General features: G+C 38.3%; 2 protein-coding genes across 2 annotated transcripts; both read left to right on the top strand.

Annotated features, from left to right (window-relative positions):
* The first annotated feature begins 15,302 nt into the window (after positions 1-15,302).
* LOC139721014 (uncharacterized) lies at positions 15,303-51,878 on the top strand. The gene is made up of 10 exons (XM_071632344.1): positions 15,303-15,536; positions 23,567-23,702; positions 25,695-25,862; positions 26,365-26,514; positions 34,858-34,883; positions 40,745-40,885; positions 41,711-41,904; positions 44,713-44,917; positions 47,726-48,081; positions 51,731-51,878. The coding sequence occupies exons 1-10, from the start codon at positions 15,303-15,305 to the stop codon at positions 51,876-51,878; spliced, it is 1,758 nt and encodes a 585-aa protein (XP_071488445.1).
* Positions 51,879-58,050: 6,172 nt separating this feature from the next.
* Positions 58,051-67,941, top strand: LOC139721013 (uncharacterized). Its single transcript, XM_071632343.1, has 8 exons — positions 58,051-58,404; positions 59,521-59,644; positions 60,772-60,877; positions 63,232-63,464; positions 64,576-64,718; positions 65,343-65,514; positions 66,449-66,721; positions 67,690-67,941. Exons 1-8 carry the CDS (start codon positions 58,051-58,053, stop codon positions 67,929-67,931), a joined length of 1,647 nt encoding a protein of 548 aa, XP_071488444.1. The 3' UTR covers positions 67,932-67,941.
* Positions 67,942-72,089: the final 4,148 nt, after the last annotated feature.

Here is a 72,089-nt window from a genome sequence, read left to right as displayed (position 1 = left end):
GCGAGGGTGGTGCATGTAGTAGTCTTGGCGCAGACTCCTTTACGACCAACAAGGGTTTGTGCCTGCAAACTGGCTGCGTACGGCCATGAGCGAGGTTTGTTCATACTGGCTCTCAAGGAGTCAGGATATCTCGCTCTGCCATTTACTAGGAGTCAAGACTCTAAACCATAAACGCCGACGACGTTGGAGTGGGGAGGCGGGGGGGGGGGGGGTCGGGGTTCAACCTATCAAGATTATTCATATAATTTACATGAATTCGGATTTTGTAAAAATTTGAAATGAAAAAAATAAGAACAAAAACAGAACAAAATACTGCTTTGTTGCAATTGGAGATTTGGAAAGAAGTTTTCACCTTATAGTTTTCCTTTTGTTGTTGTTGTTGTTGATGATGATTGTCGAGGTTCACCCTATCAAGATTATTCATATAATTTACATGTATTTGGATTTTGTAAAAATTTGAAGAAAAAAAATGCTTTGTTGCAATTGGAGATTTGGAAAAAAGTTTTCAACTTCATTAGTTTTCCTTTTGTTGTTGTTGTTGTTGTTGTTCTTGATGATGTGCTGTTGTTGCTTTCAAAGCGGACCCTGCTATTAAGCGGGGATGTGTGTTTGTGTTCCACTTGTGGGTCTGGATGTCTTTTACAGATATATTCAACCTAAATAGCAACTGAAGATTCCTTACATAATATTATATTACTAGTATGTTTCCCTACAAGGTGCAGTAATATTACTCTAATTTCGACAACTTTCTAAATTATGTAAAATAGCTCACTGCATGTCTATTCTTGTTTATTAAAGGTTATGTTTAAAAGCCTATTAAGACTTTACCAAGAGAATGGTGTGTCACAGAAGTAATTCTGACCTACTTTTGTATATTCTTTATGAAAACAATACAAGTGGTAAAACATAAAACTATTCTACGAAAAGCAGACGGGTGGTTTCTGGCAGTTCAGTTACTAATGGGTTAGGCTAACAGTTTAATTTGGAATGGAGTATACTACCGTTCAATCTACAGAGACTGAACAACAACAACAACAACAACAACAATCTTCTGGGGGGGGGGAGGAGGGTCCTGCCCCTTTTGACACCCTCTCGTCAGACACTGTATATCATACAAAATTTTATGCTTTTTGCTGTATACCATCAAAATAATTAAGGTTCTAGTGAGCCAAACCACAATCTATTAAACAAAAATAAATGTAACTAGAGAGGGGCCGTCAAAGGCGGCAGACCCACGCCTTTAAGTACAAAGTCGGGGTAAACATAATGTGCATTCGGTCATCTACCAGAATTCGGTCACTTAATTGCCAGTGTGCTTTATCACGAGCCAGTGAGTTCTACCAAGGAGGTACGTACCTCCTTGGTTCTACCAAAGATCGTACACTGAAGTGTACGATCTTTGGTTCTACAGTCACATCACACGCAAATCACATAATTTCACATACGGTAACACTCATTCATAACAGGAAAGTCCTTTAGTCTCCTCCAAAAATCCATCGAAAATCCCAAATTCCACCGTCAAAAGTGCAGAATCGGAACTTTTCCAAGCGCGCGCGAATTAAGTCCAGTTTTAAATGTATTGTCTACGCGACGGGTCGCCGAAAAAGCGCTAAAAATCGAGAAATACGCCGTTTTCTTGCGGGATATTTTGATTACACATGTACTTACAGCAAGCCGAGAGTGTGATGATATCAAAGGTCGTATGAGTGTACGATCTTTGATGGTATCCACAAAAGCGCAAAAGAAAAACAAAATTTACGTACCCCCTAGCCAATTACCCCTATGATTAGTGTCTACGGGAATTATTCAATGCAAGGGTTGAATGCAAATGTCTACTGCACCAGTATTCGGTCACCAACGAGCGCCGCAACGTCCCCGATGCAATTTTGCACCAACAGTGTAGAGCGCGATGCATTTTCAGCGGCCTTGCACACGCATTGACATTGAGCGCGCATATCGTGCAGTGTGACTGCGACCGAGCAAATGCTCCTCCAACGAAAAAAACAATCAATGTTAATTTAAAAAAAATCATCAATATACAGGCCAGTTTGTGACGACGGAGAACGAACTTTCATAAATCTAGAAGGACATAGTCCCTAAAATAGGCCTAAACGTAAATTTCGGAATTCTTACGAACATTTGAGCAGCGAAGTCGGATCGTTTGGGAGTTTATGTTTTCGTATGGTAGCGGAAAATCGCAAAGTGAGAAACGGGAAATTTTCGGAGTGGTCACTACCATGGGGTCAAAACTTCAAGGTCACACAGAATTTGCAAGGGTCAACCGATTATCACCAAAATCTAATCGATTCTTTCATGCCATTATCCAAACATCCCCTGAACATTTCGTGCAAATCCGTTTACCCGTTCTCTTGTTATCTTGTACACAAACAAACAAACAAACAAACAAACAAACAAACAAACAAACAAACAAACAAACAAACAAACAAACAAACATACGGAACCCTTTACATAACCCCCTGCCGATTTTCATCGGCGTGGGTAATTACATTATCCATAATAGTATGACAGGGAAAGTGGGAGGTTGCTATAAATGTCTGCCATCGATCTTGAAATTTGATCTTATTTGTGTTTTTCGTACAAAACATAGTGGGGGAGGGCTCCGACTCTAATATTTTTAAAAGTCCCCCTGAAGGACGTCGCGTGTCAAATTCGATGCTTTATTCATCCGCTGTGTAGCGATTATTTCACTAAGGCATCTGAATGTTACCCGTAGAATCTCGTTGTGATTATACGACAATCGGCGCGGAGTCGTTCTAAATCGCCCATGTTATTATATCCAGGAATATTTCTGCTGCAAACAGTTATTAAACAAAAAACCGAAAAAGGGCAATTTATTGACTCTTTTATCTAAAATATTCTGTCACTTGCATAACCACTTTGACGGGAACCTGCTCAAAACACTGCCAGGAATCATCAATATCGTGCTCCAGAAAAAAAGGGTAAGTTGATCGACTACGCTCGTATGAAGGAATCAGGATCATGTATAGAGGTTTCTAAACAACATTCTCAAAACTACAAAGTTGTAGAAATCATCAACCTTGTTTCCATCAGAGTGGTGTTCGTTGTTTGTCAGCGGGCGTTAATTTTACGGACAATTTCCAAAATCACTGCTTGTAAACGTGAAGATTATACATAAAGTAACATCTCGCTAGCAAGTCAGAGCTAAGTTTCAATTCTTTCTGCTTAATTTTCTGCATGTCATCAACACCACAGTGTCTAGAAGGGGTCATCCCCCGAGACCGACACCCACGAGTCATACAGCCCACGAGTTCGTCATTGGAAAAAAACGTCCATGAGTTACGCAGCCCATGAGTTCGACACTCATAGGTAAATGCAGCCAACGAGAGTTTGACCATTACAACACGGGGCTCAACGTGTCGGTCTCGTGGACCTTGTCTGCTCAGTGTCGAACTCTTGGGCTACATGACTCGTGGGCTGTATAACTCGTGGGCTGTATGACTCATTAGCTGCATGACTGATCGTGGGCTGCGTAATTCGCGAGTGTTGAATTCGTGACGTATACACATGTCTTGAACGCACATTGGATGACTCAAAATGCATCTTCTGTTGTTGTTTTTTTCTTTCCTGATTCAAGTTGTTTGCTCGGATTGTACACCGATGATGATGTCATCAGATACTATTAATTTTCATCTTATACTTTGAAACAATAATAGATGCTTAACGCGAAAAAGAGGGAGTGAAAAATAAGCACTTAACCAGCTCACAGCGGAGAATCTTGGGTGTTTTTTGAGGGGAAAAAATCTATCATGTTTTACTCATGAGTAAAATCTAATTAACCAAAAATGATCAAAAAGAGTGAAAGACTGTGTCATCATACTGGCATTCACAGGTCTCCCCATGATTTCTAATTTCAAAGTAAGTCTTATAAGGTATACCTATGTGAAATGATGAACTTCAGAGTTTGACATGACAAAATTATAATGTTGTATTTTCATTTCCTTTACCTTTCTTTTCATTTTTTAAATCAATATATTGTGTATAGATAGAAAATATTTCCATTATTTCAAAATTGTAGGCATAAGTTTGTTCCGGAAGATTTTTTTTCTCTTAGGCCTACATACTGATATCGTTTGTTGCACCTATGAATATATATTATTATCTTGTTTTATTGAATTAGGTGATCCAAGTATCCTCTCGGATCACCCTCTGTATCTGTACGGATTCTTTCTTCTTCTTTATTTATTTCTTTATTCCTCCTCAAAAGTTGTGTAGAGGTTAGCTCAGAAAGTCCTCTGCCTATCAATTTCAAACTTGTACCATATGTGTATCATGTCCCAAAGACGACAGATCTAGTTAACGTTGTTCTTATCAAACACTATAAAGGTAAATGCCTTCTTTTTGTGTGTGTGCAATGCTATTAGAACAATGATGGTGTTCGTGTTAGTGCTGTGCATCGGATGGACAATGGTTCCTGCGTGGTGTGGTAAGGATAAGATTAATTTCTGTATCCAAGATCATCTAGTCAAGGCGCTAATTCCTGTAAGAGGCTTAATTAAGGAGTTCGTTCAGCCCACCCCGCAGAAAAGGTTTGACCAGACAGGGTGGTAGATGGGACCTCCATGAACATCCCCAGGTAGTTTGTGGTTCCAAATTGTGGTGTCAGTAGAATTTTACTGGCCACTTTTCATCATTATTTGTTGGAATAAACGTAAAAGGGTCTGCTCACGCCAAGACTATTACACGCACCTCTAGCGATGCTACAGGCGCCTGTGCCAGTGCTGCTAGTGGTAGTCTTAGCGCATACAGACTTTTTCTTCGACAAACAAGGGCTTTGCCTGCAAACTAACTTTTCATCCAAGCTGGGGTCGGTGTAGTGTAGTTTCTAACCGTTTTTATTTCGTCTTTATTTCTCCGAGTTGAAGCAAGCCGAGTGAGAGCGCATACCCAGTGATTACGACGCCCGAAGAATTCATCAAAACTGCATAAAACTATATATGAACACGTTGCTACAGATGTCAGCAATACATTGGGATTCATTGTAAGTTATGATATTGTACATGGTTACCATGGTAACGGGTGCCTATAGGTGATTGGTAACCCCCAAATGCCTCCTACTGCTGCAAACTTTGATTTTTTTTTGATAGATGCAATTTAAAAAAAAACCCACTTTTTATTGATTATTGTAAAGAAAAAAGTTTTCTTCTGTTGCCAAGGCAACCAGTATTATCCAATCAGGGTTCAGCTGTCAATAACTCAAAAACTAAAGCCCATAATTTCAAAAAGCTCAATAAGCATGTCCTTCCTTCTGCATTGTGTACCACTTATGTGAAGAATATATTGAAGCATTCTCAAGTTACAGCAAAATTGTAAACAAAGGCATAATAAACGGCCATTGAAAGAAAGATATCATTTTCGAATAGTAAAATGCATGAAAAAGTTGCATCCGTCGTACTTTCAACAGAAATTTGACTTCAAAGTATATAGGCAAATGTAGTTTTTAGTAATGTATGGACACAAATTTCCCTTAAAAATATAGGTGAATACAGAGAGCAAAGCCAATTATATTCTAATGTTAGTCTAATGCTCTTTTGAGTATTTACAGAGCGATGGTTATTCAAAACAATCCTGGAAAAGAGCAGAGGAAAGCAATAACTGTTCATGTTCATAAAGGAAGTTTATTTAAGAATGCAGATAAATTCCTTTCTAAAGAAGGAATATACACGTGCGCTGGAATATCCATGAAAGAAATAACCATACTTTTGTATTCGTTAGCTTTTGTAAAAAAAAAAGAAAAAATATGGAATGAAATGAAAAATCATGATATGTATATTACTTTGTATCAAAACGTGCAGTAATGAATTAATGCTTAAGAGAGAATGAGAGAAAACTCTTGGGCGTCTTTTCCCTCTTATCCAGGCTAATTTTACAGTGTTGAGGTAGGTATACTTTAAGATCCGATCTACAATGGGTGATGTGCACGCAAGGCAAGAGAAACAAACCTGTCTAAATTCCAGATATTTTAAGGGGTTATCAATCACCTGTAGGCATCCGGTTACCATGGTAACTATGCACAATATTATAACTTACAATGAATCCCACTGTATTGCTGACATCTCTAGCAACTTGTACATTTTATAGTTTTATGCAGTTTTGATGAATTCTTCATGAAATAGATGCAAAAACAGTGATAAGTTTGTCATTTTCAGTGCCCCAATAGCGACAAGCGTCACCGACCCTAGTCTTAATTTCTAGCCGTTTTTATTTCGTCTTTATTTCTCTGAGTTGCAGCTTGTGTATTGTGCAGAAGCCCGCTGTATTGCGCTAAGCCGAGTGAGGGCGCATACCCAGTGATTGCGACAAAAAACGGTTCTGGCGTCGTAATCACTGGGTATGCGCTCTCACTCGGCTTGCTTTAACTCGAAGAAATAAAGACGAAATAAAAATGTCTAGAAACTACACTACACCGACCCCAGCTTGGCGTGAAAAGTTAGTTTGCAGGCAAAAACCCTTGTTTTTCGCCTAAAAAGTCTGTATGCGCTAAGACTACTTCAAGCACCACTGGCATTGGCGCTTGTAGCATCGCTAGTGGTACGTGTAGTAGTCTTAGCGTGCGCAGACTCTTTCTCGAAGAATAAGGTCTTGTCGCAACTAAAGTGGCCCGTAAAATTTTATTGATACCACAATTTGGAATCACATACTACCTAGGGGTGTTCCAGAGGGTCAAGCCGACCACCCCATGCAGTCAAACCTTTTCTGCGGGGTGGGTTGAACGAAGCCATTTTTTCTGGGTCCCTGCGCCTTGACTAATCCGCCATTTACTCCCAAATGTGTTATATATATATATATATATATATATATATATATATATGGACTAACGAATTAACTGTCAATAACGGTCAATGAGTTTACCTTCTAAAATGTCTTTGTTCTCATGATAATACAACAACTATCCTGCAAGTTACCATGTTGGCGACCGATTTAGTTTCTTCGTCAAGGTGGTGTCGTAGTTTATATCCCATTTAAGGCCATTATCGCAGAAATTAGCAACCAGAATACTTTGACATGGGGGCATAACACAAGTAATCTTACGACGCGTCGACTTTGGGAATTTAATAGTATACTTGTACTATTTTTTTTTTCAATGCAGGTCTTGTGCAGAATATGTGTGAATATGTTTGTGTATGTGTGCGTGTATGTGTGCGTGTGTGTGTGTGTGTGTATGTTTGTGTGTGTTAATTTCTTTGGGTAAATCGGTGTTTTGTGTATAACCCTGCCTCCTGTTTATCCTTTTGATTTTTATCTCGTTTTATTTTCTAGCTTGTCTTGTCCCGCCGAAAAAGAAACAATATCGCAACAAACAACACTTAAATATTCATATCTAGTCCCAGTGGCGGATCCGGGGGGGGGGGGGGGGGGGGGGGGGGGGGAGTGCGCACCCTTCTTTGTCTTTTTGTTAGAACAAAAGATATAAAAAGAAAAATGGGGAGGGGGGGGCACGTGCGCCCCCTCCCTTTTAGTTTTGTATAGGTGCCTCTCCTTTACGGAATTCCTGGATCCTCTCCTGCGATGAGTCCAGTCCACGTCTTACAGTGTCTGGTGTCTGGGTGCATCAAATATCGTTTCTATTACTTTCTTGACTTGTTTGATGTTATTCGATCTTTTTTATCTTTCTTTTTGTCTTTTCATCACATCAGCAATGGATCACATCTCTCCGATGCCGCTCGGTATGGAGGACGAAACAATCTCAGATTCTCAGCTTTCAGCCAGCTCCTGCTATCGGTATAAGTTATGTGCGACACTTGGCAGACTCAACCATAACGCAAGTGAGTCCTTCCTATAATACCCAACTGTGCTTTGTTCGCCCAAAGAGTGTTTTATGTGGTAATTGTCACTGTGTATGCACATCCTATTGGAGAGAGAGAGAAAGATCATTGAGGGTGGTAATTTGGCTCAGTCGGTATAAAGCGCGTCTGCCTCCAGATCCAAAAAGACCCGGATTCGATTCCCGAGTCTAACCACTGCTAGTGGACTGAGCAATGTTGAAGTATGGGTGCCAAATCCAGATTTTGGGGTTTACCTTGTTTGGTTGTTTGGCCCAATGTTTTTTTTAAATGATTTTACCCTATTTCGGGGATGCTGAATTCGAATCTGGATGATGCAACTCTTGTATCTTTGAGGGTTTTGAGATATTCAAGATGGCCGCCAAAATGGCTGCCAAAAACAGAATTTCCAGTGTATTTTCTTTTAATTGGTTCAAAACTTAAAACCATTACTATACTTCGGGGTTGCAGAATCCGAATCTTGATGATGATACTCTTTTATCCATGAGGCAATTTGAGATATTCAAACTAAATATGGGCTATGCAGCCATCTTCTCAGGCTGAAAATAAAACAAACAAACAAAAAGAGTAAGAGAGACGAGGAGGGGGGGGGGGAGAGCACCACATTGCTTCATCCGAGTGAGCTTCCTAACTTTACAGCCAGGTCAGGGGGGTGTTTCATCAACGAGTTCGTCGGAGGTTTTCACCGACAAATTTGCTGTCAGCCAATCAGACGCAAGGATTTCAGTAGCTTTAAACAGTTGTCAGTGTAAATCACCGACAAAAAGTTTCATGAAACGGTCCCCAGGTATGTGTGGATTACTAAGCGCTGATAAAAATGCTTGGAGAGTTAATAATAAAAGCTAAGTGCATTGGGCATGGTCATCATTGACATTGATTGAAGAAGAATGATTAGGCAGAAAAAAAATGAATAAGAAAACAACAAATATTTTTCTGAACTTCTCAACCTAGACAGATTTGTTACTAATTTCATGCATTACTGATCGGCCTGATGAAGAGTCCTGGAAAGGACGCGAAATGTCTCTACTATACTCTTAAACACAAGTAAGTCCATGCAGTTGACTATAGATTTACTGATATTACATTCTATAATGATAACTTAGCTCGTTTCGCTAAAGCTTTGTAAACATTGATAGTCATAATGCCCTTGACATATTATCAAATGAATGTCGCATCATGTCTCATGACATGTATGAGAGGCTTCATCAGGCCGACTTATCTCTGGCAATGATTGGCGGCATTATGACTATCAATATTTACAAAGCTTTAGTGAAACGAGCTACGCTATCATAAAATATAATATCAGTAAATCTATAGTCAACTGCATGGACTTACTTGTGTTAAAGAGTATAGAAGAGACATTTCACGTCCTTTCCAGGACGCTTCATCAGGCCGACTTATCTCTGGCAATGTTTGGCGGCAATTGGTTGTTGACCCGTGACAGGGTCGGGGGAATTTCGGAAAGCGCCGCGCCATTAAAAGAACATTGTTCGGGGATGGATAACCAGTCACAATAGTTACGGTTTAAGCAAACTTTATTATGCTCACGCAACACAAACTGCCGGCCGAAAGGGGCGAAGGTTGTACAACAACAATATAACATACATCTCAAACACTGCCCGTAAGAGGGCAGTATAACACACTGGCGCGATCACTTTCTTCTTTCTGTCTTCTTCTACATAACACAATGGAAAACCCTTGGCTATGGAATAATCATGCACATTCAATATGCCAAGATTGTGTGTGGAATTAAACCAATCAAACTTCTACTGATGTGGATAGCTAGACCACATTACGAACACTCAATGATTTGATAACATTAATACATGTACAAACATTATCCCCATATAGACACAGTCTCTAGAGACTTGTATGGACTGACTGACAACCAACTATGTGTAATATGAAACACCAACATTACACTGTGATAAGCACTGCTATACATATATGTACAGTACTTACTCACTGGATCAACAATCAGAATCATGCTCATACAAAAATGCCAATAACCTATGCTATACATTGTACATGTATAACCTCATACATACCCTGTACAACGTCTTCTACCAATCATAAAACAACACTTAATAAAACAAACTACTTTACGGTGTAAATGAAACAGAAAATATGTCACAATGTCAACTATCAAATATAATACAAACACATGTAGCTACCTCACTTTCTACCTTTTCTCAAAATATGAAACACTACTACTGTAGGCCTACGTAAGTACCATGGTCTCCCCACTCTCATTCACTCTTTTGTTACAACACTGTTAAACACAGCACATACAGCTGTAATCACTTTTCTTCTACATATACATATACTGGGATTTGGAACGAGTGTACATAAACACTACACTATAGTTGTCTTTCCTCTACAGTCTTAAAGCACATACACACCACACACAATGTTGTTACACACAATGTTGTTACATTAGAACCAAATAGACATCAACACAGGCCCTAAAGGCGCAGAGACAAAAATCCCTAGATAAATCAAATGAAACCAACATGGCATTGAAAACAACAATGTGGTGTGTTCATAATAATGCCTGATACATGTATTCAAATCGGTGTGAGTAAGACACACATGTGAATGAAAGCCGCTGAGAATAGCCACCCATCTGATGTAGCAATATCAAAACCTTAATATCATCATTAACTTATCATGTGAGTTATTACTACAACCCTTTGGCATATACCAAACAAAACAACTGACAACGATACATCCAGTAAAAGATGTACTGTATATGAAAACAAATTACAATACATACATTTGTATCAAAAAAACGCAGAGATCAAATACACCTGTACGGTGTATTATACTTTTAAAAACATACTCAAACTTCCAAAACATATTTTGTTCTTCAAGTGTATCAAAAACGGACTCCGACATTGACGTCACTCCATACAATATGACCTGACACATGATTCTTACATATCAAAAAGGGGAAGAATGAGCTACATAAGGTCCATCCAAACTACATTGTACAGTATAGGCAATGTACAATGTGTTACCATACATATCATGTAAACTTCATATAATTACAAATTATCATCATACGTACATTTATCTTCTCTTTATCAATAAACCTGTTACTGATATTCTACCCTTGCATATGCAACAACAACAAAAATCAAACAAGCATCATACATACGTATGTAAATATCTCACCTCTCCTACATGTGTGCAATATGTATTTGACATAAGACATAGGAAATGACTCAAAGAATCATACACACTGGGCAAACTGAAAGGCAAAAACACAAACATAAAAATGCTGACTTATACTGGAGTTGCTGTCAAAACCATCATGCTTATGCTACATACATAAAACGGTAATCATGTTATTCAGATTTGCACAACTTGCTATGTGCAAGTCAACTGGCTGCTGACATGATGTATACTACATGCTGTACAACATGTATTTGCATCCAATAACAATATACATGCACTGTCTCGGTGCATTATATGAACCAGAATCAATACAAAACACTTTAAACCAGAACAAAATTATAGGCAACTTTGTAATATAGTATGCTCAAAAAAAAAATGCATGCTGTGCATAGATTGCATACAATCACAAAAACAAACGAACAAAAAATGAACCTGAGTTTTAAATCTCAAAGTACCAAATTATCAAAAGTTGCAGAACTACACATGTATACACAATTCACACAAACTTCGCCCATTGTAGGAAAAAATTCCAATATAACTAACATAATTATCAATTAAAGTTTACAATATTACCTTACAGATAAAACATAACAAATCATAAACTTATACATCACACTTGTTTTTGTCTCACTTCTGAGCACTAATTTCACAAGTACATTTTTACATAATGATAAAAAATAACCGATAACCTTAAAAATCCTGCATTATTTAATCAACAACAATCCATTTATCCTATTACATGTATACACAAATATATTGGCTTAACAAACTTATAAAAATGAAGCAGGCATGTGGCACACAATTCAATTCACAAGTCAGAGTCCAGGAACATCCGGTAGCTGAGGTCAAAAATGGGGGTTATCAGTTATCAGGGAGCTTCAATACAGTCAATGTCTGGAGGACGGCCAGGAGGGGGTCCTAAATGCAAGCCCGTGGAGTGACCTGGTCGAGGAGTAGGAGCAGTGTCTGAAGTTGGAGACATCACAAATGTGCAGAGCTGAACACGAGGAGCAGTACTCTTCTCACGCCGTGGAACGTGAGATGTATCTCCAGGAGTGGAGGCACTGGTGAAGGCACAGGGTCCTCTGGATGCATCTGGGGGGCGCCCAGGAGGGTCGTTGATCTCAATAGTGCGAGGATGGTCTGGGGGGCCACTGCGTCGATAAGGAGTGCGGATGCTACTAACACTGATATTGAGAACATCCACAGGAAGCTCATCAGTGGGTGAGGGGCACTGGTTGACATCTGAAGATGGCTGGCATGCTAGCAAGCCAGAGCGATGACGAGGTGTGGTTAGGGCACCGGAGAAATCATCATCGGTGACATCAGGGATGGTGTGATCCATCCCAGGGGTGGGAATGATGGCTAGCTCCGACTGAGCTAGACACTGACGTGCAGTCTCAGCATCCTGGGAACGGGGGCATAGGTCTATGCCTTGGTGGGGACCGCTGCTGACTGGTGAAGGTGCGGTCACATCATTAGAGATAGATGAAGGCGAGTTGTACCGGGGAAGGCTGAGAGACATCGGAGGCGTGTGGGAAAGACGAATATCTACCTCTGGTGTAGGATCAGGACCATAGGTGTACGAAGGTCCATCACCAATTGTGATACTGCGCTTTGCGGGACGGATGGTAATGTCGTGCAACACTATGAACGGAATGCCTGCCTCAATTATAACATCCGGAGAGTCAACAACTAACCCTTCAAAGAGAAATGCCTTTCCATCTCTGGTAAGTGTGAGGCACGTCCCTCCAACAACTGCATATGGTGAAGAATGATCAACTGGATAAGCCTCAGAAGAGTCCGAAAAAACACCTCCGAGACTCTTGAACACTGAATAGGCAATGAAGTTCTGTGGCGAACCACTGGCAAGAGTAACCCGGATAGTCTGCTGACCATGGTCAAGGTCAATGTAGGGAGACATACAAGCCTTTTCAGGCAACACTGAGGGACTAGCTACTGGGGACTGTGGCAACTGGTCAACCCGGAAGTGGAACTCATCCGACTCCGATGAGCCACGATCATAGCAGTAAGAATTGTCTTGAAACCCTATTGACCTGTCTAAATCTGACATATCCTTTGCATCTCCAAGACTAGTACTGTTTGAATCAGCAACACAGACCCTAGCAGACAAGCAGACAATATCTGTAGACAAAGCACCGTCATGAAAATCATCAAAACATTCATCAACTTCTGAGAAATCACATTCTGAATCTAGCTCATCATAATCATCCAGATAATTGTCATATGGACACAGGGAATCAGAGTAGCCAAGGATGGACGCCGCTTGGCGAGCACATGTAATGATATCTCTTTCATGCTCTGGTAGGAATGAGCAATCACTGATGTGATGCTGGTTCGGGCGATTGGCCACGAGACATATTGGGCAACTGTGAACCTTATGTCTAACATTAGAACGACTGGACTCACTAACACTAAGACTACTCATACACATAGGGACAGAACGAGGAGTAATGCTACATGAACCTGGATTGACAGCATCATACCCAGTAGCATGCAATACTCTATCCTCATGGGGACGAGGTTGGTTAGGGTCCCCGAAGGGCTCATCACAACTGTCATATTCACTTTCATCACCATAACCGTCACAGAAATCATCATAATCAAGACCGACATAATCATCCTCAGTCATCCATTCATTGCTTTCATTTCTTTTGATTTGAATTGACTCAGAATCGTAAACACTGTAAGGTACCTGGTACATTGTACTTCTGGTTAGGATACTGGTAGGGGCGGCCTCTCTCTCGGGCCTGGGTGCGAGGTCGTTGCCTCAATAGGGGACAGGGAACAGCCATTCAAGGGCTACGTATGGGACTACAGTGGAAACTCGATATAACGAGATGGTCGGGACCGAGTCATTTTCCTCGTTATAGCCGATATCTCGTTATATCAGTAGGCATAAAAGAAGGCATAAAATAAAGACATTAATTTGCACATGAGGGACTACCCATCATATTTCAATCAATACTGATAACTTGATATTGTGTGTGAGGGAATTACTCACCTTTATGGGTAAGAAGATGTTTTTCGCCAAGGAAATCCAATATCAAGAATGTGTTTCTTATTAACTGTAGATGTTTGAATTTGTAAATTTATATAGCTTGCGATTGTATCAAGATCGTCTGTGGATTGGTATGTGGTTATCGTATGGGTGTGTGTTGTGTGGAAAGCTTGAATAAGGTCTGCACAATGCTGTGTGTGTATGTGACACATTCTGTATGTACATTATGACTGCGTGTGTGTGAAGACGGGGAATTCCCTAAGTAGAAGGCCAATCACAGCATCAGATTGCCTCACACCTGCTAAACGTCATGATGTCATGTATACATATGGCCGTCCCAGCACATTTTCTGCATGTATCAGTGCGTGCACACACACACTTCACACGTACAACATGCAGTGCTAGCTGGAGTGCGCTGAAGAAAATGATTATGTGTATACAAGACAGTTTTTGGCGCATCAAGCTTTACAATCTCGGAAGATGATAGCACAGGCGAAGTAAAGCTTTACCGAAGGCATTTTGCTTTACCTCGCTATAGCAGGTTTGATTTACTATGTTTTTCTTTGTTTGGAAGTCACAAAATTTATCTCGTTATAGCAGTTATTTCGTTATAGCCGATCTCGCTATAAGAGTAGCATTTTACATAGACTTGTGTGGAAGGAAATTTGGGACCGAGAAAATTTCCTCGTTATAACCGATATCTCGTTATAGCAGTGTTCGTTATACCGAGTTTCCCCTGTACAGCAGATGCGAGCAAACCATAACTACCTATCACGACACGTTTTTGCCGACCAACTGGCTGCCATATCATGCATAAAATCCATCGGTAATGAGGGAAGAGCAGGGTACTTTATCCCATGTAGCTGCCACCACGCCATTAAAAGAACATTGTTCGGGGATGGATAACCAGTCACAATAGTTACGGTTTAAGCAAACTTTATTATGCTCACGCAACACAAACTGCCGGCCGAAAGGGGCGAAGGTTGTACAACAACAATATAACATACATCTCAAACACTGCCCGTAAGAGGGCAGTATAACACACTGGCGCCGAGGAATATTCTGAATTGCCGAATTGTCGGCTCAGGCTATTATAGGTTGTGTCGCAGTCCCCTTCCTCGGTTTAGGCGTGGTTCCTCCTTTTTTTTTACGTAGATAGCCTCTTTGAATCCTCTCTGCTTTACCTGGATGACTGAGAACATTCACAGACGTAACCTAAGATCTCTTTCTTTATCTGACTTCGAAAATCTGCTTGACATTATATGAAATTCTTGTCCATGATCGCGATCACTTCTGCAGGCGACGGTCACAGAGGGGCGTGGAGTGCGTCAGTAGATGACCTGTTTCCATGGATACAGGCCGACCTATTGAAGAACTTCCTGATCACCGGGGTCATCACTCAAGGTCGTTATCCGGACCGTTCCCAGTGGGTGACGAGTTACCAGGTGCAATACAGACCAGACGGTGAATCCCAATTCTTGAAAGTTTCCGCTGACGGAACGAATCCGTTTGTGAGTCTAACGAAGTCACATAAATGAATGAGTATACTAGATAAATAAATAAATAAATAAATAAATAAATAAATAAATAAATAAATAAATAAATAAATAAATAAATGTAGATAGATAGATGTAGATGTAGATGTAGATGTACACATATATGTAGATAGAGATATGTATCGTCGCTTGGGTGACAAGACCTTGTATCTCAAATTTTGGTGAAAAAAAGTTTTTTTTAAAAAAATTAGATTATTGATTAGATAATCAGTTAAGTGATGTACTGTCCAAATCCTAGCTCTCTTACCCGAAAAATGAAGCCACTACGGTATGCCAGAGGAAAGGCTCTCCCATTTGATATAGTGCTTTGGCTGTCATGTTTGTTTGTTTGTTTGTTTGTTTTTTCTCTCCTAAACATTTGACACTTTGTAGATACAAGGTCTTGTCTCCCCAGCATCGATATGCTCATATGTTTACATTATATCATAAACTTTATAACATAACTTGCATTTGATAAATGAAATCAAATGTTATCACATTCACTGCCCATAACCGCTCATGCAGCTTTGACTTTTGAATTGCAAACACACACACACACGCACACACACACACACACACACACACACACACACACATGTGATTTAATCATGGATCATTATCATTTTTCAAGTTGTGACGCTATCCTACAAAGTTGTCACACGTACACATCTAAACACGCAAACTCATATATTAAAGTGAAATTGAATTGCACTCGCTTTATTCAGTTAAACTGACAGTGTGAATTCACAAATAGAAATTTGTAAGCTCGTTGAAAACTATTCAAAGTTGCTTTATTTCTAGATCGATCAATATGTCGTGCCGTATTTTCGGACCTCTAGAGAATGCTTTAGTCCTTGAGATATTTGTTCTAAAGTTAAATAACACTCCAGGCGTTAAGAGTGTTCAATAAGAAGAAAAAAAAAGTGGATGAAATGTTGGAGGGTATTAAACCTAATGATCATAAACATGCGGATGTCAACAAGGTCAGACATATCTATAACAGTATGTCATGAATATTTAGGAGCGTCAAGGGACAAAAGATACTTTTAATTAATAGTAGCTATAGAATGTATTATTCGGATGATCCTAATGGGAGAAATTGATATTGAAAGCTATTTATTGAATAATATCCCTTGCAGCCCGCAGGCTGCATTGCGGACATCTTACAAGGATCATCATGAAATCCTTCAAATATACAAACATACATTAAAAAATATTAATCATCGCAAAATAGAGTTAAACTTTACCAATAGCAAAAAAACAAACAAACAAATAATACAATTACACTTATTAACACCTATGTTCTTGTTTTCATAAATAATCTCTATTGTTTATACAAATAACCTTACTAAAAAACTTTTTTCATCTACTCATCATCTTCTTCTTCATCATCTTCTCTTTTTCCTCTCCTTATTAACTTTATCAACTTCTTCACCTTCCCTTCTTCAATCTCGTCTTATTCCATGAAATTATCACTATCATAATCACACATATTTTTCATCATAACATTTCAGCTACCATTTACTCTCTATTACAAAACATCAATCAATATTACATTCATTAAAAAAATATACTATTACAATGTATTCTACAAAACACTGAATTCATATCAATAAAATTGTTCAAAATTCAAAACTTCATATTCAACATGACCCAGAACAGAAGAACATGATAGGGCCATTAAACTAATCTATATAGAAAGTCTGCTTAAGACTAAAAAAATCTGACAGGTGAGAAAAAATCGAGATATAATCAGAAATGAATTAATGAATGGAGGGTCAATAATCAAACACATCATCACAAAGAGAAAAAGCAAACACCTTAACAATGGTGAAACAACATGCGGTTGATTAACGATTAATGATTAAAGTATGTTACAGCATGACCACAATATATCTTGGAGGAATGTGTCAAGTCATATAGCATATCAATCCTTTAGCTGTTTATAGTAATTACTATAACATAACATGACACTTTACCGTGTCATGAGCAAGATGAGAGATTGTCGTCAATAATCATGTTGATGTTGATACCCAAGAATTTTACACAAGATGTAAGAGGAACCGCATTTGTCATTAAAGTATACACTATTTTGATCAAATTTCTTCTTGTTAGATACTAGAAACTGGGTTTTAGAAACATATCACTCAGTATATCACTCAAATAAACCAGTTCATGATAGAAATCATTTCGTTGCAGTTGTTATAAAAAAAAATGAAATTAAATGAAATGAAAATTATCATGCAGCATGAGCACACTAGTGTCATCAGCGAAAAAAACAAACAAACAGACAAACATAATTAGCAATATAAAACAACAAAAAGAGAATAAATTGCAAGATTACGTGATTTAATATTTATTTGTGTAATTCACAAAAACAATTATCTGAGATTGATACCTTAGGGCACTCAATATCAAACAGGAATATACTAATGATTAAACAACTAAAGAACTGAAACTAAAAGAGATTGTGCAAATAATATCTGAATGATACTGTAGTAAAGCGCTGTGCGCTAGAGCCATTTCCCCCTGTTTTTCAAGAAGTACAATTTATTCAATGATCAAGAGTATCGGCGCCCGTAACTATGGACTCAATTACTGCAACAAGATCAGTGACACATCAATAAAGCTTTTACTAAGATTAAAATCAGACAACCCGTATGCTTTGTTTCCTGTTTCTTGTTTTCATTGCTTTAGTTCATGGCCAAATCCATATGACGACCCCCTCCCACAGTAGTGGGGTGGCTTAGTGACAAATATACTGATAATCGTGACACGCCGGACAAAAGTGTCATTTTTTCCTCAGACATTTGTATATATATGAGGATCAAAATTAGGGGGTGCTCCAAGAAATCCGCTTACAGAAAAAATGAGAAAATGCCCTTAATTTGTACATAACAATAATGTCTGAATTCAAAGACTATACACAGGGCATTCGCCAGGTTTCTATACAATGCAATGCAATGTACATGGTTGCTAGTCTTAAAATTCAGACCCATAATACAACATATCATGTGCATGTTTACAGTAATACACCATTTTTACTGGTTTTCCTATGGTTACAGGTGGTTAGTCTGTGTTGCAGACCTGAGGGAGGTGTGTTGGAATAGTCCAGTTTTCTTAAGCACCTTTTCATTAAATAATTTGATATAATTTCTGGTAAAGGATTTTTTTAGTACTGTCTACCTCCTGTAGAGAAATGGCAAAGAGTGACATGTGACTCTGGCTCAGATACTTTAAATCTTGGGCAATGACTGAGCCAGGTGTAGGACTATGTCACAGCTCATTTTTTCTCCCAGAACTACTAGTTTACCAGTAGAAGAGCTGCATATTCCATTGAGAACTTAAGGTTTTGGGTATTGCCCTACATATTTCCTAACAAACTTAACTCGTTTCCTCCAAGATTGTGTGAATTCCATAGGTTTAGCGCAGGGATTACCTGGTTCCCGTAAGCAATTTTTTATAGTCCGCACTTCCCCTCTCTATATGTTTCTTATTTCTTATGGGGGTTATTCAAATGTTTAAAAAGGTTAAAAGTTTGTTTTCATAGATGAAGTTGAATTTAGACAATTGAATATTTTTAAAAATATATTGATATTTGTAATTTCACTCATAAAGACTTAAAGCGGTTTGAATATTTTTGGTCTGATAGCTATGTATAGACATGTTATTAAAAAGTAAAAGCAATGTTTGATTGGCGCACATTATCCAAAGAGGGTGGGATATAGTTGGCTGGTGAACAAAGTCTATGAGGAAGTTTAAAAAGTTGATAGAAATAAAACAAAATCGGCATAGAGCAGAATCTAAATCACAATATAATATGACAAAATTCCCGACCCCAAAGGCGGTTGATTCTATGATGCTTTATGTCAAAATACATTCCACCCAAAATACATGTGATTGATGGGAGGAAAAAGTATAGTACATTAAAAACAATATAGTTCAACTAACCCCATTAGTCCAGCAGCATAATGAAATGATTGTTAAGTTTTATCGCCTTGTCAATTGAAGATGATGTTACATAATGACAATTATCAAAGTCAGCTAGATCTACTAGTATATCAAGAAACCAAAAAGAAGGGGTTGGGTGGGGAGAGAAGAATGAAGTTATTAGTATCTGTAGTTTTGGTTTTCAGTACATTCATTTTAATTTCCTTAATTTCCGTTAGGTCATCATGGATTGGAGCATTTGTGTACTAGTAATCTGCCAGGAACAAACACAAGAAAAACTTAAAGGTCCTATAATACACTTTTGAGAGAGTGACTTGAAAAAAATGTTCAGGATATCACATTTTATGCATAATATGTGTAGGTCTGGGGGCATTTCATGAAGCATTTTGCCGACAAGTTGTCGGACAAATTTGCTCTCTGCCAATCAGATGCAAGGATTTCTGTAGTTTGTAACAGTTTGTCAGAAAAATATCTGACCAAACTGCTTCATGAAATGCCCCCCTGTTGTATCACAAGACATCCTACCATATACAGTTTTTGCAACCAAAGCAAACATATAAAGAGATATTAGTATTTTTCTCATTAAAGCATAAATGCGGACGGTTTAGTCTGGAAACATGTTATCATAGAAATATTGTTCACATTTTGTGTTATTAACAATACTTAACATTGATTATACAGATTTATTATTTTTTTTACAGAGGTTCTTTCTATCCGTAACTCACACTTAAGAATAATTTTCAAGCACTAATTTTGGGTTTTTGCCTTTAATTATCCACAAAAAGGAGGACTCAATGCATAAAAGGTGTATGCTTTATTTTTGGAAAATGTTGAGGAGATCAGGAAAATTATATATATTGATGTAGATTTTGGACCTGAAGGAGCAGTTGAAGCATTTTTAAGAAACAATGCCTTGTGGCATCGTTCTTATCATCAAAAATTAATAATGACAAACTCAAATGAAAATTGGAGGGGGGAAGAAAAGATGAACATAATGACATGAGACAGCTTGGTAAAGATTAAACGCTAAAATAGACAATGCAGCCTCTTTTCTCAGTTCATACTTATCCAGAGTGTGTGCTTTCTTTCCAGTACCGGTATTATTATTTAGATATTCGGTTAGGGGAATCCCTTTGAATTGTGTGATACATCATTTTAAAGCTTACAGTCTGCTCTTTCAGAATCTGTCCTTAAAGGACAAGTCCACCTTCATGCACACGTGGATTCAGTGAATACAACAATATTAGTAGGACACATCACAGAAAGCTTGGAAAAAATCCTACAATCCGTTCAAAAGTTATGATTTTTTATGGTATCTGCACAGTCGCGGCTGGATGAAAAGACTACCACAGTGTATGATGTCACATGCGCATATTCTAAGGAAAATAAAATGAGAATTTCACAAAACCATACTTTTTGAATAAAGTTCACATAGTTTCTTTGACTTGCTACTGACGTATGTCAAGGGTAATATTATCCCCCCTGCCTTCTGAAAGAGAAGTCGAGTATCCTTTTGTAAGCGAAAATGATTTATGTTGAATTTTCTTTATTCATTCTTTATATCGTTGTACACATGTGACATTACAAGGTATAGTAGTCTTCTCATCCAGCCTCGACTGCATGAGCAGAAACTTCAAAAATTCATAACTTTAGAACGGATTGTCCAATTTTCCTCAAACTCTCACTGATGTGTTCTACTATTGTTGCTGCATTCACTTAACCCACATGCTATAAAGGTGACAAATCTTTGTCTGGCGACTTTTTTGTCGATCAATTATACCAACCCTGATGGAAATCTCTTCAAATTCATAAGTTCTGAAGTCTCCTCTAAGTTTAACCAGAATCTATACATGTAGTTGCCATGGCAACATACCACTTAACACTAATGAAAAGTATTTTAAACCTCTATACATCCCGTCGATCAGTTGTACCTATTCAAATGGAATCTCTTCCAAACTGGAAAATAGCCTCCTGTAACTAACTTCAATTAAAAACCCTAGTTTTGGGTTGCCATGGCAACGCACAAATCAACAATTATATTTGACCCCTGTTTTATACTCTTGGTACCTTCTATGCAACGTTCATATCAAATTTTGTGAAATTTGAATCTTCCTACCTGGAGAAATAAACAAAAACATGATTTTTAGAAAAAGTTCATTAACCTTTGACCTTTGACCTTTGGAAAATTCACTCCAAATTCAATCAAAATATTTTACTTGCTCTCAATATTCTTCCTGCCAAGTTTTATCCAGATTGGATATTCCTGACCTGAGAAATAGCCAAAAAACCTATTTCACAAATAAAGGTCATTGACCTTTGACCTCTGACCTCCTTCCCAGCATCAATTTTCTTGGAGCACCCTATTTTTTGAGAAGGTACATCATGAAGTACCTTTGGTGAAAAAATCATGCTTTTGTCCGCCGTGTCACGATAATTTCACTAAGCCACCCCACTACAGAGAACTAAATAAAGTATCATTGTCATGTGAACGTAAATATGCATACACCTGCCAGAAATACAACGATGTCTCACAACAGGGGCGGATCCAGAAATTCCGTAAAGGCAGTGAAATAGGAGGCGCCTTTACAGAATCAAAAGGGGGCGCCAACGTTCCCTTTTTTCCTTTTTATTTCTTTTGTTACAACAAAAAAATAAAAATAAAAAGGGGGCGCGCGCCTGGCGCGCCCCTTCTGGATCCGCCACTGCATGCACAATGTGTTATAAAGAGTTGTTTGCGGTGTGTTCTTATAGTCATGATAGTCGACTCTGTGAGCACACTGCGACCAGCCTAGGACCTTATGTTTAGACATTCATTATAATAATGTGGACACATTCATTATGAGCTCCCTCGTGGAGACATTTATTGTATATCTAACAATAATGTCTGATTTGTTTAAGATCTGTTATTGTCTGATTTTATAGTATTCAGTATTGTCTTGGGCAAATTACGTATTGTATCTATGGTCCCATTTAGATCTATTTTGTTCAGAGTCGATTACGCGAACAAACTGTGTTCCGACATAAATGAAATGTTCTGATTTAACAGGTTGTTTAGTATTGAGTTTCTTCCAACACTGCACCATATCAAAACAAATGACTGCAGACGTGTAACTTTCATTATTTTTCATCTATAAGTAAGAATTCACTCGCCTTGGGTTACATGTGAGTTATGTGACTGCAATATCAAGGCATATGACAAGGGCAATATCCTACCATTAGTTCACAAGTTTGCTGTGACGACAATTTATGTAAAATGCTGCTTGAAACATGAAAAGAACTGAATGTGCTTTCCTCAAGAGGAGAATGAATGGCAGAGAGGACTCCTTGAAACTCGCCGAGTCGCTTTATGTAATTACAAGGACGATATGAAGAAGGTGACAAGTTAAAACTCGTAAAGGTGAAATTCAGTAGGCCGTCGTCTCACCAAAGTCATGGCCGGCGCCACGTTTCAAAAAGTGAGAGGGGGGCACTTCCGGGTTTCATGAACTGACAAACAAACCAACAAAAAAAAAGGCCTTCACTGCAACTTCTGGTGCCATTTCCGGGTTTCTTCAGTTGACAAGAAAAAAAAGGCTTCAGAGAAAGAAACAAAACAAAAACAAAGGCCTTACCGTGCTCAAAGGTTTCATTCTATTTTTTCCCCCCTATACTGTCACTTCCGGGGGTAAAAACAGTGATGGGGGGCCCAAAGTGGTGACACCCTATGTATTCCTATGTACGGGTGCAAAAAAGTGTGTGTGGGGGGGGGGGGGGGGGAGGGGCAAGCCTCCCCCCCCCCCGCCCTGAAAGTATCTCCAAAACAAGACGCCTCGATCTGTACGAATTTGGAGATATCAAGTCTTGTTCTCTTCCGTCCTTATGAAGAAAAAAAAAAGAAGGAGAATTCAAGCAAGTCATCTTTGCTCGAAGCTGGGTTTTAAAAGTCCTTGAATCGTGTCATAAAGAATACGAAACACTTAAAACAAAGGGCATGCGGAAGATTCAAGAAGTCGACATCTAACTGCATTCTGAAGCATAGGGTCTAACGGTATTGAGCTTTCACTTGCTGTTTACAGAACTTCACCGGTAACACGGACAGGAACACACCGGTGGAAAATGACCTGCCAACAGCTGTGATCGCCCGCTACGTTCGAGTACGGCCAATCACTTGGAACAACGAAGTCAGCATGCGATTCGAGTTGTTGGGATACAGTATGTCATGATTGTGTTTGAATAAGTAAAAAGTGTATTTGTGACGAGATTACTGGTCAAATTGATACCACGTGACTTTCACTAATTTTATTACATTTCTCGATAGTGAACTATAATAGGTCTACATTTTGAGGTTTGCACGGGGAGTACCGTGTTGATACACTTTATTTACAATTACAAATTCTACTTGCTCTTCCATGCACATTTTAATCCATATACCCGCTAAGAACATACTATGTTCAGCCCTCGTGTAGTTAAATCATGTATGCAAATGCATATGTACAAAGATGACGCAAATCACAATATTCAACTTTTGTTTAAAAGTCAAAAGCTTCCTTTTTGTATATTCCCTTCTTTCTTCTGCGTCTTCTAAAGATCATTGTGTTTCTCTGTTGACCGGCCTTCTCATTTTTTTTTTCTAAATAAATAGTTTTAATTTACAAAAGAAAATCAAACGCCCTTGATAACGAATTGGAACCAGGGGCCTGTCTTATACAGACTTGTGATAGAAATCAATCACAAGTTTTTTGAGAGCTTCAATGCAAGTTGCGATTGATTTGGGGACTTGTGATTGATTTGAAGGCTTTATAAGACGGGGCCCAGACAACTGTTTCACCACCGGCGGCACGTTTGCAAAAGTGGGGGGCACTTCCGGGTTTCATGAGCTAACAAGCAGAAAAAAGCCTTCAGCGCAACTTCTGGTGCCACTTCTGGGTTTCTTCAGCTGACAAGCAAAAAAGAAAAAAAATGGTTATAGAGAATTATAAATCACTTAAAAATTCATTCATTCATTTATTCTTTTTTTCATCTCCAACCGAACTTGTAAATACATTTTTTTTCTCACATAAAACAATGTTATGTGTCAACAATTACAAAATATGATAAATGATATTTATGGATAAACAAATGATAGTGTGGAAAAAAAGCACAAAACATTCTGAAGTTTAGAAAATGCAGGAGATGGGGAGGAATGCTGAAGAAGCAATGCTTGTAGGGTGCATTCCCCCCAAACATAATAAAACAAATATACTTAAGATATAATTGATCTTTTACTTTTGTACCCGAAATTCAATTTACGAAATGAATTACACAAACCACGAATAAGAACCTAACTAGCTCCAGACAAACACCCAGACAAATCCAAACACTACGTCGCTGTCATGCAGAAGATAGAACTGGAAAAAAAAAGACAGAGAGATGAAGAAGAAGAAGAAGAAGAAGAGATAATATGGTTGGAGAATAGAAAAAAGAAAGTACTATGTCGATTGAGCAGACAAAAAGTGAAGAGTGAACGGAACCGCTAAGCCATACACACAATATGAAAGGAAAAATGAAAGTGAATATTCCAGAAATTCTGCAATCATTAAGAATCCAACAAAATTTTATCTTTTTAATTTAAAAGTGAAAAATATATATATCTAATGATGATGTTTGAATGAATTTTTATAAATATCTAAAAAAAGATTCTTTAACTTAACTTTTAAACAATTCAGACTAGGGGCCGTTCTTAAATTATCACTAAGGCTATTCCAAAATTTTGGTCCAGCCAGAGTAAATGTGGATTGAGTGAATATAGTCCTGGTTAAAGGTAAATGAAATTCATTAGAATGACGAGTTGGGTATCTTGTGGAAGGATATGTTTTTCACAAACGTCCCGCAGTAAAAGTGGGAGGTAATAAATTGTTACTGAATTTTTACATGAATTGACCAAGATGATTATTACACAAATCAGTTACCTTTAAAATCTTATTTTCAAAAAATAAAACGTCTGTATGAGATCTCCAAAAGACATTGCAAATTATACGAAGGGCTTTTTTCTGGAGACGTAACAGTATATCGAGATGCTTTGAGTGCGTATTTCCCCAAGCTATGATACCGTAATTGAGATGATTAAAATGATTCTATGCAGTCCTTCACGTGAATATTCCTGTACTATAGTATTTAAAGCATTTCATTTCATTTCATCTTTTCATATCGTGTCTTCTTTCCCAGACATTTCTTCCTTTTTGGAATCGAACGCAACGATACCATGTAACCTGACTGGCATGGACGTACCCTGTGACGAAGAAAATGGCGGCTGCATCTTCGCGGAGGGCGCTATTAAATGTGAATGTATAGCCGACGGCTATCGCCTTGCTGCAGATAATGTGACGTGTGAAGGTAAAGAGTATACTGTATGACAGTGAAACCATTGATTTTCGTGCCGATTTCGTAAAAAATGACGTCGCAAAAAAAAAAAGGGTGAGGAACAAAGGACCTGTAAAAGAAAGGTTCAACGCTCCCACCTGGAAAGAACACAGTGTCCCACAGTAAATTCACAGTGTGTCGAATTTTACAGTGTGAAGATGATTTCACACTGTGGCGTAGTTTTCATAGAGTGTTCACATAGTAATAGTCTGTTTCACACTGACATGTGATTTTAATGACTCACAGTGTTAAAACACTCGAATTTAACAACGAGAAGACATTTCATACTATGTTCACAACGGTTCACGCTGTGTTTTATACATTGTGTTTCACACTGTGGGACACCATGTTCTTTTCAATAGGGCTGTACAACATACTTTATTTCTCCCTTGGGGCTGTGGGGGCTTCTTTTCTTCGATGTAGTGATAATTACAATTTCTTCACTTTATCTCTGATATTTTTTTTTTTCAATTAGTAGTTACTGAAAAGAACCCATGTCTTCTCAGTGGGGAGGCTTATCCTTGTGACGTCACGAGAGGAGGGTGTGTCTTCGACGAAGAGTCTGGCCACCGCTGCACGTGTCAAGATGGCTTTGAACTCGACGAAGATAGCGCCTCCTGCTATGGTAATCTATTTCCTCTATCATTTAACACAATGAATGAAATGAAATAGCTAACTAACCAATCCATATGTTTAATTTCCTCAGGTATTATCTTCATTCATATACTTATAGTTTACTTACTATGCTGTAGTAATACTACATCATCTCAAACGTTTCATATGACTATATCCATCATCGCTGTCGTTACATATTCGACGTAAGAACTTGGTGCTAGCAAAGCAAAAATAAAATCTTACTTTAAGACATGGGATGCCAAGCCAAAGTGTTAGAAAAAGTGTGATGCCATTTTCTATGGTGTCATCAACACTGAAGCAATACAAACTCAGTTATTTGTAATGCCTTTGTGTTTGTGACAACGTGAAGTTGCAAGTAAGGCACTTTTAGTCTCATGACTGACATTAGTCTGCTTTTCATGCCGATTAACATACAGTGTACATGATAAATGCCAAGTTATTATTTTAAACTTCGACTCAGAATTGATTGACTGCATCTTCCTTTATTAAATACCACCATCTCAGCTTTTTTGATGGAGAAAAAGAACAAAAATTCGCCTTGTTTTATTTCATATAACGTTGCTGTCTAATTCCTTATGTGAGCGTCAACATGTCAGTAATCATGCTATTATTTCAACTTCTCTCTAGCCCCCTCTACGGCGGACGAATATTGCAACGTCCGTTTTGTCCGTCAGAGATACATCGGTGCCGTGATTTTTCTCTGTCTCGTCAGCATCCTCCTTTTCATCGTCGTGATCATCGTCCTTTGCAGAAAATGGGACGGCAACAAGAAATCATCGGCCTAAACTAATTTTTGGCATATGCTTGTGCGGTTTTTGATGAGATTTTGGCACAACGTCTGTGAGACCTGGTGATTGAAATTAGTTAGTTCGATCAAAACGATAATGGAATTCTTATTCATGCTCCAGAATGGCTTATAGGCTTCCTATGGGGAGTGGGGGTGGGGTGGGGGCAAAGACAATTCCTGTTCAATAGTCATTTGGCATTTTCGAAGTATAGTGAGTAGCTTTATTGTACATTTCATTAGTGTTCATAAAAGGTGATACAGGTATTTCATTTTTGTATGTGTAACTTCTTGAACAGGTTGTAGGAATTTATCGACGTAGAATAGGTTATAGTACTACCTACCTGTCAAGAAAAAAAAAAAAACTTCGGTAAAGGAATAAAGAGAAACTAATGCAAAGAGTTATCTTTTCCTCTAAACAAGTTAGACTTTTAGTGGAAGTGTAATTGTCGTAACTAACGCTGACATTGAATCACTGCATGACAGTATTTATTGCTGATAATGTGCTATTTTGGTACTATGTAAGTAACTATGCTGTTGACAATATGTGCTAATGCTTTTATTCAACGTCTGACACGTTCAACGTAGGTATATTTTGAAGAATTTGTTTGCAAAAACCGATAAGTCCATTTTCGAAGATTTTGAAGTACGGTCTTTGTCACGAAGTACAAAATAATACCTTTTAAATGATATATTGGTCAATTCATATAAAGGTACATTTTTGAAGTTATGGTCAAAAGAAGCAAAAATTTTCTAATTATTCTTCTTATTTTTCTTGACCATTTGGCAAATATGGACTTATCGGTTTTTGCAAACAAACTCTTCATTTTGTAAAGATATGTTATATGCATAATCTTCTTTCTTTACCGAGGGATCCACGTCTACAAGATACTTTTTAGTCGATCACTGTTTTTCATCGCTATATAAACATCTAAACGCCATTTCTACAAAGTATGCATTTTTTTATACCCTTTAACATTTTTCGCACGTACATTTAGTACTATTCTTTATAGTGTATGTTTATTATACTTCTTTCTTTTTGCTTGCATACATTGTATTATGTATCGCCGTTTGTTCGATGGATAGGGAAAATGAATTGAAATTGAAATAAGGACCTATTACAAATTTGGCACTTGAAAGTCAAGGCAATGTGCATGTTGAGGGATTATGGAGGGTGGAGGAAATCTAGATGTATAAACCTTGACCTGGACGAGTATCGGCTCGTTTTGTTTGGACTGAAATTTTTCAATTTTATTTTCGTATTTCTCCATGGAAAATACATAAGATATAACAAAATATAATAATACAGAATGTCCAGCTTGGATATATACAAAAAGAAATACAACATAGTACATAGCGGTCGATGTGTCATGTTCAATCAAAGTAAAAGAATACAGAGAGAAATACGATGGAACCTATACTAAAAAGCAAAGCTTGTTAAGTGTAGGTCCCAACAAAAGCCTAGCAATTGCCTAGTGTGGAGAACAGGATGAGGAGCACGGGTACAACTAAACACCAAACTAAGAATAAACAAAAAAGAGAATGACCATCAATACTCGGAGTACAGAAGATTCTTCTCACATATAAAATGAGAACAAGTAACCACATGCTGCACACTATATAGCAGTTGCTCTAAATGGGATGGTATCGATTATTACAACGATAATTATGTTTGAATACATTAGATTAGTTCTCCATCCATCCTTTTGTTAGAAGCTCAAGTAGCTATTTATTTTCAGTTAATACTACTTCAGATTTCATGCTTAAAATTTCGTTTTTTTCTTTATTTCAAAATATTTTTGCAAATGTTTACACAATGTTCAAACAAATAATAAATAGCATGGACATTTTTAGTAAATCAGAATAAATATGAAATGAGATTTTAAAAACAAGTTGGAACTAAATCATTTACATACACAATGCAGAAAATTGTTCGATTTTCTGTCCTGCGACACGTTCCACAGAGCAGCTTATAGGGGCCTTTATGAGAAACATACGTAATGATGCATGCCTTTTCCTCATGATGTTTATGGCGAGCATATTCCACACAGTGTCATCAGGTCTTTAGTGTCTTATGGGATTCGTGAGCTAACAGAATTCTGTAGGGTTATTAAATAAATATTGTTTTGGGTATACGTGTTTGATATATTTTTTTTTGTGTGTGTAAACAATAATCGTTAAAAGCTTGAGGTACCAAGTTTTTCGTGAAGTCAAATATAGATGTTGTAAACAAACACTGATATCATCTAATATGAGAACTTTTGATTGGTGGATTAAAGGATCAGTATGTGTTATGAAGGGAGAATTTGTACAGCTTCTTTTATATTAACATGAGTCTAACTGAGCAATGTTGTGTATATACCGCCCCCTCTAGCTTGTCTAGTGTAACTAGATGCAAAACACTGTCTCTCGGATCGGACAAAGGAGTTCCCGTGCGTGAGAGAGTCGCATCTCATGCAAGTTACCATAGTAAAAGATCCCGCTTCAATCATTAATCGAAAAGAGCAGGGCACCCGGTGAGTGGTCTCGCCTCTCATCAAACTGGACCCAGAGGAAGGCCAGTGTATAGTCAGTGCAGCTGAATATGGGCTATCCAACCATCTTGTCAGATTAAAAAAAAGTGAAACGAACAAACAAACAAATAAACAAAATGCTATTCTATTCAATTTGGACTTACACAAATTCCCCATACATGAGACTGCAGTATGCTAAGTAAAGGGTACACATTTGAGTACTATAAAGCATTAAAAGGGAATAAAAGCAATTAAAAAACAACATGTATGAAGAGGGGACGAAAGTGAGGTTGGAAAATCTATAGACCTAATTTACTATTAAAGGAAGTTTCTTGGTCAGGTGGCAAACTCAGCAAACTTTATGGTTCAAATCATTCTAATTCTTACAGTTTGCCATGGGTTCTTGCTTTGTTTTTGTTTTTGGTGGTTTGTTATTTTTTCCTCGCTTGTTTGTATACTTGTACTGTCTGCTACAATATCTTTGGATATGCCTGATTGATTTCACTTGGTGCAATAATAGGAGAGAAGCGCACGTAGTGCGCTGCGTAAGTTTCTCCGCTCTTTGCACTTGCGTGGTGGGCATATCGATACATACACCGTAAGCATGTATCTGCGCCACGGAAATCGGCTTTAGCAGCCTGCAGAACAATCGTAGCCTGCGCAAATGTTACGAAGAAAGTACACCTCAGCGACCACTCATTCATTCAAAAGGAAGCTCATACTTCCAGCTCCAGATACCACAAGCCGACGTAACGAAGTGTCAGAAGGGTGCTAAAATCAAAATAGCCTGTCGCCAGCATAGTACGCTGTGTATTCGCTCGGATAACCCGTCACTGTTGTCCGTCCATTTAATTCAAGGTCTCCCAGGTCCACGAGCTGTATGTAGCTTTTGCGACGTCGAGTGACCAGTGAACAATAACGCGAGGCCACACGGGCAGACTCCGGGCGGACGCTACGGCATGCAGTGCTAGGTCAACTCTCCACAGTAGCTCCACTATACGCTTTCACGACAATGCGATCGTTAGTCACGCTATGAGCGGTGATAAAGTCGGCAAAAATTCGAACACACGCTTATTTTTTTGAAGCCTAAAGGGAATTTTCTTCACGGCATTAAAGAAAACTCCTGCATCGGTCCAAACCAGGTAAGGCAAGAAACAAGTGAAATTCATGAATCTACCATATATGCCATTGTGTATGCATAAATGTATTTCACTTGGGCTGTAGAAGAATATTGTCTCACAAATATTTGTCTGACTAGCGGCACAAAAGTTCTGTGTCGTCGGAGTCCATTTATAGGCAAGGAATTCAATGTTTATAACTAAAGATAAGTATATACTAATTTCATAGATAGGCCTACGATTGACAACTGCTCACTCGGGCTCTGAGGAATGAAGTGTCACATAAAATAGAATTGATTTTTGAGTGACATAAACGTCTTATTTATGTATTTATTTTAATATTTCGCATCTTTGAAAAGGGTAAAGCATTAGCTGGTTTTCATCGGCGCCCTTTCAAACAGCACGTAAAACATTGCAGAATTACAGTTACTAACAAAACATTTGAAAACATAAAAAATAAAGAATACGCCCATGCGGTATGAAGTCCTTATTTGAAAAAAAAAACACCCAACATTTTATTAGCTTTAGAAAATGTCTTGAACGGAGGGCTAAAAAATTAGTACGTGAAATAAGATCTTTATCTAGAATATGAACAGAGATTGAGGCACGTCGAACTTTCAACTCTAGCATACCGCAGGGCGAGAGGTGTATGATTGAAGCTTTTAAATTATTCCATAAATATGATCAGGAAGTAGTGCCTGATTTGGGTTTAATAAAATATGCACAAGAGGACATAGTAAAAAGTTATTCGATCACATACCACTACAAGAAGAAACTCATCTTACTACAGGAAACCATGGAATAGTTTTCCAAGAATTTTAATAGATGCACCCAGTGTCTTCAGTTTTGAAGTTGGTTTGAATAAATTCTGGGACAATATGAACTCATAAAATTTAATGTCGACGCCACTCCACCTGGCCATGACCCAGCTCATCTCAAGGTCCAAACCAGGATCTGAATACAGAGGCTCAGCCTGCGTTCAGAATCTTCCATAGGTATCCATAGGTAGGTATAAAAAAAAACCAGATAACACTAATATGCTGGTTTTAAAGAAATGTAGCCCCCCCCCCCATACAACAATTCCTAAATAATAAACGATATCAATTGAGGAAAACGATGAACAAGGACATCTATTGCACAAATGTGTTGGTATCCATTATTAAAAAGGAATATTTCCTGATATATATATATATATATATATATGATATATAATATCATTGTACTATATTATATCATATATTATATTATGCTATAACTTACGTTAATAATTACGTTAATAATTAACGTTAGTAATTTATGTTATAATTTAAGCAATCCTAGGGGAACAGCGTGTCTCCATCGGCAAATAATTCCAATAAGATATTGCTGAGCATACAATTTTTTTGATGAGCGCCTGTAAACTTCAGTATTACATCTAGAGGTTCAAGATTAAATTGATGTGAGTAACGTGTTTATGCGTTGCGCTACATCATCGTGCAAAACAAATTTGTTTGCTGATAAGAAGGATGCCTTTAAAACACAAAAGTTCTGCTTCATCAGCAGACCGGATCTGTATAACTGATTGTATACATGATTCCTTAACAACCACAAAGCTTGCCCGACCTAGCGATAACTTTAGAAGCAAATTCTTGACTATGGAACTTTGAGAGGGAGCAGCTAAATGAAATACTACGTTACTACACTGTAAAAAATGCGACATGCGACATGTTTATGAACTAAACACAGTGTTAAAAATTTAAACACTTTGTTTAACATCTAAACACCCGGTGTGTATAGCACGTGTAAAGTATTGAGAGTTAAAGTGTTTAGCTTGGAGTGTTTAGTTGGAGTGTTTATTCTGGTCACGTTATGTTAATCTCAATATGTCCATATATATATGGAGAAGTGTTGGAAATGGTGTGTAAATTGCAATTTCTAGTTTCCTTTTATCACGAGAAAGTGGAAACTGTTACGACATCAAGATGCACTATGAAATAATTCATGTTTTAGGCCTTTCATGGAAATGCCTAATCAATAAGGAAAAAGGATAACCTAAAAATATGTAATACAACTGTAATAAATTTATATTTTGGTTTCGCATGTACAGTCCTATATTTTAACTGCTAGAAAAAAATGGGAGTTGCCTTTGTTAATGATTTCGTTCATGGTTTAGGGCATTACCCAAATGTTTGTTGGATAGGCCTAAACACTTCTACTGTCAGGATAAACAGACGCGTTTACATTTGGAACGCCTCGTAAACACGTTCTAAACACCGCACATGTTTAACATAAACACTTATACTCGTACTCTACAAGTCAGCAGCGCATATGGCATGACGGTCGCGGCCACAACGCACGCAGTGGTGCCCTGTGCGTGCGCTTCTAGCGCCCACTCGTGCTATGCATGATTATGACCATAATCAATGCACAATTGGCGGGAAAGGAGATGAGCGCGCGTACGTACCTGTACGGATGGATCTGTCTGATTGGCTGGCTGGTGCTGCGATTGCATGCCCCAGCAGCGTGATGTGCGTAGGCCTACAGTACGTGCGCATTCGTTCTAGGCTTGGTCGTCCACACACTGCACTTACGACTCGATCGACTGCACTGCTGACTGCATGCATGCACTGCATACGGAGCGGATCTAGCTAAGATGGCGTCGAAGGGATAAAGTTCTAGCCTGGCCGGCCTGCATGAAAGCGGTGAGTCTGCTAAGTCTGCTAAGTCGGTGAATAACAAGATTTATTGCAAAATCGCCCTCGTTTAGTGTAAAACTGTTGTAGGCGTGGAAATAAGCTACGCCCTTAAAGATTTTGCTCGTTTGTTTTAGTTTTCTATTTCTAAATCTAACGACTAACTTACGTTAGGACGGGGAACGCTCTAACTGTAACGTGTTTCGTGTTGTTAACGTACAATATCTAACGTTAGGCCTACACTCTGCAAATTACCGGTACCGTAGTTATGGGTAAACTCGGCCTAGCGGGTAAACTCACTGTATCTTTAATTTTACGAAGTTATGAAGTATCTTTCATGTGAATGACGATGGGAAGTGACTGTATTTTGAGTGAAATTCAGTTTTATTCCCTGTAAATTCTTCACTCAACAGGTGGTGAAAATTGAATGTAAAGCCCATTAGGATGTCTTGGAAGGGGATGGCGATGGCACCAAAGTGGGTGACGATGATGTCCTGATGTGTACTGTATAAATCCTGCAAGACATTACCTCTGCTGGCAGAGAACGAGGCATGGTGTAGTCAGCAGAGTAAATCGACTGGGGATAGTACATCACTGTATACTGCCCATGTGGAAAGTGGAAATCAAGTAAGTACTCAAAATTGCAGAGCCAAATCAATGAATATTATGTACTTAAAGGGCATGTAAATGAGTTTCTATAAAATGCAGATTTTAGATGCTTTATGTTCTTCTGTTTTTGTGTGTGTGTGTGTGTGTGTTTTTTTTTTTTTTTTTTTTGGGGGGGGGGGGGGGGATTACCTACTCCCGACTCCCGAATTCAATCCATTAGCTAAAATAAACATGGAAATTTATTTATTGCAAATATTGTTGAAAGTGTAAGTTACAGGTGTGAAAATCTTCACCCAAGAGACAAAGGATACAGTATGGTCGTAACTCTGCTTGATAATGATGATGAATAAGAAAGAAGAAATAACAACAACAAAAAAGACTTGAATTATTTCCAGAAAATTCAGCAAAGTAAGTAAAAACTGACGCAAGACACTATGTGCTAATGTGATGAATGGATTCTGTCATTCCTTTTAATTTGAACTTGCTTATGGATTCAGTCAACTTCTTTGCTATCCATTCATTTTCAGAATCTATGGGAGCAGTTAAGTCCATTGTATTGCAAAGCCAACTGATTTGTTTTCCTTGTGTAATCATTTCTTTTTACCAGCACCAGTACGTCATGGAAGTATTGATCAGGGATCACGCCAAACCTGTCTGGATTAGAATGAAAGATGCATGCGCTTACTTCTATACAACCCGTCTAAAAGTGCAAACATCTGAGGATTACAAGGACATCGCAAGATATACTGATATACAGTATATCTATAGGCATACATGCCATATGAAGGAAATGAACCATGGATAATGATTTTGAATGTTAATAATCTTTTTCCCGCTAGCCATGTGATGTCTCACATCGTCATAATGCACTACAGACCTATTAGGAGGCATCCCACCTGTTAGAGCAACCTATGTGTTTTATTTCTTCACTGACAGTGTGCATCTAAACCTGTATACTAGAATAAAGTAAATCATATGGAGGTTGATAGGGTTTTGTATGCGCTGGGGCTTCAGTTCTCCGTGTGCCTGTATGCGTGTATTACATAATGACGAACCTCTAAAGAAATATGAAGGTAGGGGGCCTATATAATTCGAAGAGGAATTCAAAGCTTATTTGATGAAAATTGGTTTTGAAATGGCAGGGATATCCAAAACAAAGCGATTCTATTGTCCTCTGTGCTTACGATAATGGTCACCTGTATTCTTATTGCTCATAGATATGTGTAATTGTCTTTTTTTAACAGCTGGTACGTAAAATTGTAATGTTATCTATTATGTAAAGACACTTGCTCGAAATCGTTTTGCACTACTAAGAAAAACAGTTTTATTCACTTCATTTTATTCATCAACCAATATCCTTGTAATTCACTGTTAAGATATTACTCAAGAACTTTGTTCGATTGGCTTTCTGTTATATTCTTGTGCAAAAAGGAATATAGAAATCAAAACAAATCAAATCAAAATATCAGCCATTTCATTTTTTTCCCTCAGGTGCTTCAAATACAATCAGCAGATATTGGACGCAAATAAGAGGCCAGTAGTTGCATTTGTTTGGAATTCTTTGCAATTTTCTTGTAGACCTGATAGGAAATGCAGCATTCGGTAGTTAATATTTTCTTTCTGAGATATTCTTGAAATCGGTCACATGGAGAGAGGTATCAGAAATGTAGTACAACATGCATGGAGAATAGGGAGGAGTCTTGCAACTGACTGACAAATTGACAAGGGAGGAGTCTTGCTGATCACATCGCGTGTTCATGACAGCCTCGCATACCCTCCCGCCTCCAGTTGCAATGCATTATTTTTTCTTTGTTCATATCCTCTTGTCTTTACCAAAAATTCTGCTGTGTCGAGATTGAAAGTAGCCCTCCATACCATGATTATGTGGAGTATGATGAGACTGATTAGACTCTAATAGACTATTCATGTATACCCATTGAGTTTGACTTCTTTCTCCAAGGTTCTAGCAAGGTAGAAGTTTTTTCTCACTCACCTTTTGAAAACCACTAACATTCTAAGATTTTTCTCGAAATAGCAAATGTGAAAAATCAATACAGTACTGTTAGCCTACATGTACTTTCAGTGAACGTCGCAGTGAAAAGAACAATATCATGTATGTATTTAAGTTCCATTATTGGTATTGATCAGGGAGTGCAGATGTTCACCACAGGCTGAATACAGTGAAAACATTATTTTCTTTTAATTAATTAATTAATTTATTTTATTATTATTATTATTATTATTATTTTTATTTTTATTTTTTTTTTGGGGTGGGGGTCTCTTTATGAGTGCATCATCTACATTCCCTGATCAGTACCAATACGACCATAGTGTTGTGCATGGTATAATTTGCCGTGAGCCTAATTTGGTTCGGGTACACCCCAAAGCACTTTGTCAATAATTGATGCAATCTTCAAGGTCGGCATCGATTTGTTCACAGACTGCAGTTATGTTCCTGGAGGTGTTACATACATGTCAAGCTTCCGAAGCATTGAGTTGCAATTCATAATCAACAAGTTTATTCGTTTGATTTACAATACTAAGAATTAGTTCTGAATACAGTAGAAAGACGGCAATTCTTGAAAGTAGGCTAAGAATTACATGTGACTGAAAAGTAATTGTTAAATGCAATATCTTTTTTTCTCCAAAATGAGTTATGTGTCATTTCCTGCAAATACAAACTCTACTGTGTGTATAGGAGAGAATTCCATTTACGTCTTCTAGTACAGGCCATTGACTCCCAGGTATCTTGCATTTAACTCAGTATGGTGTCGTATAGCAATGACATGGCAATATTTAAAGGGGAAATTCAGTCCAAATACAAGTTAGTCTGATAAGAAAGAATAAAATATTAAGAGTTCATTGGTAAAATTTTGATCGAAATCGGATGTAAAATAAGGAAGTTATGACATTTTGAAGTTTCGCTAATTTTTGAGGAAACAGTTCTTGAATGGTTGATATGAATATGCAAATGGCAACGTGGGCATATCATTCCCTCACAACTTACTTAATTTCAAGTTTTTCATTCAAACGCAATTATTCCCGAGGCTCAAGTCCTGATATGTCTAACTGATCACTTTTCTGAAGTTATTCAACCTGCAATACCATAATGTTTCACATTTCATTAACATAAACATTGAATTTCATCATTTTTGGGGGGGTACACGATCAATGGAAAATTGTGAGGTTATGGCATGGTCAACTCACTCATTTGCATATTCATATCCACCTTTAACTGCTTTGCAGAAATTAGCAAATCTTCACAATTTGATAACTTCCTTATTTTTCATCCGATTTCATTCAAATTTTTACTGTTAAACTGGTAAGGTTTTACTCTTTTTTATCAGACTTATTTATTGGACTCGATTTCCCCTTTAAAGGATTTTAACTTATTATTCATCAAATATTGCCCAAGCTTTGACTGATGTTTTGATAACTTGCATTTAGAGAATTGCCTTTAACTCTTGTAGCCAAAATGTTTGTGAAAGCTAACCCAGGTCTTCCCTGGTATTATGCGATGTAAGTGTGCTGATGATTTGGTACATACTGGGTAAATTCTATATAATGTTTTGCGTTTATCTTATTCCATGCAAAAAAGTAGAAACAATCCACTTTACATTAATAAATACATGGGAATTAACATGCATGATGATATGTCTCATTTAAACACGTAGAAATTAGCATGTATGAATGTATGATGTGTAAACATGTCTCATATAAACACGTGGAAATTACCATGTATGATGTGTAAACATGTCTCATATAAACACTCAGCATGTATAAGGTGTAAACATGTATCATATAAACACTGAGAAATTGCGATGTTTAATATGTAAACATGTCACATGTTTAGTGTATGCAATTTTGTGATCGATCTAAAAATCAGACATGTGTTCTGAGAATAAACACTAAAATGGCAAATAAACATGTCGCAGTGTTTTTAATCTGTCACAGCGAATAAACATGTCGCAGTGTTTACATCTTAAACAGTGCGTCATGTTTATTTTTTGGTTCAGTGTTTAGATCTTAAACATTGTGGGTGATTATGTGACTGTGCGGTGTTTAGTATTTAAACACTGTGAGTGATTACGGTGTAAACGTTTGGTGTTTAGGCTATAAACACAGCAGGTGTTTAGTTTTTAAACATCAGAACCGTTTAAAACATAAACATGTGTGTGTGATAAACACCTAGGGTGTGCTGAAAATAAACACAGCATGTGTTTAGTTCATAAACATGTTTAATATATAAACACGTCGCAGTGTTTTTAAACTGTCACAGAAAAGTGTTTAGTTAGGTGTTTAGAAACTAAACAAATTTTTTACAGTGTAGGCTATCGGAAAAGAAACATATATAAATTGTAATATAACAGAAAAAGTATATTTCATCTGGCAAGAAATGCAATGAACGTAATTAAAGACTTATGAATACCAAGTACTGTATATGAATTTCACATGTAGTAAGTGTTGATTTTGAGAGTAAATAAGTGAAATGTAATCACTGAATAAATCAAATAGATCGCGAATATTAAAGGAAACCAAAACCCAAAGAGAAATGTGGACTGAGTGAAAGCAGCAACACTATTAGAACACATCAGTGAAAGTTTGAGGAAAATCGGACATTCGATGCAAAAGTTATGAATTTTTACAGTTTTGGTGTTGGAACCGCTGGATGAGGAGACTACTAGAGTTTATGATGTCATGTGTGGACAGCAATATAACGAAAGTATAAAGTGAATTCCACAAAAATTCACTTTTCTAGCTTAATGAAAGAGCATTTGACTAACCGCTTTCAGAAAGCAGGGGAAATAATTGCTACCCTTAACATAATGTCAGTGTCAAGTTGATGGGATGTGTAATTTTCATGAAAAATGAATTTTTGTTGGATTCACTTTATAATTTCGTTATATTGTTGTCCACACATGACATCATAACCTCTAGTAGTCTCCTTATCCAGCGGTTCCAACACCAAAACTTTAAAAATTTATAACTTTTGCATCGATTGTCCGATTTTCCTCAAACTTCCATTGATGTGTTCTAATAATGTTGCTGCTTTCACTCAATCCACATTTCTCTTTGGGTTTTGGCTTCCTTTAAGAGTTGAACATCAATAAAAACAGCAGAAAAGTTTCTTTAGGAATACAATTTTTTCTGTTTACTCTAACAAATATTTCATTTGCTTGAACATTATCAAAGTACATTGTCAAATATATGTGAGTCAGTATATTTATGTTAAACAAAAACCTGGCATCTAGAGTCTACCATGATTGTTGACAGCTCTAGAACAAAATATTCATATATTTGGATGGGGTAGAGGTGTAATACTCACAGTAAGGAATTTTTCCTTCTAGCTTTCGACGTATTCTACAAACTTCTATAGGCAGCTCCCAAGCTGTCGCGTTGAATTTCTGCCCGAGAAGGAGTAGGTGCTTTCCCTTGCAGGGGATCGTCTATCAACGGTCTCAGCAAGTGCGGCGTAGCCGACAAGCGAAGCACCAGATCTACTTTCTTTGATTGTGGAGGAGTTTGTCCTTCTTTCGTGGATCCGTTTATAGTTTCAATGCAATGTTCGTTGATGACATGCGAGTTGAGAGTTCGCTGTCCTCGCTGAAAGTGTATTTCAGTCCAGTCTCATGAAGACCTTCGATTACTTGAAGCGCATGTGTGACAGTTGGTAAGTCTCTGACTCGTCTTGCTTCACGTGTAGCCAAAGGAGATGGCCTAAGACAGTCAGGCACACGTAATATCAAGCGTTCTATTATGTCATTGACAATGTCAAGACTATAAAGAATGTGCGTGACTGGGCCTGGTGTGGTTGCTCCAAGAATGCAAAATGCTCTGTTAGAGACGATTTCCCTGATTGTTTTGCGTGGCGTACGTATAGTTAATATTCTTTCACCACTGACAAAAAGTGGCACAGAGTTGACAAGTCACCACAAGCGCTGTCACTGTCGTTTTTCGTGGATTTCATTTGACAATATCATGCCGTCTCCTTCGGCAAGTCTATTAAGAAGTCCTGGTGACGTAGATTTCCCAGTGACCAAGGGTGTCCCAGCGTCTCGGGAGGTCGAAATCGTAGTCGGAGGGTCCGTTGCTCCAAAGTGGATCGCAGGGGACTTGCCGGGAGATGACGGGCCAACGAACAGATCATAAATACTGTACCTTGTATTAAGATTATTTTCGATGCACGAGCGTTCACCGATGAGGAATAGGCGGTCGTTGTGATGATCGAGCAAAGTAAAATCCTGTTTGTTTCCCGTGCATTCTGAAGATGACAGACATGCTTTCTTTCGTTCTTTATGGTACCTTCAGTCATTTCGTTTTTGTTTAAAGCACCTTGAACATTAAATTATATTGTAAATGGCGCTGCAGAAATTTTATGTATGTATCATTATTTTTTTATTAATCATAATTATGTATGTCCATTTTGCGTTGATTTATTGATAGGGTGAATACTGAGAAAGGCGTAACGTTACCTTGCGTCATCGCCATGGAAACGACATGGACCACTCCCATGCTGTATGACGATTCTCCAGCAGAAAACGGAACAGCCAATGGGAACGTCGAGCAGCTGAAATTGGCCAATCAAGTCGTGCTGGGCGTCACGCTCGGTCTGACTATGGTAGCCATGGGAGCAGCCATTGAGCCCAGCGATTTCAAAGTGGTCGTGAGTATACCGAGGGCGATTACGGGGGATCGACTTCGATATGCACGACCGACCAAATAAAGAGAGATTTTATGGAATCTTATGCATGGGGCAAATAGACAGCGAGCTCACATGCAACATTACGGAGTTGTCAATTTCTGCTTGATGGATCACACTATCAAAATTTCATGACTGTATTATTCTTAGTAAGAATTTGTCAAACTTTCATTATGTTTCTTTTGGTTTTTCTGGTTCTTTTCAAACAAACGTATATTTTTAGAGTCGACATCCCCGTCCTGTTTAAACGACGAAAACTAGACATTCAAGCAGTGATTTGATTCAAGATGGCACTCCTGGGTTTCACCGGTGCCCTCGTAACGCAATATTGAAAGAAAAAAACTGTTACCGGAAGTCGCAAGTACAGGTAGCTACTGGAGAATGCGTCGGTCGTGCAAATCGAAGAAAAAAAAAACAAAGAAAAAAAAACACACACACGCGATATTCACATGGATATCTTCTTCTTGGTGCACGAAATATGCCCATCTTTAACTGTGAGCGTTGAAGCCTTATACATGGCAGTCCAAGAAGTAATATGTGAAAGAATACTAAACATCATGACGCTATCTATGACTGCAAATTTCAGTCCCATGCATCTTCACACATTATCTTGTTTCTTTTGCCTTTTTTTTTTTCTTGCCTTCAGAGTTACAAAAGTACCTTTAATTAACTACCAATATTTGCAAGTGCATGATAACGACTTTTATACTGTTCCATTATTACGTCTTTTCTTTTCTCTCCCTCTCTCCTCCTCCTCCTCCTCCTCCTCCCTTTTCTTCCCCTTCCTAGTTACGACGCCCAGTGGGCGTGGCAATCGGGTTCTTGTGTCAGGTGGTTCTAATGCCTCTGCTCGGTTTCACCATGGCCGTGGCGCTCCGACTTTCCGCACCGCATGCCCTCGGTGCTCTGATCACGGCCTCCAGCCCGGGCGGCACTACGTCCAATCTCTTCACCTTCTGGACTGATGGGGACGTTTGCCTAAGGTTGGAAAACAATACCGCTTGTTGTGATTCGTAAATGAAGGAAAAATGACTATAAATAAAGCGAAATCGTTGATAAATGTGTCGCAATCTTATAGGAAACATGAATCGAAATATTAATGTGGATTGAATGAAAGCAAACAATATTAGTCAGTTAGTAGAACGTATAAGCGAAATTTGAAGAAAATCGGGCAGTTGCTTCAAAAGAATTTTTTTTTCATTTTTCCGTGCCGTCACCGCTGAATAAGAAGACTACTATAGTTAATGACGTCATGAATGGACAACAATATGAAGAAAAAAGGAGAATTCCATAAAATGTAATTTTCATGAAAAGTACACATTTCATGGACTTGTTACTGACATGCATAATTATGTTAAGTGTGATATCACTCTCCCTTTTACTGAAAGAGGTAAGCCAAGTGTTGTTGTTTTTTATTATGCTAGAATGGTGAACATAATATTATATTATGTTGAATTTTCTTCACATTCTTTTTTTATATTTTTGTCCATACCTGACGTCATAATCTGCGTCGTAGTAGTCCTCTTGTCCAGCGATGACGGTATAAACCGAATCTTTGAAAAATCGTAACTTTTGCAGCTTTGTTGTCCGATTTTCCTCAAACTTGCACTGAGATGTTTTACTAATACTGTTGATTTGAATCAATCCACATTCATATTTGGGCTTTGGTTTCCTTTACGTGAAATAATACCATGTAAGGAATGACGGAAGGAGTGTGCCTGTTTGTCGAGACTTTGATTAGATTAAAAACGGAACTTTCTAAAGTTTTTAACCAGTGTTAACAGTATACGGTAATGTAGATAACAGCTATGATTTAAGGTTCTGTTTACCTCTGGGAGCAGTGATTTAAACAAATGTTCAAGATATCACTTTTGATGCATATGTGTCGGTCAGTCTTACCGCATAAAATTTTTGCAATAAAGCCTAAAATATGAGGAGAAATCATTATTTTCTTATTAAACCATAACTGTATTACGGTTAAGTTTGGAAACATTTTTATTGTAACTATTGTTCACATTTTGTATATTTAACAATACTTAACATCGATTATACTGGTTCAAATTTTTACATTGGTTGTTATTATCCTTAAATCAAATTTTAGAACTATTTTGAAGCACTAATGCTGGGTTTTTTTTCATGTGCAATTATTGTGCAAATGGTAAATTACGCCTTTAAGTGAAATGGTCATGTATATTCAATGAATTACCAATTTTATTGCCAATTGAAATGAAGGAAATCTAATATAATTTTGTGATTATCAGGTTTTTATTATGATTATCAATTCTTTACCCATCCATACCCCCACACACGCACGCACACACAATAAACACTCACCGTTCACAAATACGTGTGGTTGTACCCTAACACGTCCACTGTAGAGTAGTCTGCAGATAACAGATATTGTATTTCATTCAAAGGCATTCTTCTCAAAGTGAGATGAATAGATTTTTGTGGTCAACCCCCAAATAACCCCCCAAAAGACCACCCCTACCCCCCCCCCCCCATATTGTGCGTGATCCTTGTAAATTCATGAGCGATTATACTCTACGAATTCTTGCAGGTATGATGAAATCATTTTTTTTTTTAAAACTGAAATGCATTGAAATTTTCCTCTATCTGCCTATTCACTTATAGATATAATATAATATTATCTCCTCCAGTCTTTTAAATACTTCTCCGTCAATTCTTTGTTACACACACGTAAGGTGACTATTGCCGCATTATATGAATGTTTGCTTCGCGATGGAATGCCGCTATATAGAAATTAGATGTTTAGATGGAGGTATTTTGGTTACCGTTCTGCTGCGGGGTATTAATTTGTCAGAAGAATGAATGGCTGATGATACAGGACATACGTAGTAGGTCAAAGGTCAGAAGTGAGGTATACTAGTAATCAGAGTGACGGAGTGACGTGAATGGAAATCTTGGTTGGGAATTTAAAATATACTTTTAAATGGGTTCGTCAAATACCGGTTAGTGATTGGCTAAACACAGTCACGTGATGAGGGGCAGAGGGCACATTCGTTATGTTCGCCCATGGGCGAACCATTTTTGTAATGTTCTCCCATGGGAAAACATTTTCACGTAACCAATGACGGAAGGCCTAGGACCGTGCGGGCACAGTGAATTTGGCTCTGCAACACGCGAGCGAGTGCATGCGTTGTGCTGGTGGTTGACGTTGACGTACTTGACGTATTTGACTAACCCACATAATATACAGTAACAGATGATGACTTTTGTTGTCTGGAACATGTACCAAACGTTCCACCCCAGGGTTTAAAATGCTCTTTCGGGAGGCTATAAGTCCCTCAATAGCCTTTCAATTCCTTCGGGTTGAACATTCGGTATGTTCCCTCCCCCGCCAGTCATCATCTATATAATGTTCTATATACTTGGCATTTTTGCCAGTGCGATGGAACATACGAATGGACCCTTCGTTCCTATGGAAGCGCGCAAAGCTCTCTCACCTCCACCCACCTCACGTTTGCAATGTTCTCAAGCATAGTAGTCTGTAAGAATGAGTGGAAGTTGAATTTGCAACACTCTGGTTTATAGCGCGTGACATCAAAGTCTCATTTTGTTTGTTTGTTTTTATTTTTGTTTTACCAAACCCTGACTCCAAGAATGCTGAAACCTAATTAGGCCTTTTATGTGTGTGCTGGAGTTTGATGGTGTATATTTTTGTTCGTTTGGCAGTGAATGAGTTGCATGTATCCTAAATATATTATTTCCCACTGCGTGCCAACGTTTTGTTCGTTTGTTTGTTTGTCTTCGTGGTTCTTGATTTATAGTGTTGTCATGACTACGATATCCACCGTGGTCACGTTCGGCTCCATGCCGCTAAACCTCTTCATCTACGGACGACGATGGACGAGTGATGGTGCGGTGATCCCGTACAAGAACATCCTCATCGCTCTCGCCTCCCTCGTCGGACCCGTCGTCATCGGCATGCTCATCCGATGGAAGTCCAAGGAATGGGCGAAGAGGATCGGAACGGTAATATCAAATGGGAAACGCGAGACATCGCTGAGTCTCATGTACCATTCAGTGCGTTGTGCTGTTTGTTAGTTCATTCGCTCAGTTGTGTTTGTGCATGCACGAGTGTGTGTCTTTCATATCAGTGTGCAAATAATTTCACAACATGTTATTCCTTAATAGAGAATTCAAAAAAAAAAAAAGGAAGAATGACAGGAGAGAAATGTTTCTGTCAATTTCTAATTCATTAATTTGACCCCAGTAAATGAAGAATGTTTTAAAAGGTAGATCTGTGCAGAAAGTAGCAATTTCAATCACGGTTTCAATCTCTCCAGCAAAGTAAATGATAACAACAACAAAAACAATGATATAGTAATAACAATATCTTTTTCTTGGAATATAGGACTTATTACAATATCTATGGCCAACTTTAAAGTCACATTAATATATGTTATTTGGCCTTATATGAAACAAAGGACCTTGCAATCTTGCGATTGTCAAAGCTCTCGGGTTTGTGGACCACCAGTTGGAGTGCCTGGCATTAAAGGGGCATCATATACGATTTTCATAATGTCACATTATGTAGTGTGTACATAAATCAACAACTCCATGTATAGATTTGTGGAATTTATCGTGGTTCTTGAGCAGAGAAACAAAATTTTGAAAAACCTTCAACAAATTACACCGAACAAGGATGACATAAATGAGGCTCACATATTTCAGAAGTGTAGCGGTGTAATTCCATTACAATACCACTTGCTCGCGAGTTCACCCGTGTATAGTCTATGCATGCATTCTTATTTTGTGCTGCTTCCTTCCTTGAGCCCCCAACTCGTGCGTTGTTATGATGACCCTGCCATGTCATCATCCTCGTTCATTGCAATTTGTTATAACACACCTGCATACCTTGGATAACATACCTTGGATGTGGGCGTAAAGTTATACTTAACTTATTTGCCCCTCGGTGTCGTCATTACATGACATTAATAACTTTTAGTTCGGCGCTGTGCAGTATAACATGGACAAAAAAATATCCCGTCGGGGTTGTATTTGTTCTTGTCTTGACTCCAGAACCTCTCTAAGTTAGACTTGAAACTATTCACGGATGGGCTGTCGACTACAAATGATGGCAACTTACTCCACTCACTAATAACTCTTTGAGAAAAAGAGCACTGTCTCACTTTGGACTTTACATGTTTATTCATCATCTTAAACTTATGACCACGCGTCCTTCCTCCAACTGAGAACTCAAAAAAATCTGAGGACTTCATATCATCAATCCCATTCACAATCTTAAAAATCTGTATCATATCGGCTCTATGCCGTCTGTATGCCAATGAAGGCAATTTCAAATGTTTAAGTCTTGCTTCATAACTCAAAGGTCTAAGTGGACGTATCATTCTGGTAGCTCGACGCTGCACATTCTCTACTTTTACAACATTCTTCTTCCAATGAGGATGCCACACTGATGAACAATATTCTAATGTCGGTCTAACAATAGACTTGTACAGTTGAATAAATCCTTTCTCATTGAAAGTAGAAAATGTACGATTGATAATTCCAATCCTACGATTCGCTGCAGTACAAATTGTGTCCACATGATGAGTAAAATCTAACTTCTTGTCATAATTTACTCCAAGATCTTTTACATATGTAGCTACTGGAATGGGCGCGTTTGTTTCATCCATTGTATAATTGACACATGGGTTATTCCTTCCATAATGAATAACTTTACACTTTTCCTGGTTAAAAGGAAGCTGCCACTTTTTTGACCATTCCATCACTCTAATTAGTTCAGCTTGCAGATTCAGTACATCATCATTATCATATATCTGTGAATACAACTTGGTGTCATCAGCAAAGAGCTTAACTTCACATCTGCCACTTATCAACACATCAGGAAGGTCGTTTACATACAACAGAAACAAAATCGGCCCCAAAACACTACCTTGTGGGACTCCACTAGATACTGCAGTTTGTGAAGATGAAACACCATTGACCACCACTCGTTGTGATCTTTCACTTAAAAAAGACTTAATCCACTTCAAAAGATTCCCAGTGATCCCATACGTTTCTACTTTCCTAATCAGTCGTTCGTGAGGTACACTGTCAAACGCCTTACTATAATCTAAATATATGCAATCGACGTTTCCACCATTGTCTAATACTTTTGTCCATGTTTCTGATACAGATGATAACTGTGCACCACAGCTTCTTCCTTTCCTAAAACCATACTGCTCCTCTGTAAATCACAGATTTGAGTCCATGTGTTGTACAATCTTATCTCTGACAATGGTTTCCATTAACTTGCAAATATTACTAGTCAAACTCACCGGCCGATAATTATTTGGTTTCTTCTTATCTCCTTGCTTGTAAATTGGAGAAACATTAGCATTCTTCCATGCCTTTGGAAGTTCACCTTTTGACATTGACATAGTAAATAAGTCTGCAAGTGGTTTCGAAACGCAATCTACAATTTCTTTCAAAATACGATTCTGCACATTATCTGGACCGGGGGATTTTGTTTGATCCAGTTTCAATATAACATCTTTCACAACTTGTTCTGTGAAAATGACTGTATCTAACTGTACATCATGAATTCTAGTATCCAGAACTGGAACATTTGATAAGTCTTCATGTATAAAAGCAGAGGCAAAAAAGTTGTTCAGTGTTTATTGTGAAAATATTCTTATTCTTCATCCCAATTATCATAAATGCTGAAACTCTGTCCTCAGTATAACTAATTTATAGTTGTTCAAATGTAAAAATTTGAAAATCATCTGGGGGTCTCCAGTTTTCAGAGAGTTTTTTTTTTACCTCCTAATACAGCCGTTCGGCGCCATCGGCATGATGGGGATAGCCACCAGCGTGGTGCTCACCATCCTCATCAACCCGGCCATCTTCTCGTCGTCGTGGAAACTCTTCTTCGCTCCCCTGGCTCACATGTGGACTGGCTGGGCGCTGGGCTACATCTTCGCCCGCCTCTGCCGCCAGCCCCACAAGCAGAGCCGCACCATCGCCTTCGAGACGGGCCTCCAGCAGGTTGGCATCGCCCTCACCCTCATCACCTTCTCCTACAAGGGCGACCACGAGCTCTTCATCGGCGTCATCGTCTACCCTATGATCTTCGGCCCTTTCAGCATCATCAGCTTCAGCTCCTTCACCCTGGCCTATCAGCTGTATAGGTGAGATTCATCACAACTGATGCCCCTTTCATGCTTGGCAAATTTCACCCGAGATTACCCGAACGGTAAATTCTGAGATGCAATGCAGCGTGACTGTTCAGAAATCTCTCCCTCGCACAGTCCGTGGTAAACTAGCGGGTGTCCCGGGCCCTGTTCCGTAAAGTTGTTCGTAAAGTTACGAACGACTTACGAGCGACTGGTGATCCATTCTTGTGGTGAATTATTGAAATTCTAGTAAGTATAGCACATCGCAACTGATCACCAGTCGCTCGTAAGTCGTTCGTAACTTTACGAACAGCTTTATGAAACACCCCCCGGAGATCTTTCGGGTACACGCGGGTTCAGTTGTAGCATGAAAGGCATCGGAGCCACGTACCTTGTTGTCATGTTGCTCAATTACTTTAAGGACAGGGACCTTCCCCCCCCCCCCCCCCTCACCCAAATAAAAAAGACCTTAAAACTTCTTGTGTATTTGTTGATTAATTGAACACGGCGAGTGATATGGAGTTAAATCATGCTGGTAATGCGTTTTCCAAAAAGTAAACTGTCTTAAATCGAGCTCTGACACCCATTACCTTGGGCGATACCAATAAGTGTAATCGATCAGCCAACATTTATTGCTTTGTCGATCTCAGCACTGAGTAGGGGGGGGGGGGTCAGGCTGGAATTGCATGACAGAAATAGGGTGATTCTGTCCCAACTATTTCAAGTATACGACGTGGTGCAAACAGTATGTGGTTCATACCAGACAAATCAAAATAATGACATATATTTTCAATTTAGTCCTGGCGTATTCAACAAAAAAAGAGAATAGCCTAAGGCTCCTCAACTTTTCATGTGGTTGCAGGAAAAGTTTCCAGATGATTTTTTCAGAAAAAGGGCTTACCTCAATACGCCAACACAAACACACAACTTGAAATGACCACTTTCATAATTCCCGCGGGCTTGTTTGAAACCAATGACAAAAGAGCACGTAAATCGCCAACACGGCTAGTGGAACTCGGTTCAGCAGACGACGAACAACACTGACCTCAACTTTATCTACCCGAGTATGCCATTATTTTGAGAACAACCTGCAAACAAGGACCAATACGAAGTATTGGATCATCCCAGCCTGACGCTGCATATTTTGCTCTACCTAACGGCAGCACCAGCAACAGGGTCTAATGCGAGGATATCTTTCAATTTCAATTTCAATTTCAATTTATTTCTGCAACTTTTTTTTTTCAAGAATACAATGTTAAAACGAAAACACATTAACACTGGTTTTGGTTAAATATACAAACGTTTTTTTTTTTCTCTCTTTTAAGGAAGATCAAGTGTCCACACAAAGTCATGAAATCATTTAGAAACAAAATGCAATAAAATTGTTGCATTTTCACTCATCTTGCAAAGAGAGGGAAATCACTTCCTTATTCCTCATGACCCCTGTACATGCTCTTCACTTGTTTAACCCTTTTTGTGCCATGGACTTTGGACAGTGTGGATAATGCTATGGGATTTTTCTGTGCCAATTGGAACTCAGAGCAAGGAAAAGGGTTAACTGTTGTTTCTCAGAGAAGAAGACGACAGGCTGTTAAGCTTGATTTGTTTTTTGTGATACTATCATTATTTCATGTAGAGCCCCTTTAAAACGTCTCTTCGTCGTTTCGAAATGTGTAGAGTACGTAATATGTCACCCATCCCATGGAGAATACACGAGAGCTAGCAGCACGAAAAAAAGACCATCCCAGCTCCAAATCCCCCTGCCCATGAGTATTATGATGCCATTATGTTTGTGTGTTTGCATTCATATACAGTATAATGAGAAAGGTTATGATACATATTTTTATTATGATATTCCATTGAGTTATTTTGCATATTTTGCAGTGTGTCGAACAATGTTCATTAATATAATTGTCTCCAATGCACGTTGGCTTGGTGATTCGGTAATCACTTGGCAAATAGCAGCCGTTACATTCTTAAAGTTGTTTTCAATATATATTTTTGTGTATATACAGCACTATTCTTTGCTCTTTATGTTTTTATATGTATTTCTTTACTTTGGTATCTCCTGTTTTAGTGTGCTGTAGGCATACAGATCAATATGGTAACATCAAATAATATATGTCAGTGACAATATGAATAGATTAATTAATTGATTGAGTGGTTGTATTTCCGCAAGATGAAAATATGACCATTACTTTATACTGAATAATACAATTGTACTAAGAAATTTATCACAATAGTACATTAAACTATGACTGGGTGGTCATAGTTGTATAATTGATGGAAATCCGCAGTGCCTTGCAATGAAATAACACAATAGCTACTCAATTGCTGGTATGCATGTTTTCATGAACTCCATGTGTTCGGTGATAGTGACCTGATTTCCGAAAAGAAGGCCAATATCCGACAACCGCAATAAATGTGGTATCGAAATGTTCGGAACGTAATGACAGGAAAGAAAGGTCATGTAGGATGAATTCGAAAGTAACACCCGTTGCCAGGGAGCGGAAAAAATAATATCCGTAGAAAGTGAGACGACCTCAGCTCTTTTTGTCATTATCTTGCTATGATCCAGTTCACTAGTACACTGGTTTAAAAGAGATCTCCGAATTAATTTTCAGACTTTTACATTTGAACAACTATAAAGTAATTACACTGAGTAGTCGGTACAGAGTTTCAGAATTTATAGTGATTGGGATGAGGAATAAGAATGCTTTCAAAAATGAATTGATAACAAATTACAACGAACAACACTGTAAAAACATCGGTGTTAGATTTAAGACCACGGGTGTTAAATCTAACACCGATCAAACTTCAATAGAGGACCACACCCACAGGTGTTAAAAATGCACTGTGATGGTGTTGAAAAGTGTTCACCTGACACTTCGTGGTGTTGATTTGACACTGTACCTGGTGTTATTTTGACACTGTACTGGTGTTAGTTCAAAAATGACACTACATGGTGTTGATTTGATATTTGTTGGTGTTAATATCAATGGTTTAACACCCGTCCAGCTTCAATTAGAGACCACACCAGCTGGTGTTACTTTGGTGTAAATTTATTTTCACATTTTTTCAAAAATCTAGTATTTTGATGTAAAATTCTTGATCGTCTTGTTTAAATTAAAAATCAGCAAGAAGTGCAGTTACTAAGAAACTCTTCAAAAAACAGTTTAAAATTTGGAAATGACACCCGGAGGTGTTAATTTAACACCATAAATGAGCACCGAAAATTTAACACCAGCTCGGTGTTCACTATTTAACACCGGACTTTTTGCAGTGAAGGATGATGACATCACATGGCAGCCTCGCCGTAAGAGTGTATGAGTTGGGGCTCAAGGAAGCAAAACAAAAGAAGGCATGCATATATTTTACACAGGTGAACTTGTTAAGCAAGCGGTATTGTGTATAATAGAATTACACTGCTACATTTCTGACATATATGTGAGGCTCTTGTGTCATCAGCACTGTTCAGTGTAATTTGTGAAAGATTTTTCAGAGCATTGGTTTCTCTGGTCAAGGACCACAATTAATTCCACAAATATATACGCGGAGCTGTTGATTTATGTACTACATGATTTTAAATTATGAATATCGTCTGGAATGCCCCTTTAAAGTGTGCATCTCATTATTGTTATTTCCCCCCTAATACTTGAAACAGACGCTTCAAACCGGAGGAAAATGTTGCCGGATCGGAACATAATATGGATTATGACGAGCTCCCTCAACGGCAGATCGAGAACGGGGAGAAGCGCCGACCGAGCAAGGATTGTGACAACTCTAACGAAAAATCTGAAACTCAAGTGTAGCCGATTCGATTTCATTGTGAAGACGAATCATTCATGTGGTTATGTAGCAAGCAAAACTATTTTTTTTTTAGTCCACCATTTTTCTTTCTTTATAACTGAAATAGCTATTTTTCCTTCTTTTTTTTGTATATTATCAAGATGTTTTATGTTCCTTGGCGTAAAACGCGTACAGTCTATCCTGTAAAATAGTCTGCAATTTTAGCCGATGTGAGTAAACAGAACAATATTAATTTTGATTTACTTCTCTGTGAAGAAGTGGTATGTCATTCGTCTGTGGCACGACTATGAATGTATGAATATGTATTTTTCCCTGCTATACTGACATAAAGGTACCGATAAACAGTTGCTCCAAGCTTTCCAGGTCACTTCTGTCAGCTGACCATGCATACGGCGTAGCAGACAATTGGTGGAATGTTTGGATGAAAGATGCTAGGCATTTGATAGCACCGCTTGTTCACCCAAGACGAATAATATTCCTCGTCAATCAATTCATGAGGCAAGGTAAAATTAGCTGGACTGAAACTAAATGAAACGTAATAGAATGAGATTAACTAAAATGAATTCAGACAAAATTAGATAATATGACGGAGTGTAGTGTAACACATTGACCATTGACCGCCGTTGGTCCACCCCCACAAAAAACAAAAACAGAAACTAAACAACTCTCCGCTGCCCCTGCACTGTACATGTACTATATTTATAATCATAAAGGTGACCTTCTACCTTTTTACTATATTTATAATCATAAAGGTGACCTTCTACCTTTTTTTTCATGTGGGACGGAGGGAAATAATGGTGCTATTTTGACTTAATGTTACTCCTACTATACAGTATTTTGGGTCATATCCCCCAAAATTACAATCTAATTTTTGCATTGATAACTTTCAAAATCATCAAACAATCTGAATACTATTTCGGGGGAATGAAACTATAATTTATTACGTACATTTTGCAGAAAACCTCGTTCAGTTTGTTTAAGTGGTCACAGAGAAATGTGGATCGTTTTAAAGCATATCATTGGTCCGTTGCTTCCAAGTTCAGCACTTGGATGCTCTTTAATTGAGAACACAATGGACAGAACTTGGAGGGAAGGGATTCCTGACATGCTCTACAAAAATCCTCATTTCTCTTTGAACACTGAAGCAAATCAGATGGAGTTCTCTGTAAGATGTAGGCAACATAATATAGTTTCATACCTTGAAATTGCATTTGAAGTGATTAGCTGTTTTTAAAGTTATCGTTGCGGAAAGTCCGATTGTAATCTTTTAAAGGGACACACGGTACAGAATAAAAATGGTGCTGCTTCCGTGTGATGTGACGATTTTCATAAATAAGATATTTACAGCCGTGTATACCTCTGCGTTGTGTGTAATGCTCATGAATGTTATAGGAAAGTAGATAGCGGTATATGCTGCCAGAATATGAATATGAATAATCATACAGTAACTGCTACACTCTGTCGAGTCAGCGAATGTGCGAAGTACACTACGTATTAAATATTCCTATTGTCGTTATAGTGTTATGTATGCTATTTCATATTAAACGCTCTCCGATGGCTGAATATATATATATATATTTTTTTTTCAGGATACATGTACGACATTGTTATGCTTACAACATAATATAGTGTACCACAACCTATACGTTAAAATAATGTACGTGACATTGCAGGCGGTTTTTGCACAAGATGAACTCTTTTCTCAGTCCTGGTATAGGGTACACATGTACATGTATACGGGTTTACCTGGATGGAGTGATATTCTCATGTACATGTACGGGGTAGTTTAGAAGCGAGGTGTGGTGTTGGTGTCAAGCTGTAGCGTAATTCATCGAAAAAGATCGATCAAGATGTTTGATCTCAAAGGACGTGTTCGGGAAGACCAAGGCAGACTTGGGCTGAAGGTATTAAGGCCGACATGACAATATGCAACCTGACCCGCATTGACCCATGTGAAAAATACAGTAGTTGCATGGGGAGCGGGTGTTAGATACTTGAGCCGCCTGCTGCCAACTACAGAGCATGGGACGCCGTCAGCGGATATACACTAAGATCTGGATCAAACAAGCAAGCCAGCTTACCTCATTAAATCTGCGAAAAATCTGAGTATTTACAACAGTTTCAAAACGTGTATTTCAATCACGGGTGAAACAGAGGTCTAGTATAAATGTACAATACTTGATGTGAGCTTTAGAAAGACGCCTTGTTACATGTACTGCCTTTACATGAACCGATCAAACCTCGAGTAGTACGTGTGTGTGCTGTTTATAATTATGTTTGTCATAACGAAACAAACGAAATTTTATGTATTTTTATACAACGAGACGTTTACACGTTTTATACGAAATACAAGACAATCGAAATTTAACTCTTGCGTTTGGTTGTGTCATTTAGCGAATTGATGCGTGTCTTCCGATCAAAGTTGTGATTTTATTGTATTTTATGTATTTTGTCTCTTAGCATATTGGGCTACATTTTATAATCTTCCTCATCTATTTCCCCTTCACAGTTATGTGCACACATAACTGTACTTCTTACGACACGTAATGCATATGCCAGCCCAGTGAGACGATCTTACTGTGGAAAATTGGATTAAGCAGTGGCGGATCCTGAGCGGGGCGCAACCGGCGCACGCCAACACCCTTTATTTATCATTAAAAACAAAAGAAAGATGATACAAAATGTAATGAAATCCGGAAGTGGCACCAGAAATATTACTTGGGCCCCTCTCCTTTACAGAATTCCTGGATTCGCCCCTGTTAAGTGAATTCATCTTATAATGTATAAATGCAGACAGTATACAATACGAATAGGCGGACGTCAATACACATCAACAAAATCTGCGTTAAAATGGGTTCCCTTTTTAATTTCTCTGATTATTTCAAAATCAATTTGTTATCAATTTGGTTTATGTTTTCTTTGCATAATAAAAGCACAGGGTTTGGCGGCTGTCCTAAAGTGTGGAAGCATGCATATTCTTTTTTCTACTTCTCTAATCCCTTTCTACTGTTATAATTCAATGTGATGTAAACTTTTATTTGGAGGGTGGGGAGGGTGGGGAGGGGGCGGGAGAGGAGGGGGATACTGTCCCCCGAAACCGTTAAAGAAAGATTGGAGTCATTCCATAGTAAATACCGGTTCGTTAAAAACTGCATGCAGCTCACCAGGCATGGTATGGGTCCCCACCTCCCCCTTCCCCATGAGAGCAATCTTAGTGTTGACAAGGAATAGCGCCACCTACCGTTTCATCAAAGTACGACAGCTCTTTTGCTTCTATAGGACATACATAACAAAAGAGCCTACAACTGCTGCTGCAGTCAAGATGTATTTATAAAAATGTGTAAACATTTTATTTCAACTTAAAACAATCTAAGCAATGCATATGACTGAGAACACCTACTCGATACCATCGTGCTGATAATATGCTAAGTGCTGAACAAAACGTTGTCGATGATGCGCCCTGTGACAGGGCGCTTTCATATGTCATTGCTTGTATTAGAATGTGGACGAAATGACAAAATGTCAAAGATAAGCCTCGTTATGCTTCTGTTTGCCTTCAATACTTGAGTGTTGTCGATTGTCGTCTTAGGTCTTCATCTACTGGCGTACAAAACAAAACAAAACAAAACAACAACAACAAACAACAACAAAAAGCCTCTTTACTAGTGCCCACATAATGGATATCTTATGTTGCTGCTAAATTTGTAATACATGTAATTGGAGGTTTTTATTTGCTGAAAACACATCTCATGCTGTTAAAAGAATAAAAAACACTTCAGAATAAACTCACTTCCTTTCATCCTCCCTTGTTCGACTCGTGAATTATAAATCGTTTTCTATTCACCCTCACACACGGGCGATCGATTCGAGACCTTTTAGGGGTCCGTGGACGGGGGAAAGGATGTTACAAGACTGACGGCAAAAAATCGATATGAGTTTTGTTTCCTTTTGTGTTGTTTTTCTTCTCTCAAGAGAAGTCACGACAAAGCCCAAATAATACTGCTATTTTCTCTATCGGAGACCAGAGCTGACGTACTCCTCAGCTACATGAAGACGCCATATTGACTGGTACGGGCAGTCGATCCCATGATGTGTAGAAGAACCGACCCCGGATAACATCTCAAGCAGGGACCTATAATCTCTTGCAAAGCATCTGGTCTGCGTCTTTCACCTTTTCAGTGGATATTCAACTGTAGCGTTGGGTAAGCCAGCCGGTCATTTTATGGGCTTGGTGTTTTGTGCAAGTGCATATCCCAGAAAACAAACTAGCAATCATCTTCATACAATGTAGTCTTCTACTTCGACAACGCAATGCTCATTTAGGTATGCACAATGTGAGCCATGGCTGCAGAGCTGAGGTTGGAGAACGAGCGTCCAGAATGGAGACTTACCCCCATAATATTTAACCCTTTCGGGACGGTCATTTAGATATAATCATTGATATTGTATACAGGCAGGTGGTAAAGAATTTAACACAGACTCATTGCCGATGGAAACAGCGGAGTTTACGGGTTGTAAAACATGTTTGGCAAGAAGTGCTCCCTGTTCACTAACAGATTCAACAACGTTAGACCTCCGGAGAATGGTTGTTAGTGCGTCTTCGCATCCTGTGTTCATCATTTGTCTGAATTTTTTTTTCAAGAGATAGCCTGCTCGTAACTTAGTTTGCTTTGATTTCTTCTTTTTTCAAAGCAAAGAGTAATTCGTTTTCCATCTGAACTTAATCCATTTTCATCCATTTTCTATGAGATTTTGAAGTTTCTCTCAAATCTCACACAAAACACAAAACTGATTCAATTCTAGCACAGGACCCAACCCCCCTTTTTTTGTTGGGTCTTGTTGCACAAACTTAGTTTGCCTTTGATGGGACGGAGTTGTAGTTGCCAAATTGTCAATCGACACATTTCTTAATGAAATTTATGTGCACAAACCAGTGAGAGAGTTGTTAGGTGACGATGCCATTGTCCAGATTTTCCATTCGATGAAAATGTTTGAATCTTCGTAATTCTAACATATTTCTGATAACTTAAGGGGGTTCTTACTCCAAAATGAGACGTATTATGGGTTCAGTGAATGTTAGAATATTAGTGGAATGTAAATCATATAGCAAAGTTTTAGAGGAAAATCGGACGATCCGTTCCCATAGGTCGTGCTGAGTTTATTTAAAGTTAAAAACCATGTGCCGTCATAAAAATCAATGAAAATGAACAAAAAATAAGGGGTGTCACGTGCAGTGGGGAAACGATATTAAGTAAATGTAAGGAATATTTCCATATAAACATTGTATTTATTTTTTTTTACCATAATGAAAGTGTTCATGACTTACTTCTTTTAGAAAGCAGGAGGAATATGATATTGCCATTTTCTTTCTATGTCTGTAACAAGTAGAGGTATAATGTGTATACTTTGCGTGGAAAATGAGCGTTTTGTGGAATTTTTCATACTTTCAACAATTCTTAGTGTTGAAAGGATTGTCCGACTTTCCTTAAACTTTACTGACATGTTTATGTAACACTCTTGCATCAGCTGAACCCACTTATGATATATTATTTAGGGTAAATTCCAATATCGAATATTTGTTCGGCTGATTTTACTTAAACAGTGTTTTCGTCAAAAACAACCTGCACTTTGATAAAAGGCCTCTGTTTGTGGTGGACCTCCAAATTAGTAACTTTAGCCACTACACAGGAGAGAGAGAGAGAAGAGGAAATGCGGCTTCCTTGTTGCTGTTATATTGAGGAAAGTATTCCTGAAAATCCAACGATGAGAAATTGATAATTGATAAATCATTGATGATATTTTTTAAACATTATTGACAACAGGATATACAGTGTAAACATAACTTGCAAATCTCTTGTCAACAACTATTATTGACTTCAAATAAAAAGAATATTCATGAAGGGAAAAATGTATCAGACCACATGTGATGATATGCTAAAGTTTTCCTGTGATATTGAACAAGAAATCTGATGTTTAGCAGTAAATTGTAAACAAAACGCCCTTCTTTGTATTTATTTTTGGATGATTAGCGTCCAATCTGTGTTAATGACGGGTTTCCGACACATGCATTACAGTGCAGCAAACACACTAAGGTTCGTTTTCCTCTTCTTCCTTCCTAAATACCAAAGAACCAAAATCGTAAGGAACGTCCCGCAGGGTACATACAGAGACATCATGTTAACGTCAACACGCCGAGTCGTGGTCGTCCCCCTGCTCGCCCTGTCCCTCCTGCTCCCGCTGTCATGGCAGGCCATCATCGAGTGCGCAAAGAAGAGCGGTTCGTCGGCCCGCTTTTACGGCGTCCAGGACTCCTCCATGGAGGTCGCCTACTTCGAGGAACAGAACATCACCGTCTACGACTGCGCCCGACGATGTCGGGCCGACACCGTGTGCCTCAGCTACAGCTACTCGAAGAACTTGGAGATGTGCCGGCACTTCGTCTACGACCGAGAGACTGCGCCCGAGCTCCTCGTGTCTTCCACCGGCCACGACTACTATGACATGATCGAGCAGAAAACGGACAACCCGGTTAGTGTCAAGCCTAATCGCCACTCCTTATATACTGTATGCTCCCCACCCCCCCCCCAAAAAAAAAAAAGAAAATACAACGGAACCCTCCGTAATAATGAATCAGTCCAAATACAATTTCAGGTATCAAAATATAACTTATTACCCATATCCGATTTGCTTCAGTAGTCAAAGAGAAATGAGGATCTTTGTAGAGCACGTCAGGAATCCCTTCCCTCCAAGTTCTGTCCATTGTGTTCACATATTAATAATATGCAGTTCCAAGAGCAGTCAAGTGCTGAACTAGGAAGAAATAGATCCATGGCATGCTTTACAATGATCTGTATTTCTCTATGACCGCTTAACTAAATTGAATGAGGTTTTCTGCAAAATATTGGTAACATGCTATATTTTTACACCTTGAAATAGCATTGGAAGTTTAAACGCGGATATCCGATTTTATTCATTTTTTTTTTGGGGGGGGGGTGGAATAAACCATAGATTTATACCCTATTGATGAAAGCGGCTCCCATTTTTATGAAAAGTAATACATGTATCATTATATTGTATAAGTAGTAAAATGCTTCACCCTTTCTCCTTGTTGATTGAGTTATCAACGATATTATTATCAAGACACCAGTATACTGCTGTTTGTTCCGATCAATGATACTGCTATAAACCTTTCATAAATTGTTGTCTTTTATCTTCCTAATTTTGTCAAAGGGTCATACATTGTCATCACGTTGGATTTTATGCCACTATAATTATATACGTGACTGATAATGTAACTGCACAACTTTTGCCTAAAAGAGGAATGTAATCAACAAATCCCCTGCCCATCCTAAAAACGCACGAAAAGACGCAGGGAACAAATAAACAATTCTTCTCATAATTAACGTTGATTCGACAACGTTAATTGACAAGAGAATTCTTCAAGTTCCCATTTCCTTCCTGAAGTTCAGATACACATTTTGCAGGATATCGTCAGGCCCTTTAGCTATTGAAGATGTAAGAAGATCTACATATTATATTTATTTCTGTGATCTCTCTTTCTTATTATTTATCTCTTTTTTTATTTTTTTGAAATCTTTGTTAATATTTCTTGTTTCTAATCTCTTTTTTAAATCCTTTCTTCAGCATTACGGGGGCACATGCAACGTGAACCAGTGTCGGAACGGAGGGGCCTGCCGAACGGATTGCTCGGACCAAGGCTACTACTGCAAGTGTGCCGACGGTTACCACGGAGAGTTGTGCGAGACAGGTGGGTATAAACGCACTGACGAAAAACACAAATAAAGCAAAAACATATATTAAAATGGAATTAAAAGTAACAGAAACCGGACGTGAAAAATGATTCACCTGGAAATTGCGAAATGATTTCTAAAATGTTTTTTTTTTTGTATAATATTTTGGTTTTTATACTAATAGTGAGCTTTTGTACAACTTCTACATCAAGTATAGTAGCTGTGGTCCGCATGAGCCAGCCTTTTCAGGTAGAGTGGAGTGTATGTAGCATCGTCGATAGACCCTATCATACATCTCTCCTTTTGGGCCCCTTTTCTAAACTTTCACTGTAAAAAATCGGTGTTAGATTTAACACCATGGGTGTTAAATCTAACACCGATCAAACTTCAATAAAGGACCACACCCACAGGTGTAGAAAATGTATTGTGACGGTGTTAAAAAGTGTTCACGTGGCACTTCGTGCTGTTAATTTGACACTGTGGCTGGTGATATTTTTGACACTGAGCTAGAGTTAATTCAATAATGACACCGCATGGTGTTGATTTGATATTGGTGGTGTTAATTTCAATGGTATAACACCCGTCCAGCTTCAATAAGGGACCACACCAACTGGTGTTACTGTGGTGTAAATGTATTTACAGATTTTTTCAAAAATCATGTACTTTATCGGAAAATTCTTTATCGTCTTGTTGAAGTTCAAAATTAACAAGAAGTGCAGTAACTAAGAAACTATTCAAAAAACAATTTTAAATTTTGAAATGACACCCGGAGGTGTTAATCTAACACCATGAATGAGCACCGGAAATTTAACACCAGCTCGGTGTTTCATATTTAACACCGGCCTTTTTGCAGTGAATTCTGAACTTGAAATTCCCCTCCTCTTCCCCTCCCCCCCCCCCCCCCCTCTCTCTCTCTCCCTCTCTCTCATTCCCCTTCCTCCCTCTTCCTCCCTGTCTTCCCCTATCTTTTTATAATAATCTTTAATACTTTAATATTCATTTTTGGTCCCCGAATGTTAGCAATTTCTTTGTGCTTTCTGGTAAGTCGGCCGAGAATTGTATAAACATTAAAAGAAAATATTAGTACGCGCTCTGTAGAGGTTTGTTGCATTTTTGTGAGCTCCAATATACTGGTATCTTTCAGAATACTTCAACGAAGCAGAGCTCGTACAGACGATCTACAGCGATCTTGGACGCGACTCCATGGGCTTCACGTTTGACAACATGCATTTCCTCGTCATCACAACACTGTAAGGAATGTTACTTTCTCTATTATTTTAGACAGGGTAATACGCCAGTTCGGAGATAGCTCATGTGCACATGGGCACAAAAATGACTATTCATTTTTCTCTGTCGGTTAGGCACTTCGCTCGATTCAAAGCGATTTCATGTATCAATTTGCCCAACATAATTATATAGCAATTAATGGAACTCGTATTAACTAAGATTGAACTTTCGTAATGGTCAAGACTAGTGAACAGAATATTTCGTCAGTCAACACTTTGTGAAGCATCCATTTCATTGTGCTGTATGTAATTGAATGCATTCACATTTTCTTTTTTGTTAACATTGCCAAATACCAGGCTTGCTGTCAGGTGAATGTAGTAACAGGCGCCATTAATAAGGATTACATGAATAATCATTGCATCACAGATGCTTACCTCAGTGAATTTAAAAACCAACCTGTCTCTCAGTACAAATGATTTTTTTTTCTGCTCATGCGCAAACTGGAACCCCGAACTGTCTTGTAGAGAGGGGAGGGGAAGGGAGAGACGGAAGGGCGGGAGATTGACGGGAGATAGAGGAGAAGGGGGAGGGAGATAGTATACGGGTGCTGTTCGTTATTCCGAAGGTTCGTTATACCGAAAATGAAATAAGGTTCGCTATTCTGAAGACTCGTTTATCCGAAAAAATATCGTTAATCCGAAAATGAAACAGGGTTCGTTTTCCCGAAGGTTCGTTGATCCGAAATGATATAGGGTCCCGTAACGAACCTTCGGAATAACGAGCTTTGTTTCTTTTTTTGGAATAACGAACCTACGGAATAACGATCCTTATTTCATTTTCGGATTAATGAACCTTTGGAATAACAAACCTCATCACATTTTCGGATTCACGAACCTCCGGAATAACGAATCTTCGGAATAACGAACCTTCGGAATAACGAACCTTCGGAATAACGAATCTTCGGACTAAAGAATCTTCGGAATAACGAACCTTCGGAATAACGAGCTGTAACCAAAGTATATTCAGTACACCCTCTTCGGCGGAATACTAGGTCTAAACTGCCAGTAGTCGCTGAACAAGAATAGTGATTTCGTTATCCATTAAAGAAATGTCAATGACCGTTATCAAAAACCTCAACGTTAAAAAAACAAAGAAAGGATCAAACCATCGTATGATAGATATTATCAAAATATGGATGCAAAGTCTGTCATGTACATGGCAATAAGATTTTAGGTGAAAAGTCACGTGAATTTGTGCAAAATTTATATGTCATAGTCATGAATACGAGTGGAAAGCGAATATCTGCCTAGATCAAACAGGCTGTTGTTGTTGTTGTTCCCTCTCCCTCTCTCACATTGAATGGTTATGGCTTAAACATTTAAACCGTCATAATCATGAAGGGACAGCTCGTTCGGTATTCAACAAATTTGTTGACAGTTTAAACATTTGAAGTATGCATTGATATCAGCGAAGAATACAGTTTTGTTCGATGAATGTCTGCGTGCGTGTGTCACGTGACAGTGATTGACCAATCACTGCCAATCATTATCATGCAGACTTAAGTGCTCTGTTCTACATTAACTTTTTGCTTGGCTTAGTCGCAGTTACTTTGTTATCAACGTGACTATGAAGTATGGGTGCCCTATATGTCTTAAAGAGGAAATTCGCCCCCCAAAATAGATAAACTTAAAAAAGATACTCCCTACAGAACAATACAAAAATGACAAAAATCAGATAAGACATGAGGAATATATGATATTTTGAAACTTTAGATTTTTCCGAAACATTTCTTGACCAGTCATTATAAATATTCAAATAAGCAAGTTGACATTATCATGCTCTCACAAACTTTTTATTCATTTCATATACAGATATGACAAAATTCAGCTTTATAAATATAGAATTTGTCTTAAAACCACCCAAAATAAAAAAGAACAAATGTAAACTCTGATATATCTTGGTATGGTAATATGCTTTTACTTGTATTAGCTGAAAAAGAAATAACAATTTTTCCGAATCTCATGAATGATATATATGAAAAATTGTGAGGGTATGACATTATTAACTTACTCATTTAGATATTCATGAGGACTGGTCAAGAAATGTTTTCCGAAAAAAAAAAATGAAATTTAAAAGTGTCATACCTTTCTTATTTTTTATCCGATTTTTTTGTCATTTTTGTTTCATCTGTAGGAAATATTTTTTATCTTTCTTTTGAAGTCTACTTATTTATTGGGGTAGATTTCTTCTTTAAGTCATTTTTACACAGTCCGGATGCATTCAATAAAGGGATACATACATAACGATATATTAGTAATTTTTTGTGATATATCGCGTATGAAATGTACGTTTAAATCCTCTTTGATGCATACGTTAGACTCACAACGAATGATGCTGGGGACGCCGATCTCCCGTCTCAGATTGTGTATCGATACAACTACACCTCACAACAATACGACTGGATGCAAAGTCTAAGCGGCTTGGGTAGAGCCATAAAGGCTTCCGCTTTTCAGCTGTCTGGCAAGCAGTACTTCTTCATCTGCAATTACAGAGAATGGGACGGCAACCAGGACGCCGATTCATACGTGTGGGTCTACGACAACAGCACGGGTGAGGAATCATTCTGATCAGTATACTGACTACGTTCCAAAAGCAGAGCTGTTCAGATTATATTCATGCATCTGTCTATTAAGAAATGAATTAGTGTCATTAAAATTATGTATTTGTAGTAATAGAGTACCTCATTTATAAATGTATTTGTAAAGGTTATATTCATACATCTGTCTATTAAGAAATAAATCAGTAGTGTCATTAAAATTATGTATTTGTAGTGATAAGATACCTCATTTATAAATGTATTTGTGAAGGTTATATTCATACATCTGTCTATTGAGAAATACATCAGTAGTGTCATTCAAATGATGTATGTGTAGTGATAAAATACGGTACATTTAATGTATATATACATCTGTCTATTGAGAAATGAATTAGTGTCATTAAAAAGATGTATTTGGAGTGATAGAATACCTCATTTATACATGTATTTGTAACAAGACTTGTGATATTCAAAATTTGTACCACGTGACATACATTGCTTTCGTTATAGTTAATGGTCGTGCGCTAGAACTTTTAATTGTTGCAAATACAGGGCGTAGACAAATCAATGTTATGAATACACTTTATCATAGCTAAAACAAAAGGCTACATGCTTTTGTGCGATGAACTTAGAACAAAATCCGAAATTCCGACAATGTGTAGTAAAGTAGTCCATGGTCGACATATTAAATTAGAATAAATCTAAGCGAGAGATTATATCGTAGAGGAGTGAAGATATGAGATTTGAGTGTTCTTCGATAGTTATTTGTCTGCTCTCTGTACAAATGAAATTTTTAAGACAGCAACTGCTTTGATCTGCAGTAGATGACAGGTTGCATTTCCGCTGGTACTTATTTTTCCCCCGATATGTTTGTTAAAAAAAAAAATGTTGGTCAGTAGTTGCGATCTCACAAATTTCATTTGCACAGAGGGCAAACAAATCATGACCCTTCCTCTTAAAAAAACCCACTAAAAGTCTCATAACATGGCACTGTTATCCACGAGTGTCCCTGTATTCTCAATACAGGGACACTAGTATCCACTATACCACAGCGCCCCAACAGTTATAATCATGTCGATTCTCTCTTTTTGTTTTTCTTTGTCTTTGCTCGCTACGCATTCACAGATTCGTTTGTCACACACCAAACGATTGCGACGAAGGGCTGTGTAACGCCCGCCACCTTGAGATCGACCGAGCATGGCTTCTATCTCTTCATCAGCAACTACTACGCGCCCAGTAGCTACACCCAGAATTCGCAGGTTTACAAGGTAAATGCACTGTGATCATGTTTCATCTAAAGAGGGGGTGTACTCGAAAGAAACATGTGAGTTTTCGATAGGCCTATAGTCCATTTGGGGAGCAATCATTATTGAACATTTTCAGCAATTTGTCGACATGGCGAACCGCAGAGGGTGCAGAATTCAGTGAGATGTGAAGCCGGAGGTGGCGAAATGTCCCGACCGACCATGTAATTTAAGCGCTTTTACGTTGCCACAATGTATGGGTTAGCTAAAAATCGCAGACAATGATAATTAAAAATGGTTCTTTTTTTTCTTTTCTCACCTCGCCTTTCTGTCTGGTTTTGCGAGAACATTAGACAGTACGCCGAAGCAAAATAGAATAGAAATGAACAAACCGACTCGACGTAACAGCTTAAACCTACACAAAAAGAAATGCCGATCGTGCAGAATTGGGATATGATAAAATCGCTACGATTTTATTTATAGAAATCAACATCACATTTACTTTCACTCGTGAACCACCTCCCCCCCCCCACATGCCAATATCTCATAGAGGTAATCGTATAATAATGTCATTATTGTCATTACTATATCACTATCCCCAACATTGTCATCATCCTTGGTCATTATTTTTTGGTCGATAATCCGCAGTGGTACCCGCGATACGAACGCTTCGTTTGGATTCATGACATCTCAACCACCGGTGCCTTCATGAGTGACATCTTCGAGATCGACTCGGTGATCTACGTGGCGGTCCCATTCTACAGAGACGGTAGCAACTACGAGCTGACGTCGGAAGTGTGGGGGCAGTCCGGAAGTTATGGTACGTTGACCTTTCGACCCCTCAGTTTTGTCTTATTTTGTTACATTATGAAAGCAAGATAAACGCGATGAATCTTTCCCTTTTGTCGGCTGTTGTTTGTTCTTCAGTTTAAAACTATGTTGCAGTTGCCTTCCTCGTTCGAGTTGATTCTTTGACGTATTATGAATGCTGTATACGGTTAAAGTGTGGTAAAATTACCTTTTGATACAAGCTCTATGATCAAGTCCATTTGAGGGACTTTCCAAACTCCCGGCAACAATTAGTGTCCACGGGCGTACACACACTGTAGAATTGTGCTTCATTATGTTCATGAAAAAATAGATTCTAACCTAAAGATCGAAACACGTCTGTATGAAGTGATCCGTGATGTAGTAGACTTTAAGGGATGGTACAGTATTGGTGGAGATGAAAATCGGGCTTTAACTTTTATGCGAGATACCAAGAAAACACTTACGAAATAACACAGAGCTTACAATTTCAAGAGGAATACAAAGTTTATTAAGCTTTTTGATGAAAATCGGGTTTGAAATAGCTGAAACATTAAAAAAAAAAGTAAAACAAAATGATCGTAATAAAATGTGGGTCCCACACTTTATTAGGATCACTCTGTTTTGGATATCTCAGCCCTTTGAAAATCAATTTTTATCAAATAAACATATTTCATAAGAGGTTTCTCATTATCTCACAAAAAAAAAATGATAGAAACCTGAAGTTAAGTCTCTACCAAAACAATAGGATCCCTTTGAGAAAGACAGTGATGCGAGTAGAAATGCATTTAAACCTGCTCGTTGACAAACGGTCGTGTGATTGGATCGTCGCATCGCATCACTCTGCAAACAAACAACGCATAAACAAAACAAAACCACAAAATGTCCAGAACATGGACAACCTCTGTCAGTGCTTTCTCTTCTTGTCATAATCATGTGTGGATCAGACATTCACCGGGGTTGCTATATCGACGGCACGAGTCGGGCGCTCGACGGCGACTCCTTCTCCTCCGATTCGATGACGGTGACACTGTGCATCACGTATTGCCGAGATCGCGGCTACCCGTATGCCGGGCTCCAGGCGAGTAGCCATTGTTTCTGCGGCGACGAAGATTACAGCGAGCATGGGGAGGCCAGCAGCGGGGACTGCAACCAGCAATGCACCGGCGACTCATCTTCCTACTGCGGTGGCTCTTGGAGGAACAACATCTACTCTACAGGTGGGTGCATGATACTGACCCGTTCAGCGGTTCTATATATGACAAGTTACCGCCTGGACAATTACCCCAGACCCTCACCCTGCTCCTAACCCTGATCCTAACCCAGAACCCATTTATATGAAATCCTTTCACAAACCAATATTTAGCCTGGCACTGCTTGGGGTAGTAATTGTCCATGTAGGGTAATTGTCCTGATACGTGTTCAGCACCAATGCGCCAATTCGTAGTTCCACTTGGGGCATAAGCAGAATAGGTTCATATCATGTAATAACGGGCATGTTGTTTTAGATTCACTGAGATAAAGCATCTGTAATAGAATGATTGCTATTTATGATGAATCCTTAAAATGGTACTTGCCAGCATGCCCCTCTGTCAAACAGCAACAAAGTGTCAAATAAAGCCTTTCAAGTGCTATTGAATTTGGCAATATTATAATGCATTATATCTGTCAGTGCATTCAAAGCAAAACATTGAAATGGATGCTTTCCCGGCGAATGTAAATTGACGAGATGTTCTAGTCACCTGATCTACACAGGTTTATTCTGCGCATCAACAAGAATTCCATGAATTGTTACGTCGGGCAAGGTTATGCAGTATGTCGCTTTGAAAACGAGCGAAGTGCCTAACCTATCAATTGGTTAAAAAAAGAAAGTCTTTGTTTTCATTTTCATTAGTTCTACTAAAGTCTACTGCTACTTATAGGCTGATATAAAACGACATTAAAAGATTTGCCACGATCGAACTTTGCCGGTGATTTTCTTTATGGAGAAAGAAAACATGTGTCTAGAGCTACCCTGCCATTTCGAAAGTAACGTTTATTGTATGGTATAGCTGTCGCAATTTCCATCAGATAATTTCACTCCAAGTATACGAACCTCGCAATCTCATCATCAGCAAAGTTTGGTCGTTTGTAAATTAGGCAGTGCGTTCGGTGCCAACGTGTCATTATTTTGGGGGTCTCTTTTAAGATCAATCTTGGACGAATGTCCAGGACTTGCCCGGCTCTCCTGGCGCGGCCACGGGGGCGAAGTACTACTCTCACGGCGGCTCACACTACCTCGTGATTACCAGGTACGCCGATTCAGAAGAATGCAACAAGGATATGATGGTGTACGTGTGGAACGCGGGCTCGTCCGAGTGGGAAGTGCACCAGACGATCACACTGGAATGGACGTGCCCGATCGATGCCGAAATCTTTGAGGTAGAATAAAGCTCGGTTTCTAATCATTCGAATACCCGTAACTCGACCTATTTTCATGCAATCATTGACATACTGCATTTCCTATATCGAAATTCTTCCACCCGTTCGTCTAGAAAAATTTATCTGTGCAATATGATATCCAGTGTGCATAGATTGAAAGCAGCAATATCAGTAGAATGCATAGGTAAGATTTTGAGGAAAGTTGGACAATCGATTCAAAAGTTACGAATTTTCAAACTCTCCGAGCCGTCCGTCATTGCTGGGTGAGGTAATGCTTATTGCTACACTTCGTGACGTCATTATGGACAACAATTATAAAATGAAATGACAACGACACTCAACACAAATTTCACTTTTCTAGCATAGTGAAAGAGCCCTTGACTTACCTCTTTCGGAAAGTAGGAGAAATACCATACGTCAGTAACAAGTTGATGGAATGTAAATTTGACTGAAAAAAAAATGAGATTTTGTGGAATTCCGATATTTTTCTTATCTTATCAATGCTTATTGTAAAAAATGACATGAACAGTTGAATTCTTCTTTTGGCAGCAATGATGGTACCGAAGCTTTAAACATTTTCCTGCAACTTTGATTTCATTTCAATTTCATCTGCTTATGTGTTGCGTAGTATTGTTAATTTCACGTAGTTTTCTTTGTTACTACATTGTAATGATATTGTGTATGTAAATGTTTTTGCATTGTTGGAAATGAAGTGAATGAAAATGAAAAAAAAAGAATGAAAAAATAACGTAATCATAACATTTGAATCGATTATCCGATTTTCCTTAAACTTTCACTGTCAGACTGTTGTGTTCTACTACTAATGGAGTTTTCACTCAATCCACATTCTTATTTGGGCTTTGATTTCCTTGAAGGCCAATACAATCTTATACCAATGCATGGATGCATGCAGGGACGTGTAATTATGTCCCCCAATGCTATACCTGTAACAGTATTTTCTCCAAAGTTTTACTTTCTCTGCTTTCCTCGCGCTTTTATCTCCCTTTCTCCCCCCCCCCCCCCCTCCTCACCCCTCTCCTTTTCACTGTTGAGTGACATCGATTTCATGTTACCTCTTCTTTCATATATCCCTATCTTATTATATCGTTTAAGTTATTTATCATTGATTTTACCCACCCTACCAAATCAATCTGCTCAGAAAAATGGAAGAAAGTTCATGTTGGTCACCAACCTCCGCATCGAAAGAAATATTGAGTCAGACGATGGTACTTTGGTGCAAACGCCCGTTCTCGAGCTCAAAGGAACAATGTGGGTGAGACACTCCAGCTTGGACGGGGTCACCGTCTACGACTTCTCGACGTTCGAACGCGACGGCGAGCTGTACATCGTCCAGGTGGCCGGACGGAATGCGACGGGCTCGACGTACAGAGACTGCCCGCACAAGATCTACCACTGGGTCTGATGAGGGCGCGCTTTATCAGAAGGAAAGCACCAATCTTATACTCGCGTCTTGTTGTGAATAGGGAGCTTTAGATGTGCGACGTTAATGTTTAGACGACGCCTACGTCGACCGTTCTCCTCTTTCCCTGCGTTGTCGTGTTGCAAAGTAGCCGATTTCGATTTCGCGAAGACGCAGCCTATAAAAAGTAAAGGCCTCACACGGGTAAAAATTCCCCGATGGAGACGTATGTTAAGATTACAAAATTATGTTTAAAAAAAACTGAGAGAAATCAGGTGTTTCATTTTCGGTACCCTGAAAAAGTGAGGCATACCCTTTCATCCAATTTCAAGTCCAAGGTGGGTTCTTCAGCTCAAACTTTCCCCAAGGGTTCACAAAGCAAGACCACGAGTTCTTTTCACTCAAGAAAAAACAAAAACAAAACAAAACAAAAAACACACACCCTTACACATTATCTGTACATGCACCAAATCAAGAGATTAAAGTCCCTTCAAATTCCATGAGAAAAGCTTTCATCTTCCAACCAAAATGCAGTTTGTAGAGGAATTCATACTCAATATCTGCAACTATGCAGTTTCTGCCAAATTACCTTTCCTGATTTTTGATTATTTTTGTCTTCATTTATTTTAGTATCTTTGGTACGATTTTGTGATGGGGTCAGGGGTATTTCATTATATTTACAGGTGTGAGCTCTAAAATGGCGCCCCTATTATGCCGTTCGTAATCATTGCAGCAAGCAGCTCTCTGTGTCTTGAATTTAAGCGGAATTTTGGCGGAACGGTCGCGAAAAATCAGACGACGACGCGAGATCGATGTAAGCGGTCTTGCGCATGCTCAGAACAGATTTCTTTTTCTCTTAACGTCCGCATCTCAAATCTGAAGCTCCCTATTGATTCAACAGATAACGCCAAAAAAGGAGCAAGTAGAGCCAGTTGCATTACAAAAAAATACAATGAAACTATGTCAGAAAATCTGACGTAAATCAGGTATCAGCCAATCAGAAATGAGTATTCACAGACGCATGTTTCATTTTCTACCATAAGTTTGCTATCAACTTTGATGCCACAGGGCCCAGGTTTTACACCCGTCCTGTAGGCTTGGTAGGTGCCTGCTCGTATTAGACTCGTTTTGAATCTAGATGATGACAAGAGTCCGAAAAAGTAGTCGTCAGAGACAATTATGTTTCATATGCTATTTCTGCCCTCTTTAGGAAAAAAAAAACAGTAACTGCAATATATGAGACATTAAAGATACTGCTTTTTTTGCTTGGGAGGGCAGATTTGCTACCCGTATACACTAACATCTGTTTAAGGGGGATACACTTGAACATAGCATAAGATATTCAAAAGGCAGATTAATTTTTGGAAGTCCTAAAGAGCGTTATTTTCTTTTTACTAAAACTCTACTAAAAAAATAGCTCCTCCAGATAAAACAAACAGACGTGTCTATATCCATGTCTAAAATGACACTATAATATTTCCGCCCAATCGCCTTTGGATGAGGCGTTCCAGTAATTCGTGCATTTACTATACCTGGTCCAGACAATAACCATTAAATGGATGGTTTGACACAATGAGTTTTGCTTTGATGAATAGAATGAAATATAAGTTTTCTTTGTACCAAAACAGTCATTTTTCTCCTCCCATCATCTGTAGAAAATGGATGCTATACCATAAATAATGCCGGGTTCAAGCAAAGTATGAAATTATGTTACGTACATAATTACTGAGAATTATGAAGGGTATTGTTTATATTATAGTCATTATTATATTTCTTTTTGACGTACGCTCATCAGTTCTACTTCTGAACAAGCGTTCATCTCTCTCTTTGCCTTGATGTGTTAATTATTAAATTGTAAATACTTCTCAGAAATATGTTTCTATCGATGTGCTTCTGTGATTGTCGATGTTGAATGGAGTTGTAAATAAAATAAGACATATGCGTGCATAGTGAATATTACAATCCTCAAATGAAATGGTTTGTTGTCATGTGTATAGTTTGTACACGCAGCTCTTACGTACGCACACGGGGACGCACACACACATACACTTGCATAGGTCTCGAATGTACCATTCTAGAAAAGGATGCATTGTGCTTATAGATAACTATGGTAGCCAAAGCGAGTGCAATCTTTGCATTTCTGAGGCCGAAAGACGGCGTTGTAACGATTATTATAGCGCATGTCGTAGAATGACTAATAAGATTGGTGAATAGAAGGATATATATATATATATATATATATATATATATATATACATATATATATATGTATACGTATATACATCATTATTCAAATATATTGTGTGTATAATGTGTGTATATATTAGTATATATGTGTATACATATATGTTTTAATCTATTTCTTTGTATCTTTATTCATACATTTAAATTCATCTACTCATTAATCTTTACAAGTACAAAGAAAGACAGTGCTTTCTGATTCTAAATACTATTCACAAAACGGAGGTCAAGATGTATAACCTTTTAAGGAAATCATTCCATTGTTTTCTCTCTGTCTGTAAAACCATTACTAAATGCCTTTTCTTTCTTCTTGCATGTCCCCGAAATGAAATAGGTTCAGATTCATGGTTAAATATTGACCCTCCGGACCGCAATCCAGGAAAAGAATCTCAGCTGGGAACCGATATACCGTCTCTTTTAGGTCATACCGATATGTTGGTGGCTCCTCTCTAAACTAAACCCGTGGCGCGCACACACACATGATCAAGACCTGCGCAAATCTTTGC

Source organism: Diadema antillarum, unplaced genomic scaffold (genome assembly GCF_040938485.1).
Source record: "Diadema antillarum isolate AM-2024a unplaced genomic scaffold, OU_Dant_1.0 scf00000136, whole genome shotgun sequence".
In the NCBI taxonomy this organism is placed as follows: Eukaryota; Metazoa; Echinodermata; class Echinoidea; order Diadematoida; family Diadematidae; genus Diadema; species Diadema antillarum.
This window is presented reverse-complemented; position numbering and strand designations above follow the sequence as displayed.

Coding starts and splice junctions, on each gene's coding strand:
- LOC139721014 (XM_071632344.1), top strand. CDS start 15,303: ATGATCGCGATCACTTCTGCAGGCGACGGTCACAGAGGGGCGTGGAGT. Junction 23,703..25,694: donor ATTCGAGTTGTTGGGATACA/GTATGTCATGAT, acceptor CTTCTTTCCCAG/ACATTTCTTCCTTTTTGGAA. Junction 44,918..47,725: donor GGGCGAAGAGGATCGGAACG/GTAATATCAAAT, acceptor CTCCTAATACAG/CCGTTCGGCGCCATCGGCAT.
- LOC139721013 (XM_071632343.1), top strand. CDS start 58,051: ATGTTAACGTCAACACGCCGAGTCGTGGTCGTCCCCCTGCTCGCCCTG. Junction 63,465..64,575: donor GGTCTACGACAACAGCACGG/GTGAGGAATCAT, acceptor ACGCATTCACAG/ATTCGTTTGTCACACACCAA. Junction 65,515..66,448: donor GGGGCAGTCCGGAAGTTATG/GTACGTTGACCT, acceptor TGTGTGGATCAG/ACATTCACCGGGGTTGCTAT.